The 69,642-nt window shown below is 55.0% G+C and overlaps 2 protein-coding genes and 1 long non-coding RNA gene across 4 annotated transcripts in view; 1 reads left to right on the top strand and 2 right to left on the bottom strand.

Moving 5' to 3' along the window:
- The first annotated feature begins 43,038 nt into the window (after positions 1-43,038).
- MOCS2 (molybdenum cofactor synthesis 2) lies at positions 43,039-51,695 on the top strand. Of its 2 annotated transcripts, XM_059695009.1 has the most exons (6): positions 43,039-43,160; positions 44,508-44,661; positions 47,700-47,827; positions 48,609-48,759; positions 49,429-49,552; positions 51,252-51,695. In XM_059695009.1, exons 2-6 carry the CDS (start codon positions 44,555-44,557, stop codon positions 51,318-51,320), a joined length of 579 nt encoding a protein of 192 aa, XP_059550992.1. In that variant the 5' UTR covers positions 43,039-43,160; positions 44,508-44,554; the 3' UTR covers positions 51,321-51,695. The 2 variants fall into 2 exon arrangements, with proteins under 2 accessions (XP_059550992.1, XP_059550993.1); XM_059695010.1 differs by lacking the exon at positions 49,429-49,552.
- A 3,561-nt stretch (positions 51,696-55,256) lies between these two features.
- On the bottom strand, positions 55,257-56,933 carry LOC132233795 (uncharacterized). The gene is made up of 2 exons (XR_009452724.1): positions 56,814-56,933; positions 55,257-56,744 (listed from the first exon to the last, which is right to left on the bottom strand). It is a non-coding gene; the product is annotated as an uncharacterized LOC132233795 (long non-coding RNA).
- Positions 56,934-59,431: 2,498 nt separating this feature from the next.
- The window catches only part of ITGA2 (integrin subunit alpha 2), a 64,652-nt gene continuing 54,441 nt past the window's right edge, over positions 59,432-69,642 (bottom strand). The window contains exons 24-30 of the mRNA XM_059695017.1: positions 68,812-68,911; positions 67,691-67,801; positions 66,480-66,584; positions 64,841-64,954; positions 62,753-62,842; positions 60,229-60,345; positions 59,432-59,817 (exon numbers count right to left, since the gene is read on the bottom strand). Of these exons, the coding sequence (XP_059551000.1) occupies positions 59,737-59,817; positions 60,229-60,345; positions 62,753-62,842; positions 64,841-64,954; positions 66,480-66,584; positions 67,691-67,801; positions 68,812-68,911 (718 nt within the window). The 3' untranslated portion in view covers positions 59,432-59,736. The remainder of the gene's footprint in view (positions 59,818-60,228; positions 60,346-62,752; positions 62,843-64,840; positions 64,955-66,479; positions 66,585-67,690; positions 67,802-68,811; positions 68,912-69,642) is intronic.

Here is a 69,642-nt window from a genome sequence, read left to right as displayed (position 1 = left end):
GGGAGCCTCCCACCCGCCCTCATCAATGTTGTGGGGGGGGGGGAGGAAAAAGGTTTACTGATGACCGTATTTCTACTGCCAAGTCACTGAGAAAATATTTCATTTCCAGGAACACTGACAGAAAGAGAGAGCAAACTCACGGATGCTGATGACTGGGCTGGCAAGGAAGCCTGCAGAGACTTCTCACAGTGAATCATGGGGTCGCGTCACGATAGGTGGCAAATCTTAATTACCCTGAATAATTTACAATCCCAGGGCTCAGCTCGCGTGTTGCAGGTGTGAGATGAACAGAAACACATTTCATGTTATCACACAACATTGTGAGTTTGCTTTTTCCACAAAACCCGATTTTCTCTGTCTTCTGTGCCTTAGAGATGAGTAAGAACTGCCCAGTACTGTAACGGTGCCCTGTCTCGGTCCATTTAAGCTGCTGCACCAGAAACACCTTAGATGACTGGACAGCATGGCTCAGTGGTTGAGTGTCAACCTATGAACCAGGAGGTCACAGTTCAATTCCCCGTCAGGGCACATGCCAGAGTTGCGGGCTTAATCCCCAGTGGGGCTATGCAGGAGGCAGCCGATCAGTGATTCTCTCTCATCGTTGATGTTTCTATTTCTCTCTCCCTCTCCCTTCTTCTCTGAAATCAATAAAAATATATTTTTAAAAAATACAAAAATACCATAGACAGCAGGGCAGCTCAAATGATAGCCATCGAGTTCCCATAGTCCTAGAGGCTGGGACGTCCCGGGTCAGATGTCGGCAGAGCCTGTGTCGGCTCGGGCCCCCTTCCTGGTTCGTGGATGGTCTTCCTGCTGTGTCCTCACACAGGACCTCCCGGGGTCCCGTTTACCAGGGCTCCGGTCCCAGTCATGACACCCCCACCCCATGACCTCATCACCTCCCCAAGGCCCACCTCCAAACATCAGCTTGGGAATTAGGTTCCAACACGTGAATTTGGGGGGCACAGCCTGTGGTCTGTAGCAGTCCCCTATGGTTTGCTTTACTGTCCAGCAGGAAACATTCCAAACAAGAGGAGATTGTTATCGGGGGGCACCCTCTGCAGAGCCCTCCCCCCCACCCCCAGCTTGTGTGTGGCGCTCGGCTCCTCGCTGTGAAGATGTGAGAGGATGAAAACACGTGTTTCCTATTGGGGCTGCCTGTGAAGACTCCTTGTGCAGATTTGGAAAAGGCACCCTTTCCCCTGGCAGCCCCGTCCCAGCACCAGCGCCGAAGCTAGAGGCAGCACAGACCCAGTCTCAGCTGCATCCGGGCATCTGTGTGGCAGCCCACAGGCCGAGCTCCGCCCGCCTGGCAGGAGTCCTCACTGACGTGGGGGAATGACGGACGGACGGGCAACAACTATGAAACACAGGTCGTGTGTCGCTGGACGTGGGGCGATGCAGTATGAACTTGGAATTGGAACCCAGAGAAGATCAAAGACAGTTGTATTCTCTAAGTGATAACTTATGATTTCATTTCAAAACATGTCAGTCCCCCTGGGTCTTGGGCATCGTGGTCACGGTCACCTAGCACCGTTGGCTGGAAGCAGAGGCCGTGTGAGCCGCTGGGGTCACGCAGTCACCAGGCAGGGACTTTCCTAATGACAGACTCCGGACTCGCCACCATGTTCTGGCAGACAGAGGCTCAAACCAGTTCTAACGAAATCCCAGAAAATAAAAAATGTGCCAGGCAAGATGCTGAGTATTTAACACACATTCGCCTATCTCAGTGATGGCGAACCTATGACACGCGTGTCAGAGGTGACTCGCGAACTCATTTTTTTGGTTGATTTTTCTTTGTTAAATGGCATTTAAATATATAAAATAAATGTCAAAAATATAAGTCTTTGTTTTACTATGGTTGCAAATATCAAAAAATTTCTATATGTGACCCGGCACCAGAGTTAAGTTAGGGTTTTTCAAAATGCTGACACACCGAGCTCAAAAGGTTCGCCATCCCTGGCCTACCTGCTCCTGGTAGAATGGGAGCTGAAGAAACGCCAAGTATGTCGGTCGGCGTAAGTCAGGTTTACACTTCAGTAACAACTCCACAACTTAGTGGCTTCATTCCACCAGCGTTTCTCATCTCTGTGTCCAGGGCGGAGCAATGGGGAGGTCCAGTCCATTCGGTGACTCGGCATTCCAGCTGGCAGGGGCTCTGTGGTTGTGGCCCCACCGGCCCAGGCAGCCGCCCACTCTCTGCCGGCAGAGCTGGCCTCGCGGTCATGCCTGACTCCCCGGGGGAGATCAGCTGTCTTGTGGGCGCCATGTCTGTCAAAGAGAAGACCCATGAGGGCTGCATTTTTGTATGTTTATGCCAGGAATAGCGCTCTGCACGCGGCAAACGCTCAGTGAGTGTGTGTCATACTCATGTGTTGAGTGGTTTGACTTGAGCCATGTTGCTTTCCTGTTGAGTATCATTTGCCTATCTAAGAGGAAACCTTCGTTTTTGGAAGCCGGGTTTATGTCTGGAAAACGTACCTTCGTGTGTCAGTAACAAATGTCTTAGAATAAAACTGACAACATAGATGAGGAAAGGGGGGGGGGGACTGGTTCTCACCGTGAGATACTGCGGCCCATCAACATATGGAGGCTCTTCTCTTTGCGAAAACATCTGTCTGCTCTTGTGTGGACGTGGCCTCTCTGATGTGATCTACATTTAAAAGTATGTTATTACCTGTTGATCTATGACTAAAGGTTACACGTGGAATCTTGTGAAATTTCCTGATGGCTTTATTGCCGGGAGGTAGAGAGGAAAATCCATTCAAGTGACTCTCAAGAGGAATTTGGAGAACTGTGGGCAAGGAGCTGAGGGTAGAAATATTTGTTCTGTGCCCACAGGCAGAGGTAGTTCATGGGGGTGCAGGACACCTGGTCATCTGACTGCGAGGGGACTCATCACCCCCACTCCCCAGGGCCTGGCATGGCAAGTGGGCAGGACCAGGGAAGAAGCAGCTCTGCTACTGTGGACAGCCCTGTACCCCGTGTTCTTTGAATTTCTTCATCGTTTTCCCATGACCCCCTTCCTGCTGCTCCTCTTACTTCTCCCACCCCCTTTCTCTCTTTCCTTCCCCAGCTCCTCTTCCTCCAGTTGCCGTTACATAGAGTCTCCGAGGGAAGTCGGTCAGCCTGCCTGCTGTGTGTCACCTTCTGCAGCAGAGAGATTGATGTTTACCCTCCAGAGTGAAGAATTCCAGCCCCGCCGTGCTCAGTGTCCGGGAAATAGCAGCACACGTTTCCAAAGGCCCGAATCTGGTCCTGGCCTTGGCGTTATCTCCCAGCGTGGCCTTCGGGCCAATGACTTCACACCTCTGAGTTTTGTTTTCTTTTTGTGTAAAATGGAAATTAAATTTGCTCTGCGGAGAGGCAGTGCGGGTGGCAGGTGAAAATGGTGAGAAAGTGCAGACCTGTGAAAGCGTCACTCTAATACCACGAGGAAGCCGGGTCTAGAACGGGGGCACCGACCGCTCCTCCCTCAGCGGCAGATCTGGATTCCCACCTCGTGCAGGCGTTGATCTGCACATGGTTGTCTTCCAGGCTCCTCAACCTCCATGTTTTCCGAAGCAAATTCTCTCCCCCTGCCCTGGCCTCTGCCCACTGCATTTCTCTGTCACTTCTGCATCATCTCTAACTCGTCTCCCTGAGCTTCCCTGCTGGCTCCATCCAGTCAGTTGGTGTCTCTCGTGGACTCTTGCTCTAAACGCCTCTTGGACCACCCATCCTCCATTCAGACTGCTCCCCCTCTGCCCTGCCCAGACCCTGGTCATTTTTCTCCTTCTCCCAACCTGTCAGCAGCGTGGTACCTCCATGCCAGCTACGGCTCCCGGTGGGATGGTCCAGGGCCTTCCCTTTGGCGGTGCCTGTGGACACAGCCTGTGGGACATAAGACAGGCCAGGCATGGCAGTCCTTTCCCATGTGACCATGTGCCTTAGGGTTTGCAGGCAGGATACAGCTCAGCCAACCCAAACCCCCCAGATCCAGTGCAGACGCTTCCCCGAGGCCCTGGGCTTGGTGCACGGCAACCTCCGAGGGGCGGGAGGGGCGGAGCATTTTCTCACCCGTGTCTCCCCTGCAGCTACAGGGCAGCAGGGAAGTACCAGGCTGCACTGCTGTCATCTGTTCCCGAGTTCCAATGGCCATTACTTCAGATCCTACATCTTTGTGCTGAAATATGTGTTCATTGCAAAAAAGTCTGTGCACTTCATGAAACCAGAGACAAATGAAGATACAAAAAAACCCCAAAAGAGCCTCCATACCCTTTAATGTATTTATTCTTTCATCTGAATATCTCCTGGAAAACCTGTTCTCACTTCTTATCTAAACCTTATGAGTTTAGGAGCAAAGGTCTCGTGTAGGCAAACAGAACAGGTGCCCTTTCCTCTCCGCTCTAATACCACCAGGAAGCCAGGTCTATCTCTGGGCTTCCTCGTCGGTCACTGTGTCTCTGGGTTTCCTCATCAGTCAGTGTATCTCCGAGTGAGGAAGAAAGCAGTGGCCTGCGTCCCCCGTAGAGGCTGGTCCAGAAATGCCAAAGGGTTGAAGGACTGATAGAACACGGGGGCCCAGGGTCAGTGGGCTCCCTTCTGGATGCCACTCGAGGTTCTCCATCTCGGGCGTCTAGTGTTTCTGAAATGCGTTTCTCCTGCGCCGGGGCGAGCGGAGGGCTGAAGGCGCCGGCCTTCCCAGTTTCGTCTTATGGCTAATGTGGAGCAAAGTGTTCATGTCAAAGTCAGATGTGTCATCTTGAGCTGGTTCTGTCTTCCACCAAACCACCCAATTGTAAAAATCAGTTGTAACCTTAGAACTCCTTGGACTATGTATTCACTGACTTCCAAGCAAAGCCTTCGCTCCTGACTAACAGCAACAAAAGAGGTGGTAGACATTAAAGACGGGGATGCTTGCACAGCTCTGCCGCTGCGCCCGTCTTTATGGACTCATTTAATAATGACAGTGACTCTGTAGAGTAGATACCGTTATGACACTCGTGTCCCTCTGAGGAAACGGATGTCCACTCCATGTCCCCTCCTCCAAGTCCTCGTCTGAACCCCACTCTGTCCAGCTCGGCTTTTCTGCGCACCCAGTCCCAAAGGACTCAACAGTGAGCTCCCAGTACACTCACTGACTCTAGCACGTCTTTGCCAATAACGTCATCATTGATGTTTCTATCCTCTCTCCCTCTCCCCTCCTCTCTCTGAAACCAATAAAAAAAAAAACCCACATATTTTTTAAAAAGTAAACTTGGGGTGCAAACAGCTTTTCAAGCAGAGCCAGAGGGTCAGGCAGGCACCTGGTGATGGCTGTACTGACGTAGGTGCCGAGTGGAAGGCCGCTGCATCCACCCAGCCTTGCTGGGACTTCAGATTCCGGACACGAACCGGAAATGCAGCTACTGTGGCGTCCATGCATTATTTTTCACCAGCGTCGTCTGGACACTCAATCAGCGATGACCAGGCTACGCAGTCCTGGCCGCTGGCCTCCATAGCAGGCTTTGCTCTTCGCACGTCACGGGTGATTGAAACTGCGCGAGCAGCCACGTGTGCAGAGCATATTAGAGTCTTCGTCTTATGGACGACATATTGGATGGTCACTGCTTTTGCCCAAAGTCACATGCGAAGCAAGAATCTGACGTTTATATCGTATCATTATTAATATCTACGGAGTGAAAGCTAACTAGAAACGTGGGGCTCTTGTCTTGGATCCGCAGCCATGAGCAAGCTGGTGTGAAGCCTTAGCTGCAGTGAGTCTCCATCCACCCCTTCTTGCCCCCTCCCGGCCGCAGAGCTTGGCACACGCCTCTCCAGCACGTTAGTGATGTAACTGGAACCTTCTCTCAGAAGTAGAGACGCGGGTTGTGGCCGAGCCTCGAGGAGCACACTTCACATTTCGTTTGTTCTATCTTAAAATTCAGTGCAAAAGACGTGATGTCAGAGACATGATTTTCAATCCTCAAACCTGACGTGAAGTCATCGAATAAATCTCCAATTATTCCCACATGAAGCAGGAGGGTCCTGACAGTGCTTTCGGAAACAGCACCGTTTGTTTTTAAACAAGAAACGCCAAGCCACCCGCGGCGAACCGTGTGCCTGCCTCCCCCAGCAGAGGCAGGACGGCTCCTGGCTACGGAGGCCGCTGTCCGGCTGGTGTGGGTTCTCAGGCCCCGCTCACCCAGGGAGCCACGTGGAGAGGGCTCGGGAACCTACCACTGCTCCCCGAGTGACTTTAATCTTTCCTGATGGGAGATTTCACTACATCTGAGGCGGCTTGATTGTATTAAACGCCGCAGCCCCGTGTTTGGCCGCACTGACCTGAGAGCGTGATGGGAGTTAGAAGAGCGACGCTGTGAGGGTGTCACCTTCCCGCTGACCCGTGTCTGCATGAGCCGTGCGCTCTGGGTCCCATCTGTTCCTGCCCGAGGCCAGCCATGTCCTCATCCCCTCACACGCAGCACCAGGGAGGCCGCGTGCGAGCTCTGACGGGCCGCGGGCCAGCACGAGGCGTGCGCCTGCCTGGTCATCTGTGCGCCAGTGGCCTGTGCCCTGGACTCTCTCTGCCCAGCCCTGTCCGCCAGCGAGTCGCCCCTGCGCGTCCCTGCCCCGCAGCCTCGCCTGCGGTGGAAAAGCAAAGACCGCACTTCCCAGCTGCGGGGAGAACCACGTTTCTCTTTCTGGCAGAGTCAGCGAACACTGCTGGCTAAGATCTAAAGTCTTCCTCCAAAATGTATAAGGTGTATTATTTCCCTTTGCTAGAGAAGTTAAAATTTCTTGGTTAAAATTTACTGGTGAAAATTATGTCTTTCTCCAAAATGTATAAAGGGCTATTTATTTCTCCATCCGTCTTCCCCCCACCAATCCTTCACACCCACAAAGGGTTGATTTTTTTTTTTAAAGAGAGGCGTCTCTAAAGTTAAAAAGAAGAAGAAGAAGAAGAAAGTGTGTGTGAGCTATTGCCTCCATAGGCTCAGCACAGAGAGAGAGGGCATAGGAGTGGGTGAATGGACTAGACACGGAATTCCACCTGGCCTCCCAGCACTGTGGTCTGCTGGGTTTCTTTGCTAAGAACAAGGGCCATCTTGCCCTTCTCAGACTGGCACCGGTTTTCTTTGCTTGGGTAACTTTTTCTTCCAGTTTTAAAAGTTAGTTTTTTTAAGAAGAATACCAAAGCCTGGGGGTGCGGCTGTACTGTCACGTAAAGCACATGACTGCGGAGCAGCAGTGGGTGCAGGATGACTGACATGTCAGCGACCAGGTGGAGCCAACCTCTTTGTTCTGCTCACGAGGAAGAGAGGGTGTAAGTTCCTGCCGACCCAGGGGCAGCGGGTGGCAGCAGGCGGCCAACGACAGCTCGTGCGTGCGACCAGGGACGCCAGCCAACGCTCTGCAACCCTTCATCACACCAGTGGCGTGTGTGTGAGAGGGGCCATCGCACGGCGGGAAGGGGGCCGCAGGGGAAGCCACCCACCTCGCCTTCACCTTGGACTTGGGGCCTCCGGCAGCAGGAGGAAGCGAGTGTCTGCCGTGGAGCTGCCAGGCCCCGGCGCCTCCTCACGGCCGCAGGCTGACGAAGCCGGAGGGGAAAGAAAGTGCAAAGACTCAGTGACCTGAGCTGATCTTGATTAAAATGTCTTAATTCTGCACGTTTTACAAAATTATGGGTGGAGTTTCTGCTTCCACGTAGAACGTCGGAAGATGCAAGAGAACACAGACCCCATCGTAACAACCAGAAAACTGTCCGATCCACAAACTCCCAACTTTCCCTGCACCTGGCAGACATGCGGCTGCCGGCAGCCAGGGGGTGACCAGCCCCCCCAGGCAGGGGATCTGGCGCCGGCTCACCCCAGACAGAGATGCAGGGCGGGCACCAGAGGAGGGCGAGCAGAAAACGCTGGGCAGTCTAGAGCAGGTCACACAGACTGCCCAGGAGCTAACCCCCGCTTCCTACTTTCAATATTTTTAAATCATCGGGGAAAACTCAGAAGAATGCTATGTTGACTTGTGAAAATCACGTGAGATCAAACATCGGTGTCCACACGCTGAACACAGCTGCCCGCGCTGTTCGCGAATCGCCAGGCGGAGCCGAGGGCTGGCAGCCGGCAGCGGGTCCGCGCTGACGCTGTGTGCGGTCGGGCCCTTCCCAGGAACGTGTGTGACCCCTGGTTTAGGGGGTGGGGAGCCCCAGACACAGGGAAGAGGCACTTCCCTGCCAGCTGAGGTCGGGCCAGGTGTCCGCGGGGTCGCAGGAGAGCCCTCGGCGATGCGCAGACAGAAAGCCCCCGTGGTCCCCAGGATGCTGCTCCCAGGTCCCTGCCAGCGCCGGAGACGGGCATGTGCCCGCGGGCAGAGCGATGCCAGAGAAGAGGCTGGCCACGTGGGCGGCTGGGACCTCATTCAATTCCCACCCAAAGCCCACACTTCTCAGCAGACTCGTTCGCTCAGGGCCGCCTCAGCAAAGGATCCGGGGACACCTCACTGGGCGGTGGCCACAGGCCTACTCCCCAGATGGTGGCTTCAAGCATCACCCACGTCCCCCGGGAAGGAGGTGCCTCAGAGGGCTCCAGCCGTCGCCAGGCTGATGTCCAGGGAGAGTCTCAGTCTTTCTAAGTCAACGGAAGATATTCCCAGACTCCTCCTGGGCGCGGCCGGAGTCTCCTGGGGCCTCACTGTTTCCTCGAGCAGCCCCGCCGCCAGGCCATGGCTGAGACGGTCCAGGCTGGAAGGAGACCGTGGAACCCTGGACTCCTTCCACATGCGTGCAGCCATGCCCCACACGTATGTAGCCACACCACACATGTGTGCAGTCACACCCCACATGCATGTGGACATGCCCCATTTGTGTGCAGCTTTACCCCACATGTGTGCGGCCACACCACACATGTGTGAAGCCACACCACACATGCATGTGGACATGCCCCACTTGTGTGCAGCCATGCCCCCTGCATGTAGCCACACCACACGTGTGTGTAGTCACACCCCACATGTATGCAACCACACCCACATGTATGCAACCACACCCACATGTATGCAACCACACCCACATGTATGCAACCACACCCCAATTTCATGAGCGCCCAGCGGGAGGTGCAGGGAGATTGACTCCACACACCTGGACGTCACTGCTGCCCGTTCACCGTCCCCCAGCGGGGCCCGGGCCGGGAGGCAGCTTCTCGCCTCTGTAGGAGGAGGCAGCTCCGCGCCCCCTGCGGGGTGAGGTCTCGGCTCCGCGCCTGTGAGGCCATGCTGCTCCTTTCCCCAGGCTGCGGACCCATCATCGTATTTTTACAAAATTATCTAAAGTGTCTCTACGGTACCTCGGATTCTACTGTTTCTTAAAAAGAAACACACAAAAGTCATACACACTCGATGTCCTCTCACCAGTGGGACCTGTTCTTGTTCGTTAGGTCCCCTGTGTCATACCCCTTTGGTGCCCACTATCACTGGTTTGTTTCCAAGGAAAATTTAACTTTTTTTTTTTTTTGCTTGTTAATTTTTGAAATTAAACTGATTGGGGTGACATTGGTCAACATGAACATATAGGTTCAGGTGGGGGTTTCTATGTTATGAGATCTGTACATTGCACCGTGTGCCCACGGCCCACAGTCGGGTCTTCTGTCGGGGGAGAAGGAGCCTGATATCTGGTGACAGGAGACTCGAACTTCTTCACATTGTGTTCGGTGCTGATTCTACTCACACAAATGATAGTAGGACAGGGCTAGATTATTTAGATTTTTTTTGTGCTTTAAATTGCATTTGTGATTTAATTTAACATTAAATTGTACAAAACTGGAAGAGGCTTTTAAAAATACTTCTGAGGATTTGATTGTAACTATTAATATCAAACAGAAGTGTTAAAGTAATATATATGTTTATTTCAACTCAGCTTCTTTGAAGTGAACTGTCATTGTTCTGTCTGTTACCATCATTAAGAATCATTTGAGCAAATATTGTGCAAGACAGATGACCTTGAAACTACTACTATGGATTGGTCAATGTTAAGTGACAGTTGTTTAGTTGAAAAATCCACTTGCTGCAAATGTTTTCAACAAAACCTGCATATTCTTCTTGGTTTTCTCCGAGGACCAATTTTGGGATCTTTTCTGTTTTCAGTTTGTACTAAGAATCTTTTTTTTTCCCCTTACAAATAAGTCCAAGTTTACTTTATTACAGATGGTATTTGTCTATAGCCAAAAACACTTTCCAAAATGCACCCTCGCTCCATAAACTAGTTTTAAAAAGCATTTTTAATGAAAATAAACAGTCAAAATAGAGATGAGCAAGAAACAAAACCCCTAAGAGAATAAGTGCTGGCTGTTCCCACCTCGCTATAGTCCTCCTTTTTTAAAAATGCGGTCTAGAGTACAAACGTGTGAGAAATAGAAAATGGGGTTGCGTGACTCGACGCGTGAGTGGGGGGGCCTGGCGGCTGGAGCAGCGGCCACCTGTGCTGTGTGGAAACGGCTCACACATCTCTCCAAGCTGGGCCAGACGAGAAAAAGCTTCACTGCGCTTGCTGCAGTTCCGTGACCAAGGATGGGAGCGTTTAGGACGGACCCGGGCAGTTGGTTGAATAGACAGGACCATGAATTTTCCTGAACCTCGAACTGTATTGAGATGCCTATGCTGGCATGAAGTTACTTTTTTAAAAAAATCTCGAATGCCTGCTACTTGCCAGGCACTGAACCAGATATCCGTGAGCAATACATGAAATCTCTGCCATCATGAATTAAAACAGATAAGCATCTGCAAGATGGCTTCATTCCCGATCATCTTCTACCAATTATGTGGCCAATGAACTGCGTTCATAAAAAGGTTTTTAGTAGAGTTTAAGAAAATGAAAGATAGATTTCATTTCAGAATGAATGTTAGACTCCCAGCGAGGTTGCTCTGAGCACGCACTGCCACCCACTGGAGACCTGGCCCAATGGCACCGGCTGAGGGGTGGAGCCCTGCATCCTTGGGGGAAGCATTACCATTGGGCACCTCATTCCATGGGGTGGCTTTCTTGGTCCAGATTGAACTGGATTGCCCTGGGGGAGGCAGAGGAGGGGGCGGGTACTTAGTCTAGAATGTCTAAACCCAGAAAAAACACACACACCTCATTCAAAATCGCATTTGAGGCGACTATAGTGAAACAGAGACATCACAACTGCCTCTGAATATCTCGAGTGACATCACAGAACAATAGCTATCCCCTGGAAGATTCCCGAGATGCTAAAGATAAACTTCCCATGTGATGGATGCAGAGGGTGGATCGTGGATTGAGGCTGGGGAGGAAAAGAATGGACTAGACCCCAGGTGCTCTGTCCTGCAGGTTTCTACATCTTCAGCCTGATTCTTAAGTATCAAGGGTGGTTGGCCAAGGGTGCTGACCGCTTGAGAGGAGAATGGCCGGGGTGGCCCTCGGAGCCTCTCCCCTCATGATTACCTGTCGGGGTCGTCGTTCCAGCCTCGGACGGGATGGTAAAGGGTGTAGCTCACCTCAAAGGTTCCTACAATCACTCGTAGGTTAGGTGCGTTTCAAAAGATGCTGAACCCGCATTTTCACATCCTGGCTGAGGGAGAGCCTGTGGGGACCAGCCCCTGGTCCCATGGCCAGTGTCTAAGTAAGAAGGCACTCCGGTGTCAAAGGCTTGCGTTGTTAGAAAGCCATCTGTCACTCAGGAAAAGTGCAAGTAACTCCCAGTCCAATGACAGTGCTGCCACGGCTGCTCCTTATGTCCCAAATGTCACTCCAACTTTTCATATCAGCCCAAGTAGCAGGCCCGGGGATCTTGGGTGGGACCCCAGCGCATCAGAACCAGAGCTTCTTTTCTTACACGTTGGCCGTTGCGAAGGCCTGGGTTTCGTAGCAGCATCCCAGGCTGACACCCTGCCAGGCCAGCCATTGCCTTGCTGGGTTTATCACGTGATTACCTTAACACCGCAGACTCCACAGGGAATAACGAACTAATGTATCATTGGCCTTTCAAGTTATATCAAAACATGTGACAGAGGCTAAATTGGCTCCGTAAAAAATATTATGGAAAATGTCTTGTATAGATTTCCTGAACACGTGACTAAAGCTGCTTCTTGTAGGCTTGGCTGAGTTTTCCTGTGCATTGAAGTGTCAGAAGTGATCAGTGTCCTTTAGTCATTCAACAAACATCTGTCGCCCTTGCTCTGTGCTCTGAGTAGACGTCTTGTGGCTGTGTGTACACGTGGGCAGGAAGGTAAGTGACCCGATAGAATCTCCGTCCGGTCAGGGAGGGGCTGCTGTGGCGCGGCCAGCGTGCTGACAGCCCAAGACGAAAGTCAGTTCAAAATATGACTCCCATCTGCTCAATGCGAGAGTGATGGGGCGTTGCATCAGCTGATCAGCGAGGGAAGGCCCGTGGTTGCTATGATTAGAAACCGCTCTGTTCTGTTAAAAAAAATAACGATTGCCTTTTTAACAAGGATCCTGCCAGGGATCGCATCTTCTGGCCAGAACAGAGTTTCCGTGATCAAACCAGATGACTTTAATAATGATAAAGTGCTCCACTAAAACAGTTAGAAGGGTTGCATGCCTGCAAGTGACACGCGGTACTCCAGCGGCAGATCAAAGGCACGGGAATGCGAGGTCTCTGCCGGGTCCTCACTGGGGAGTCTGCCTCGCTACAGGGAATCCAGTTCCCCAGTCGAGGTAGAGGCTCCCCCGTCCCACCTGCAACTCACTGGGCGTGAGGACCCCCGGGGGAGCGGATGGAAACCTGGCCCTGCTTCTGACTTGCCCAAGTTACGAGAGGATCTGTCCTACCCACCTATTCCTCTTCCTCTTGGCACATTCTCCAAATGCATCAGTCGCTTCCATCCTAATTCTCACAGGCTCCTCAGGGTGCCAGTTAGCAAACTCACTCTCCCATCAACAGCTCTCAAATCGTCTTGGAGTTGAAACGGTTCTAAAATCGCCTCCTGGACTGCCAGGGGTGATTGGTGAACAGGGGGGGCACTGGTTTTGATCTGTGTGGTCCTCTGACCAACACGTCCTTTCTTTTGATTCTAAGGTGGTTTCTGTGTCTTTAAGACCGGGCCATGTTTCTTGTTTGTCCGTTCCTTCCCATGGTCGTTGCCCAATGACGCGAGGCCCGGCCAACTTCCATCCGCTCGGCAGACTGGACGGCGAGTGGACTCATAAATATCGCCATGGGCGCTTCATATTTTCTGTCTTGATTTACAGGGTTAGAGTTAACTTCCATTTGCCTACTTTTATTCCGTTATCTGTAACGCTGTCATCCGTCATGAGTAACGTCAACTACACGTCCACTGTTTGTAGAACCCTCTGTGCTCCTTCTACTTTCTAACCCCTTTTAAGGGAGATATTTTGTTTTCTTTTGACAAAATTTATATCTGTTCTTCTCCCTTCCCATGGGCTGAGAAAACACAGTGTTCCGCGGGGCAGACATATTTAATGTGAAGAGATTTCTCCTCTGTGACCTCATCCGGACTTCCTCCTCTGGACGGTGTACAACAAAACTCGGTTGTTTTGGAGGATAAAAAAGGCTGTGTGTGGACTGCTGGCCTTTGTGGTGGATCGGTGCCGTGTGATTGGGCGAAAACCACAGCCGCTAATGAAGGCAGAGCAGTGCTTGGAGCACCTTCTCCCACGCCTATCGGCCCCCAGTAACTCAACGACAACGCCCGTTAGAGTGTGGAGCTTGTGCAGAGCCACCCCACAGGCCCACCCAGACATCGCCGTGTCCCTCTCGGGCCGGAGCTTTTTCTGAATCTTCAACCCTGTGTCCTGTTTCTTCTTTGTCTGGTGCTTCCCAGGGCCGTTGCCCATGACACCAGGTCCAGCCAACTTCCATCCACAAGGACCGAGTTGCCACGGCCGCAGCTCCACTGTCCCCGACTTCTGCTCTCAGTTCTGCCGTGTCCTCAGCAGCAGCCTGGCTCTGGCCCTGCTCCCGGTGTCAGCAGCGAGACAGGAGGAGCTGCCCTCCAGGCAACAGGAACCCAACCAAGGTTCCTGGGCCTCCAGCTCATCAGGTCCGTGGGGCATCTGGTCGCTGTGGGACCCTGGGAACCCCCAGCAATGCCCTTGCCCTGTCCTCATGGGCATCAGCCCCTTGCATCTCCAGACAGACACCCCCAGGTATGAGCAGCACTGGCGACGTTCACATTCACCAGTGGAGACAGATGACATGCTCTCCAAGTGTTCGATCAGTTATGTTTTATTTAATACTAGGGGCCCAGTGCACGAATTCGTGCACCTTGAAAGGAACAGTGAGTGGGCTGAGAGGCTGCGGTGAGCACAGGGACGAGTCTAGGCCCATCCTCCGTGCCCCTGCCTGGTCCCCTGTCTGCCAGCAGCCTCACTCCTGCCACTGCCACTCCCACGCACTGACGGTGCCAGCCACGCTTGCACCCACTGATGGCGCTGAGCAATTGGGGCCGGCGCTGTTAGCAGGTGTGAACAGTGGCTGCTGCCCCAATCACCCCTCAGGAGTAGAGGAAGGTGGAGTAGCCCTCAGGGGCGATCAGGGCCGGCAGCTCCAGCTTGCACCCACTGACAGCGCCGAGCAACCGGGACCAGTGCTGGGCGCCCACATTGGGTGCAAGCAGGGCCGGTGCCAGCAGCAGGTGGGAGCGCCGGATGGGAACACGGAACACAGGAGCAAAGAATTTTCAGTAACCACTAGAGGCTCGCCCCAATGACAGCGACCAGTGCCCCACTTTGGTCTGGCACCCCGCTCACCTGCTCCACCAGCCCGCCGTGGCTGATGCCCACCATGTTCCACACGTGCCCCCTGGTGGTCAGCGAGCGTCATAGTGACCAGTTCGGTTGTTCGGTCGTTTGGTCTATTTGCATAGCAGCCTTTTATTATATAGGATATTTGGAGATTAGAGCCTTTCGAATTTAGCATATGACTTTATAGTAGTAGCTAATATTTTTTTGTGTAGTTGCTACATGCCATATATTTTCTTATTTCAGTCTCACAACCACCGTGTAGAAAGCCAGACGCTATTATTCTTCACACTGAAAAACATGGGAAACAGAGGCATAGCGTGCTTCAGTAGTTGGCCCCAAATCAGGGACCTGAGCGAGGCATTTCTTACCGACTGCACTTCGCCACTTCTGATGGTCGTTGGGGCTTCCTGGTGAGCCCACCTCCGGCAGGCATTGCCAGGGCTGCTCCTGGCTCAGCTCGAGCCCTTGCACCCACCTGGCTGGCGGCACTGCCATCCACCGTCCATATCTACCTTCCACAGCTGCCGGGGTCAAGGTTAGGAGGCATCCGGCGTCGCCTTGATAGGAAGTGGAAAACCAGGATTCTAACCTAGATCGGATCGATTCAAAGTGGATGCTGATGGGAAATAAAATCAGAAAAGTAAACAATGGCCCGGCTCCAAATAACTTTTCAAGTTCCTGGGCCAGGGGTTTAAAACAACCCCCGTTCCCCTGGCCAGGCCGTGTGTCTAGGTCACGCATGTCGAACTCGCGGCCTGCGGACCGGTCATGAGTCTGACATGCTCGGTCTAGGCCAGTGATGGCGAACCTATGACACACGTGTCAGAGGTGACACGCGAACTCATTTTTTTGGTTGATTTTTCTTTTTATATATTTATTTAAATATATAAAATAAATATCAAAAATATAAGTCTTTGTTTTACTATGGTTACAAAGATCAAAATATTTCTCTATGTGACACGGCACCAGAGTTAAGGTAGGGTTTTTCAAAATGCTGACACGCCGCGCTCCGAAGGTTCGCCGTCACTGGGCTAGGCCTTCCTGGAGGCCCGCGCACCTCTGCCCGCCAGCAGCACTCCCGGGAAGATGCGGCCTTTGAGTCATAAAACATCTTGGCCGGCCTGGATGCCGCCCGGGGCCCGGGAAGCAGCCGCGGCGGAGCGTCGGCCTTCGCCTCCTCTTGGAGGGTTACACTTTCCCCTCGAAGGCTGTGCCTCCCCTTCGCAGGCTTGGCGGGCGTAGGCAGCCCATTAAGACGCCTGTCCCCTGCCACCCACTTCACCTTCCCGGGCCCAGCAGCCTTTCTCCTGCCAGGGCTGCATCGCCTGCGCCGTCTCTTATAGCCCCTCCCAGACGTGCCACCGGCTGGTGTGCCCCCCCCAGCCCCCCGCCGCTGATGCGATGTGCCCTCCACGGTCTCGCTGCAGCCCTGTCAGCTCTGCGCTCCGGCCTGTCCAATATTTGCAAATAAGTAAAGTTTCAACCTCCGCTCTTGGAAGTGCAGACCCTACTTGGGAACGAAAAGCTCTGCAATTTTTGTTTCTTGCTCCTTTTTGCTCCCTGCAGGCAGATGTTGGACAACTGCCCTTTTCATATTGTCATTCCCAGTTGGGCCGGCGTTTGCGTTTCCAAGTTGAACCCCATCTCAGGCTCGGCTGCCACAGTCCAGCCCCCTTCTCCAAGGTGCACTGCCTCGTCGGTCCTTGGCACGGGAAGCAGCTGCCAGCTGCCACACCGATCAGCCGGCAGGGGCAGGGCTCCCCCACCCCCTCGGACCACGAAGAGAGATTCAATCAACCGGGTTGCACTCCGGTGTCCCACAGGCCGCCTGGCCGCCTGCCCTGTCCGGGGAGCCGTTTATCACGCTCTTGGACGCGGTCCTGTCCTCTGGCGCCTGTTCAGCCCACGTGATGGGGCTCCCACCCGAATAAATCTGCTTCAGGGAGAATTTCGTGTTGCAGCCATTACCTGTGGTATCACGGGCGGGTCCTGGGGGGCTGCCGGGGCGTCCCTGCCCGCTGGCGTGGGTAACTGGTTGAGAAGAGGGAGGAAGTGCGCCGGGCTGTGCAGAGGGTGCTCTGTTCAGGGCCAGCAGCTGCGGGCACCACCAGGAGGAAGCGCAACTACTCCCCGGCACCCCGACGGGCATCAGTGTATAGTAGAGGCACATACATGTGCGTGTGAATCTGCATATGGTTCATGCACATGCTTTGTCTGGGGCTAGATGCTGCGTGTGAAGCGCAATTACGGGGAGAGAAAGCACCAACGAGGTTGCCGGGAGAGACCCCTTCGCTCCCGGCTCCGGCACGCGAGCTGTGAGCCTGAGGGGGGCAGCTGACGGTGTGAAGCCCCGCTCCCTTCATGCGTGAGGCGTCCAGGCGAGCCTGAATTCTGTCTAATGTCCATGGCGTCATCCGAAAGTCCGGCTGCGGGTCCTTTTCTTGTCAGCTGCACATTTGTTAAATCTTTATTGTTGGGAGTATTACAGATGTCCCCCCCTTACTCCCCTCATTGACCCCTTCTAGCCCGTCCCTGCTCCCCAGGCCCTCACCACCCTACCTTCTGTGTCCCTGGGTTATGCAAGTTCTTTGGTTAATCTCTTCCCACCCACCCTCCCCCGATTTCCTCCTGAGATTCTGCACTCTGGTCCATGCTTCTATGTCTCTGGATCTATTTTGTTCATCAGTTTATTTTGTTCATTAGATTCCACATATGCGTGAGATCCTGTGATACTTTCTCCGACTGGCTTATTCACTTAGCATGACCCTCTCCAGGCCCCTCCCTGCTGTCTCGCAGGGTAAGAGATCCTTTTGTAACTGCTGCGTGGTATTCCGTGGAGCAAGCTTACAACAGCTCAGATCTAGAAACAGCCCGAGTGCCCATTGTAGGTGGGTGGATAGCCTTTCATGTTTATATGCAAACGGCATGCCTTTGAGATAGCCAGGCACTCAGGTTAACCCGAGTCTTAGCACTGGATGAGGGATTCAGCCCTCCGGGTACCTGAGCAGAAAAGACTGGATTCTGGGACCAAACCACAGAGTGGGAGGCCGGGTGGGAGCTGGGACACTGCGATTCGCCCTGGGGACCCCCCCGCGGTTACCCTAATGGTTTCCGAGAATGAATGGGGGCGTCTGTGCTCGCGCGGAGCCTTCGCTTTAGAGGTAACAGGACCTTAGATCTGGAAGGACATTGGAAGGTCAGCTGCCCAGGCCCCCACCCAGAGGACCTAACCGCCTGTCATGGCCAGTGCGGGACTCCCCTCTGCACGCAAGGAGTGGGGGGCAGAGAGCACAGGCAGTGCAGTCACTGATGGGTGATAACTGTGCGGGGCCAGGGGGTCCCGGAAATATCGGGGCAGGGGGCGCACTTGGTAAAGTATGTGAGGACCAGTCACTAGGCTGCACACCTGGAACCAACACAGAATCTTATTGAATGTCAACTGTAATCTATCTAATAAAAGCCCAGCGACCTTTACGACAGAACGGCCAGCACGACTGGTCACTGTGACGCGCACTGACCACCAGGGGGAGACGCTCAACGCAGGAACTGCCCCCCCCCCCCCGGGGGGGTCAGTGCGCTCCCACAGCAGGAGCACCGCTCAGCCAGAAGCCAGCGGTGGCGCTAAGGAGCGAGCAGGCGGGCGGTTAGGAGCGAGGGGGTCCGGATTGCGAGCGGGTGCAGGCCAGACTGAGGGGAACCCCCACCCCCCGCATGAATTTCATGCATCTGGCCTCTAGTTGAAAAATAAGAGATACCACACGTGAGTTCATAGCAGAGTGTGGTCCTACCTTCTCCAGTCAGAGCAGGAGCGAGCCGGGACCTGCCTCCTCAGCTGGGACAGCGGAGGACAGAGAGAGGCCTGATGCCCTCACGCCTCTGGGGGGGGGGCGGGGAGGAATGACGTCAGCCAACCCCTCACTCCACCCGAGCCCAGGGCTCCGTCCTGGTGTCCACCAGCGGTTCGTTCAGTTTAGAGGCAAGACCTGCGAGTGGCCATGACCTCCCGCCCTGGTTCCTCTCGCAAAGGGTAGAGTCCAGGGAGAACGAAGGTGAGGCCAGCGAGTGGGCCATGCCCCACCCCCAGCGTCAGGAGACTGCAAAGCTGTTTGCTCACAAAAGCACTAGAACCAGAGACTCGCCTGAGCTTTATTTAATCAGACGCCTGTCGCTGGGAAGGCAAGCTTCCCGGAGTCAATTAGTCCATTTCTGTTACCGGGAAGCCTCGCGCCCTTTAATTAAGTCCTCGCTGCCCATGAGCGGATGGGGAGCTGAATGCCCTGAACGTTATACAAATGCTTTGCAATCACCGGGTAGAAACAGTCCCATAAACTTCCCAATGTGCTAACGAAAAACAGAAACCGCCTCCCATTCTCATGCGGATGCGACGCTGAGGGAAGGTGGCGGTGTGAGTGCTCACCAAGCTGTACCGCCCTCGGCTTTCCTCTCTCCTCAGGGTCCAGCGGCACCAGACAGAGGCCACCCCCCCACCCCCACCCCCCTGTTGCCATGGAAATACTCAGAAGCTCCCACTCTGACAGTCACTGGGTTAAGACCTGGGACCTGTCGGTGGCACAGACCGGCCTAAGGGTGACCACCGCCCCCTCAGACCCCTCCAGCCAGCCCCTCAGAGCCGGCCCCGGCCACTGTCAGGATCAGGGGGTCGTGGGAACCTGATCTATTCGGACAGAAGCTCTGTCCCTTCCCCTGACGATGCAATTATTTCAGGGTGGACCAAGTTCTGGGAGCAGGAGTGGGTCTGCCATCTTGATTTTGTGCTCGGCGGGTGGCTCAGTGATCACAGGTGGTTTTCAGTCGCACCGCGTCCCGTGACCAGCAGCCCTGTCAGGTGGACACAGATGCTCCCTGAGGGTGTGGTGGAGGCCGCTCCCAGCTGCAGAGCCCAGCCCAGCTCCATGCCCCAGCCCAGGCCCCCTGCCCCAGCCCAGGCCCACTGCCCCAGCCCAGCCCCCATGGCCCAGCCCAGCCCCGTGCCCCAGCCCAGCCCAGTCCTGACTGCCGCCCTGGGAGGTCTCAGGACTGTCCCATGTGATGCATGTGAGATGGGGCACTGGAACCTCCTTCGCTCGAGGCCGCAGGCTGCCCTGATATCAGATATGAGACAGGCAGAGGGGTCATGGTTCCCTCACTGCCCCTTCACCCCAGCAGAGCCAGGGGAGTCCTGGTGCTGACCCATCCCAGCCAGCACCTCGAATTCTGTCACTGGAGCCACTCCCTGGTGCTGGGCTCTGCTCCTCAGGGAAGTCTGAGACCCTGTTTTTTGGGGGGCGGAGGGGAGGGGCTCTACTCCAGTGTGTGGCAGGGACAGGCTCAGTGCCCTGGGCGGAACCTTGCCGGGCGGCCAGGCTCAGCTGTACCTCAGGCTCGGCCTTTGGGACGCACAGGCATAACCTCACTGCCCGTGGGTCAGGGCCCAGGAGACCACATCCCCCGAGAGAGGGGTGGGGATCCCGGATGCTAGGACCATGGCTCATGTGCTCCCCACACCAGCCCTCGGCCTTCACCCTCCTGCCCGCCCGCGGTCCAGGGCCTGCCCCTCCTGTAAATGAGCTGCGCCTCTGAGCTCCTTCAGGCCCCGCTCCCCGGAGCCAGGCTGCCCTGTGCACAGGCTCCCGTGAGCTGCCGCCAAGAGGCAGGGCACCCAGCACTGTCCAGGCCCCGGGCCACCATGAGGGAGACGGGACTGGCCCCGGGCCCCTTTCCAGGTAGGAAGGCACACAGCCTCTCGCCAGCCTCCTCTCGCCCTCGGAGCGCATGGGCCCGTGTAAGACAGGCCTCCCTGGCCGCGCGCACAGCTGGGGGGACGTGCACTGTCCGGGAGAGCGAGTTGGGGAGCTCTGCTTTGTGCTGGAAGTGGACCTGGCTTGAGCCTGGGCTGCTCTCTCAGCTGCTATCAATTCCCTGACCCCCCTCCTCCCCCCACCCCCCTCCCCCCCCACCCCCGGTCTCGATCGCCTGTGGGTGCCCTCCGGAGCATCCGCCCGAGGCTGGTTTGGGGAAGGGGTGAGCGGCAGGGCTGCGGCCAGGCCTGGTCTGGCCTGAGACACGTGTGCTCAGAGGCCCCTGACGGGAAGATGTATGACCCTGGCCGCTGGGTGTGCGTGGAAATAGCCCCTGCGGTCAGCTCCCGGCGGGCTGGCCTCCGTGGGAAAGCGTCTCACTCGGGGCCTGCGTGCCCCTTCCCGGAGGGCCGGCTAGAGACAGTGACCCTGGGACATCAAGGGACCACGTCACCGGAAGTCCTCGCACGATGACTGTCAGCCCACCGGCCCGAAAGCCAGGCGAGCCCAGCATCAGTGCCTCCCAACAAAGCAGAGTGGACAGCGAGTGGGTGCAGGCCATCCCGTGGCCTGAGTCATGTCCCGCCACTGCTGCGCTCTGCCTCCCTCGGCTCACACCTCGGGGGGACTCCCTGAGGACAGGACACCAGGGAGGAGAGCCCCAAACTTGCTCCTGAATAGATCCGATCGGGGGTGTGAGCGCCACCCCCTCAGGTGAGCCTCGAACATCCACAGGAAAGGGAATCTGCACAACGGGCAGAGCCTGGCACCCCTCATGCAGAGAGCAAGCAGCGGAGGTTAGTCTGTGCTTCAGCTGCCCGGGCGTGCTGGCAGTGCCACATGGATGCATGGGCTTGCTGGCAGTGCCACATGGATGCATGGGCTTGCTGGCAGTGTCACATGTCAGATGCATGGCTTGCTGGCAGTGCCACATGTCAGATGCATGGCTTGCTGGCTGTGCCACATGGATGCATGGGCTTGCTGGCAGTGTCACATGTCAGATGCATGGCTTGCTGGCAGTGTCACATGGATGCATGGCTTGCTGGCAGTGTCACATGTCAGATGCATGGCTTGCTGGCAGTGCCACATGTCAGATGCATGGCTTGCTGGCAGTGCCACATGTCAGATGCATGGCTTGCTGGCTGTGCCTCATGGTTTGGCTCGGTCTTCGGGAACCTGGATATGAGAAAGGGTCAAGCTCGAGACCGTGGACAGAAAGTGTGAGTGTCTTTGTAGCTAATGTTTAACATCCAGCAGAGAGCACCTCTCACAGAGGCACTGAACCATCAAGTCATCAAAAGGAGGCGGCAGGACACATGAGCTAGACTCGTCATCGCCCCCAACGCCATCCCAACGGTCAGGGAGTGGAGAGGCCAGCGGGCGAGGACGGGAGCTGTGCCCGGGCCACTCGATATGAGTTCCCACGGCGGGACTCTGTTCACAGCTGACGCCTGGGCCGAGTCCCCGGGGGACTGTCAGATGTGTGAGTCTGGAATCTGGGAAGAGGGTAGGTGGGGGTACGCCTTTGGTCCTGTGGGGGTCACCCCAAGACGTGCCTCCGTGGTATGCCGATGATTTTAAGCTAAAGGCAGCCACAGCCGCGGGGTCAGGAGAAACTCCTGCCCCGCCCGCAGCTGCTTAGAAGAAGGTGAGTTAGAGACCTTGCCCCTGAGAGGACCAGGGATGGCCTTTTCACCTCTGGCAGGGCCCGCGCTCTCACTAAACACCTGCTCTTCCGACCGCGCTGCCATGGCCCTGCCCCGGGCGCAGTAGCTCACCCCCGGTCGGATGCCTGAGGTGCCCATGTCCCCTTCTAGCCCGGGTCCCCTCCTGCCTGTGAGGCCTCTGCCTACCTCATGTGCAGGATGCGGGCTCCCATACACGTGTGTATTCACCGGGGACTTCCTCTGGCTGATCTGTCTCACGGTGCTGGACTAGCGACCAGCGGCAGAGCTGGGGGGCAGTCATTGTGATGACTCGATGGCACAGGGTGTTCCTCTCCCCCAGGGCTCACCGGCTTAGGGTTGGGATGGGGTGGGCTGGGGGCCAGGGGAGAGACGGCGGCGAGGCTTAGGGAGTGGCAGTGGGTCAAGGACAGGCAAAGGAAGACACACTTTAAAGGGAGGCTGAGAAGGAACAGGGAGAAGAAACCTAAGTCACGAGCCCCGGGAGGGGAGCTGCGTAAAGAGAGAGGCACAAGCAGATTAAGTAGCGAAGGGGGCGATTCAAAACTGTGGCTGGAGCAACTTCCGGGCAAGTCAGAGCCGGGAGCGGAGCGTGGCCGGTGGACAGGAGCGAGTGAGTGTGGGTTGAGTCCGAAAGCACCCCTGGTTGGCAAAGGACAGGTAACGTGTTCCATGAAGAGGAAAGTAGCAGCCCGGCTGGCGTGGCTCCGTGGCTGAGCATCGCCCTATGAGCCAGGAGGTCAGGGTTCGATTCCCAGTCAGGGCACAGGCCCAGTTTGTGGACTTGAGCCCCAGTGTGGGGTGGGCAGGAGGCAGCCGGTCAATGACTCTCTCTCTCATCATGGATGTTTCTCTCTCTCTCTCTCTCCTTCCCCCTTATTCTCTGAAATCAGTAAAAATATATTAAAAATGGTAAAATGTTTTTTTTTAGAAAAGAGGAAAATAGTAACGATGTGAAATAGCTGTCGTGGGGGAGGCGGAGGAAGGTCAGCCATGGGCTGAAGGTCTGAGGCAGAGCTGGGGCCAAGCAGAGGTGCGAGCCCACCCACTTGCCCTCAGCCAGCCCTGAGACATGTGCACCCGCCCCAGTGGAGCTGGGCTTCCGGGGGCGGGTCCAGGAGGCGCGTGGGCGTGGCCTGAGAGCCAGCATCAGGCTGAAGGCTTTCCAGGGGGTGTTGTGGAGAAGATGGGGCAGAAGGTCCAGGCTCCTGGCAGGTGAGATTGTAGCGTGATCACCATGGTGGGAGGGAAGGGAGAGAAGCCATGACCAGGGCATGGTGTCGGCGGAAGAGCAAGGCCTGGGAGTCTGAGACCAGGCGTTCTGGAATCCAGGGAGTGAAAGAGATGGGGGAGGAGCAGCTGCGGGCCGGTGTTAAACTGGAGTTGATGCGTCCATGGGCCATCAGTTCCTGGTGACGGGAATGTCCACTGTGAGGTCACTAGCCTGGGTAACCAGTAGCTGAAGGGCAACACAGTTTTTAAAATATATATATTTTTATTGACTTCAGAGAGAAAGGGAGAGGGAGAGAGAGAAACATTCATGATGAGAGAGAATCGTTGACCGGCTGCCTCCTGCACGGCCCACACTGGGGATTGAGCCCGCCACCTGGCATGTGCCCTGACCGGGTATCGAACCCCATGACCTCCTGGTTCATAGGTCGACGCTCAACCACTGAGCCACGCCGGCCCGGCAGGGCAACAAACTTGAAAACACTCTGTTACTCTCAGTGCCCCAGTCTAGCTGCCCCCAGGAAGGAACAGACTGAGGAGCTGTGTGCTGTGGGGCGAGAGAGCTCCACCACCTCACGAACCGTGGCTGCTGTCTTCAGGGGAGGGGCAGGGAGAGGGGCCATCCCGACGTCTTCCTTTCGGGTCTGCAATGGAAGTGGCTGCCGCAATACTCGGTACGGTTTGCTGAGCGGCGGGTCCCCCTCCGGGTTGCATGAATAAGCATGCAAGGGATGCTGGGACAAAGAGGAAAGATGCCCACTAGCCAAGTGCATCCAACTTTCCACTCGTGTCCCAATCAGATTCCCCCCAAACCAAACATTGCTACTTTTATTAACTTACGGAGCTGGTTCCTATTTGGCAAATTATGAAACCGTTTGTTATGCTTTGTGAAAAGTCAATAACACAGCATCTGATTCTTTTTAACACGAAGTCTCTTCCGTTGGATGCATTCATTACTTCAGCCTGCGGATTGCACCGAATAGGCCCGCTCCTCCAGGCCCCGGCTCCCTAGCGGGCCCGGCGGCTGCATTACCTGCAGTGACTGAGCGAAGGGACTAGGCTTCGCCTGAGCCTGAAGCCCTGAGGTTAACTGCGCCTGGACCTGCGCTCGCCGCCGTCATCCGCCCAGCGTGTGCACCTTGGAGAGTCGTCTGTGTTCACGTGGAAGAGGGTGGAACTGGGGCCAGCAGAATCCCCAGCGGAGTCTCCAATCATTAATTTTTGGAGCCGGCCTTCACTTTGGCAGCATGTGTACAAATAAACAAGCATGATGAAATTAATTTATTGCATCAGGAGACATCTGTAGTTCTGCAGTTACTCGGCAAGAAAACATTAAACAATTTCAGCTTTGACCACTTACTTCTCTTCTGACTCCAGCTAAACAAACCTTGCCTCCTAAATCGCTCGGATCCTCTCTTCCAGCTGAGACTTTGTACGTTTATGAAGTTTATGACACTTAAAAACACGAGGACGGCATGAAAGTGCCATGAGAGGCCCGCTGAGAGGGAACGCGAGACCAGCAACGCTCTCACTCGCGCGGCGCTCGGGCGCCTGGGCGAGGACCCGGCACGTGCCCGGGAGTGAGCAGGGCCGAGCTCACCTGCAGTTCTGAACCCTGAAGCCGGGGTTCACAAGTCCCCTCTGAATATCTCATGGGTCCTGGGAGTTAAAGTCAACAGACATTATTTCATTTTTGTTTTCTGTTTTAATTTCCTTTTTTCTTTTTTAATAAAAGGGGAAACTGTGACTCAAGGAAGGGGAGAGAGGCAGCCAGTGAAACTGCCCTAGCGCCCTATCCCCTCTGGAGCTCGCCCACCTGCTGGCGGGATGGCCGATGGAGGCATGGCCTTCCCTGAACCAGGCGAGGTGGCCCAGGGCTAAGGGGGATCAGAAAGTCATCAGGACAAAGGCCGGTCCTGCTCTAACAATGGACCAACTTCATGTTCAAGGGTATTGACTTGCTGTGGACTCAGAAGAGTCTTGAGGTTTCTGCCAAGATCAGCAAACTTGTTCATCCCAGGTGACCAGTTGGGTACCAGTAGGTGCCTTGGGAGGCCTACAGGAGGGAGGGAGAGGCCAGGAGGAGATGCAGCCAGGTGGCAGGATGATGGAGGAGGAGGGGCAGGGAGCCACCTAGCAGTAAGGATGGAAGGAAACCATTAACAAAGGAAAAAGGCAACCTATGGAATGAGAGAGAAGGTGTGCAAACCACATATCCAATAAGGGGTTACTATCCAAAATATACAAGAAACTCATACAGCCCTCTAGCAAAAACAACAACAACAGACCATAACCTGATAGCTATTATCAAACATTGAAACCTATGTGTTGGTGGGGATGCAGTGAAAAAGGAACCCCTATGTACTGTTTGTGGGAATATAAACTAACACAGCCCTTACAGAAAATAGCATGGATGTTCCTCAAAAGAATTGAAAATAGAGCTACCACATTACCCAGCAATCCCACTTCTGGGTCTGTATCCAAAGGGAATTAAGTCAGTGTCAGAGAGGGCTGACCTGTCATATTCATTGCAGCATTATTTACAGTAGCTAAGACATGGAAACAAGCTAACTTTGACCATGGATGAATGGATAAAGAAAATATGGTTTATGAATATGTAATGGAATACTATCCAGTCTTATAAAGAAGGCAGTCCTGCTATTTGCAGCAACATGGGTGAGCCTGGAGGACATGCTAAGTGACACAGAAAGACAAATACTGAGGATCTCACACATGGAATCTAAAAAGGTCAGCTCATAGTATGAGGAGTAGAATGGTAGTTACCAGGGGCTGGGGGAGGGGGGATGGGAAGATGCTGGTCAAATGGTAAGAACTTTTAGGTATGAGATGAATACATTCTGGCGATCTGCTATACAGCACGGTGACTATAGTTAATGTACTGCATACTTGAAATTTGCTAGTATATTAGCAAATTTACTAGGTCTCAAGTATCCTTACCACAAATACACAAACATAGCTATGTGAGTGGTAGATGTGCTAATTAGCTTGGTCATGGTAATCATTTTACACTGTACCCACATATGAGAACACATTGTGCCTTAAATATATGCATTTTCTCCTTGTCAATCATACCTCCATAAAGCCGGGGAAATGATGGTGTTGGAGATAGCACATGGCCTCAGGAGCCTCAGAGCTCTTGGGGGCTGGGGATCTGGTGTGGGGGTGCATGCTGGGGAATTACGCTCATTCCCTTACTGTGGCTAAGGTGGAGTATAAAGATGGAAAGATGTTTTACACGCATTTTTTTCTTTCTATACTAGAACCTTTTTGTCACTGGTGTTTCTTTGAGAGTTCCGTAGAAGTAGATTGAATGGAATAAGTTTATTGAATACCTACTATGTCCTTGTTCTGGATTTTATAGGGAAAGAGACGAACCCTCCAGGAGTTCAGAGACTCGCTCAGGGCCTATGTGTAATGGCGGAGAGCTTGGCTTGGACCGGGCCCAGCCTCAGAGTCTGCGTATCTTCTACCGCCTCCTGCAAAGTGCCATCTTCCTCAACGGCAGCTTAAAACGTCTGCGCCCGGCGCTCATTGCTCAAGGAGGCTCTTTCTTCAGTGAGATTTAATATTTGCTTATACAGGGCGTCCCAAAATTCACGCAAGATTTGAATTTTGCGTGAGCATTAACAACAACAACAAAAAATAAAAGCCTAATTTTACTTGGTTTATTGAATCAGATTCTAATATCTGTTGCCCTTTGATTTCAATCCCTTCAATTTGATAAGCATTACCAAGTACCAATTATGGCCCAGGAGCAGGGACAATGAAGACCATGGCTTTACATAACCCTATACTGTATGCTTTATGAATCAATAAAAAATTTACAATTTTTAATTATACACCTGTGTTTTCTATCAAAATTACTTCTTGCGTGAATTTTGGGACGCCCTATAGGAACATGTCACCTTCTTCGTGCGGCTTCCACTCCATAGGAGGTTATTTTCTAGATCCATGTAGGACTTGGACGACAAGAGGATATAGAAGACAGGCCTTGGCCTGAGGACACACGCTGTGTCGTCTCTTTAGCATTGTTCGGACAATCTCTTGGGGCGTTATTTGTGCTTTTATTCCATTTTAGCTCACAGAGTTAAAAACATGAAGTTATGTAGACTGACAGAGTAACTTATAACTCCTCTTGTTCTAGAAGGAATTTCAGGTGACCTGAATCACAGTTAGCTAGGGTGGTTGTTCTTTCTTTTTTAAATTAAATGTATTGAGGTGGCATTGGTTAATAAAACTATAGAGGTTTCTGGTGTACAGTCCTGTAATAATCATCTGTATACCGTATTGTCTGTTTACCGCCCAAAGTCAAATATCCTTCCGTCACCATACACTTGACCCCCTCCACCCTTCACTGCCCCCCTAACCCTTTTCTTTGACCCTTCACCCCCTTTCCTTCTGGCAACCACCATCCTGTTGTCTGTGTCTCTGAGTCTTTGTTTGTTCTAGAGCCCATGTATGAGTGAAATCACATGGTTCTTGACTTTTTCTGCCTGACTTATTTTGCTAGCTACGTATTTCTTGATCTTTCATCTCTCCTTACTAGATCGTCCACTCTGTGGGGCCAGAGACTGGCCCAGCCCCCTTCCCTTTATCAGCAGGCCCCAGTGGTCCTCAATGTGGGAAGTAAGCAGCATTTGCCGAGTTCATTCCTGTTGGGACAGCTTGACAGATGGAGTGTACAAATAAGAAGGGCTTCTATAGCCCTGGCCACTGTGGCTCAGTTGGTTGGAGCATCGTCCTGTGTACTGGAAGGTTGTGGGTTCGAGTTTCCCTCAGGGCACATTCCTGGGTTGTGGGTTCAGTCCCTGGTCAGGGAGCATATGGGTGGCAACCGATCCATGTATCTCTCTCACATCAACGTCTCTCCCTCTCCTTTCCTCCCTCTCTAAAATAATAATAATAATAATAATAATAATAATAATAATAATAATCCTATATAATAAAAGGCTAATATGCAAATAGACTAAACACTATGACATGCAGTGACCACCAGGGGGAAGATGCTCAATGCAGAAGCTGCCCCCTAGTAGTCAGTGTGCTCCCACAGGGAAGGTGCTGCTCAGCCAGAAGCCAGGCTCATGGCTGGTGAGTGCAGCAGCAGTAGCAGGGCAACGCTAAGGATGTTGCGGGAAGTGGACCTAAGCTGTCAGTCGGACATCCCCTGAGGGCTCCCGGACTATAGAGGGTGCAGGCCAGGCTGAGAGGACCTGCCCCCAAGCACACAAATTTCATGCACTGGGCCTCTAGTAATAATAATAATAGAAGGGCTTCTATAGAGAACTGTGTTGATTGTCTTCTGGAAGAAATAGAATAATTTAGAATCAAGGCTACATGCAATTATGCAAGCTGAGTATTCTTTATGGATGAGTAGATTATCCTTTGATCTTTAAATATCAATAATTATGTTGAATGAAGAACATTACTTTAAATCTATCACTGAATAAATATTCTCCTGGGCCAGCAACAGTCATCCTTGTTTCCTTACGTTGTAATAGGTATTACTTCTGCCCTTTTATAAGAGAGCAAACGAGACAGGTGCACTGGGCAGCCCTGGGCCCTGCTTTCATCAACAGTTTTATGGATATTGTAGGTTGCCTTCTGCCTGTATATTTTGCTTTTTACTTGTTGGCAGCTCTTGTTTATACTTTGAACTTGTATGGTAAAAGTTCAGGAGTCTAAATTATTCTAAAAGGTTATTGGTGATATTCTTGATGTCATAGACCAAACTTCCAGCAAGAGAATGACCCAGGGTTGCTATCTGATATCCAAGCAACTTAAACATTTTAAAAACAGAAGAGAAAACCTACTGCCAGGACCGATAGAGGCACTTCCCTCTCCCTCTGAGTTGAACACTGTGGCCGCGATGCCCTCTTCTCTCCCGGCTTCACTCTTCTGGCTCGGGTGCGCGTGGCCAGCAGTGGAACACGCTCACAGGTGGGGGTGCATTGCCACGCCAGGCAGCAGTGTGTTTTAATAGCTCGGACTACCCAGAGGACCAGGAAATACACTGACGTTTGTAGGCAAATTAGCCGTTCACTGCATCGTATGGGATATGGAAGCCGAAGGGCTGTTCGAACACCTTTGCTGTCTGCAGTTACCAAGATAAAACGTCTCCAATTCGCACAGGAACACAAGGATTGGACAGTCGAGCACTGGAAAAAAGTCATGTGGTCCGATGAATCACGTTTCCAGTTGCATCATGCAGATGGCAGAGTGAGCACAACCCTTCAAGCTGCTGGGGGCAGTGTTATGGTTTGGGGCATGTTTTCTTGGCATGATTTGGGCCCTTTAATTCGTGTGGAACAACGTCTGAATAGCACAACATACCTAAGTATCCTTGCTGATCAAGTTCATCCTATCATGTTGATGGCGTATCCCAATGGAGATGGCTTCTTCCAACAAGACAATGCGCCATGCCATGGTGCTCGTATTGTGCAGGAGTGGTTTCAAGAACATGAGGGAGACTTTACCTTGCTTAGGTGGCCCCCACAATCACCAGATCGCAATCCAATTGAGCATTTGTGGGACGAAGTTAAAAGAGCCATCAGGCAGCTGGTTCCACCACCATCAAATCTCACAGAACTGGACAGTGCTATTCATCAGGCATGGTGTCAGATTCCTCGCATCACCTTTCAACATCTTGTGGAGTCAATGCCAAGAAGAATGACCACAGTATTGAAGGCAAAAGGTGGCCCAACGAAGTACTGATGGGGTGGTCATAATAATCTGGCCACTCAGTGTATATCTTGGGTTTCTAGGGATTCTGGATAAACGTGGATTCTGCTTCCCTCCCAGCAATGGGGAACTCGCCCTTGGCCTGCCCTACTCATAGGCACTGCTGCTTCTGTTGAGATGCAGAAAACCTCTAGGTGGCCCCTTGGGCATCGGCTTGCTTAGAACACTCCTCCCCCTTAATTAGCCATAAAACAGCTGCCAATCGTTGGTAAATGACACTAATAAACTCTGCAAATATGTTCTAAGTCCATTTGAGTGTTGTATGTGAATGCATATGTCCCGAGTGGCTCCCTTCCATTGAAAGTCTGAGTGCCCAAGTTTGGATTCACGTTTAAGTATATGCTTATGTATCCGTGTGTAGATTTGTAAAGAAAAAGCCACACCCAGTTTCCATAAAAATGCCTCATGAGTGGACGAATGAATGGCTGTTTATACCTCATGTAGAAAGCGGTGCCGTACTCTGATCATCGGCTCCAATAGTCTGTTCCGCCACCCTAAGAGAACACGGAATATTCGCAGAAGTCGTGGCCTCCCCAGACAGCCTGGCTGTGGGAGCTGTTTGCTCTCACAGGGGATGTACAGTTCTGACAGTTTATCCCATGAGAAGGGTACAGCCTTTGCGTCTCTAAGAACAAACAAAGTGAAGGCTGCTTTCTACACTGTGGTCAGAGAGATCTGCAGCCATGCGAGTCAGAGGGCGGCTTGAATGACGTGCCAGTGATTGGCAGGCGTCCGTGCTCTGACTCCAGCAGACGCCCACCTGGCCTTGGCCTAAAGACCAGGGTGACTCGCATTCACATTGGAACGTGGGTGCCAGAGCGCCATGTTAGTGTGCACAGCCTGGGGATGTGACGGAGAAGAGCGAGGAAGGTTGGCAGAGAGACGTACAGATGCATGGAGGTCAACAGAAATCAGGTTGAGAACCGCTGGTCTAGAGCATAAAGCCGGTTGGAGTAACAGAGCTGAGAGGTGGTGAGATGCAGGGGGCTCCATAGATCGAGTAGAGGAGCAGGAATCCTCTCGCAAGAAGAGACCATAACAAGAGCCACCCATTACAGGACACCCCAGGCGAGGTGCTGGTCAATTGCAAGAAATGAAGAAACTCTTTGGTCTCAAGTCACATTCTGACTGCTGAGCGCTTTGTTACATTTCATGAGAATTGGACCGATAGTTCTATATATTCTACAAGAAAAACTGGTCCCATAAACTATTCTAATTAAAAATTCTACCCTTTGTGGTTTTAGTCACATGTTTTCTTTGTATTACAACCTAATAGGCTTGCTTAGAAAAAAACACATTTCATTGTTTTTGAGTCATTTCCCCATCTTGAGTTTATTAAACTTGAATTAAAGTAAATTATTCTAAAGGCGAAGCCCTGTTTTCTACACTGGGACTTGAAAAATGTTTGAAACTAAGTAGAGTTAAAATTCACCACATCAAGCCAATACAAGTCTCAAAACTGCGGAGGGCCTGCCGTCTCCAATATAGGAAGTTAGTGCTGCAGCAGGGGAGTCATTTGGCCCCTTGGTCTCGTCCAGTTGAGGCCCTTTGATTAATGAGATGTTAGATGCCTGACACTCGGTAATGAATTAGGTTCCTCGTCCTGTGCCTCGCGGCTTCCCATCCACTTCAGCAGCAGAGGGTGGCTGAGGAGAGCCAACCCGGGAGGGGAGCAAACTTACACATGCGGACAGACAGCCATACCCATGGCCTTCAAGACAGATGGAGGGGGAAAAACCTCCCCGTCACATGCCTCTCATCGGCTCCCATTTGTAAATATTCATCAGCAGGAGAGAGGGGAAGCCGCAGCCACGCCCCACGGACGCTCTCCCTGCTGGTCCTGATGACAGCTCGCTTTCTGAGAAATAATCTGAATCACGGACTTAAAAAAAAAAGTGAAGAAACCCAGGAACGTCCTGGGTCCTGATTGCAGAGTCTGGCACGGCCTCGGCGACAGTTTTAGACAGAATGTCCTCTCGGCTGTCAACCCACACATGGGCCCGTCGCTGGCCAAGTGCGGGGCCAGCTCCTTCCTGCGGCTGGAGCCCTGTGGACTCCCTTCCGGTCTCCCAACAGCTCCCAAGGAGCAGGCCTTCCTCCTTCCCAGAAAGCAGACACCCATTCTCTGAACCGGTGGCACCCTCACCCGCCGCAGGCGAGGAAGAGACCTGGGATCATCGTGGTTTTGAGTGTTTTTAATTTTGGACGCTTCTTTCCCATAAGCTGTTCCCTAGCCTGTGGCTGTCAGTTTCCTCTCGGGATCGGGAGTTTCCTCACTGGGTTCACTCCTTCACTCACGTCTTCATTCAGCAGATATTTACCAAGCGCCCACTCCGCGCCGGGCACGGTTCTAGACTCTGGGGATACACCAGTGGACAGAATTATAATGGAGTTTGCGTTCTAGTGGGAAGAGGCGATTATGAACAAATAAAAGCAATCTACCAGGTAATGATCAGTGACACGAGAAAAATAAGCAGAGAGTGGGAGAGAGGACGCTGGGGGGGAGGCTGCTATCTGTGCGGGGGGGGGGGGGGGGAGTGTAGGGGGCAGTGACTCAGGCTGCCGTGACAGTGTGGTTGAGCAGGATGGGGGTGCACAACGCAGGGACCCGGGAGAAGAGCCTCAGGCGGAGGAGATAAGACGTGCAAAGGTCCTGGGCCCGCCCAGGGGATAGCAGGGGGCTAGGTGGCCGGAGCGGGCTGGGCGGGGCGTGGGGCTGGAGGGAATGACATGAGACAGCGAGGCCAGCTCAGGGCCCTGGTGTTGACTGCAAACAAGATGGGGAGCCATGGAGCCGTTTTCCGCAGACGAGTGATGCGGTCCCATAGAGGTCTCCAAAGGGTCGCGTTGGCTGCTGTGCTGAGAGCAGGCGGTAGCGGGCAAGGTCACAAGCAAGGTCACGGTTAGGAGGCTCGCTCAGTCACTCAGCCGCTAGAGGCGTTGTTGTCTTGGGCATTCCCAGCTCCAGCCCTATCTGGGTTACATGTTTCACCAAGATGTGCACCTCCTGGCCAGCTTCTGGGTGTAGCGTTTTCTCAGAACTGTTCCCGACCAACTCTGACCTCATCTCTGTCCGCGGACCAACATGTCCCCAGTCCACCCGCCGGCGGGCCAGCCTCTGCGCGGCGGTTCTGAGGGAGGAGGACTTGGCCTTTGGCTCTCAGAGGCTCGCCCTCCCTTTGGGCTTCAGATGCGCTTGCAGGACCCTGCGTCTGTCTGTCTTCTCTCCCAAGGCGTCTCTGGATTTGCGGAGTTCTCTCCATCCCTTGGTCTCAAAGGGTTTTTTAAAAATCTTCTTGGTCTGACCTGTAGCATATTCGGCGCCCTCCCGGCACCCACGGAAATGGGTCTCACCGTCCCGTGTGCCCGTGGCAGGTGACGTCATCGCCGGGCTCGGGCCTCGTTCCTCACGGTCAGCGGGACTGGCCTCCCGGCACTGCAGGCCCCTGTAGAGCCCCCTCTCCGGCCGGACACATGGCCCCAGGACTCATTTAGGAGCAACAGTGATCGACAGCCCCCGAGCCTTCACTCCCGTGTTCGGTTCCGACCACCTTCCCCTTGCGTGACCTGTGCCAAGGCTGCTGGCAGCCCCCCAGCCACAGCCGCTCGCAGATGTTTCGTTTGGCCCGCACAGGGTCTTGGAAAATCTTGAAAAACTGCCAACACTGAAAATGATGAGATTTAGATAAAAACCCGAACGCTTCACTTCTCTTGAAACATGAAGTCTTGGCTCACCTGGGCGACAATGAGCTGGAGGAAGCAGCAGTCGTGGTGGTGGGCCGGGGGGGGGGGAGGGGGGGAGGGGGGGTGCCGGGGGGGGGGAAGGGGGGTGGGGGGGGTGCCGGGGGGGGGGGGACAGGGCTCTGTGCTCCCTGCCCGGCCTGCTGCTGCCCCTGCTGCCCCCTCCTGCCAGATATTTGAGCACAAGAGCCACGATCTCCCCCTCCCCTTCTCCTCCCTCCCCACTGGCCTCCCCAGAATTATCCTAGAGGTCCCCACTGCGCCGGGGGATTTTTCAGGATGAGAATCATCTTTTAAAACGAGACCTTAGGATAAAAACAATGCCGTCTCCCACAGGTAGGGAAAGGAGACACACTTTTCACATGAGAAAGAGTAACTAGTCTCATATCTTTCCAAACTCAGAATCTCAGTTGATTTGGACTAGTCGTCCAGCTTCCTGCCATCTAGGGAACCACTGCACGCACACCTGGGCCTCCCCCTCGGCCTGGCCCTGCCACCCCAGCCGTTCCAGCGAAGCCTCTGCCAACAGGACGTGTAGAAAGGCCAACCGTTCATACCCCTGCGGGCAGAGACGCTGGTGCTGGTGCCGTCACCACGCCTGACCTACAGCCGAGTGCCTGTCTTCTGGGCCATTGTCAGAGGACTGTGGGGAGGGGACCCCCACACCCCAGGGAGCTGCTGAGCAGGCGCAAACCAGCGGCTCTAAAGATGGGATGTTTGCCCGGCCGGCGTGGCTCAGGGGTGGAGCGTCGACCTACGAACCAGAAGGTCACAGTTCGATTCCAGGTCAGGGCACGTGCCTGGGTTGTGGGCTCCATCCCCAGTGGGGGGCGTGCAAGAGGCAGCCGATCCATGATTCTCTCTCATCATCGACGTTTCTCTCTCTCTCTCTCTCCCTCTCACTTCGTTTCTGAAATAAAACAGAAAACAAACAAGCAAAACCAGGCACTCGAAAGCATCAGTCTGAAGCGTCAGTCCCTCCCCTGCTTTGGGATCGTCCCTGTGGCCCAGGATCGAGCCTTCCCGAGGCCCTGAAGTGCCCATCACTGCACTGCCCGCCCTGCATCCGCCCTCCGGCCACCCCGTGCACCTTGCACTGTTCGCCCCTAACCCCCGCCCGCCCCCCACTACACCCCCTCCACCCCACCCCCCGCCACACACACACAGCTTCTTGTTACTGGGCCCCTGGCCAGGAGGTCACTACTGCGCAGGGCAGGACACCACCCTGGGCTCTCGGTGTCCCGCCTGGCTCCTCTGTGCTACGCATGGTGGTGGCGGAGGCTGCCCGCTCCCCTCCCCGCACCCGCCCCCCGTCTCTCTTTAGGTGCTTCCTGTCCCACCAGTAGTCACAGGGGCAAACCAGCAGCTCCCTGCCCAGCAGACCCCCCCCCCCCAGGACACCCCTCCCTCCCACTAAGATGAAGTCTCACCGCCCCTCCCCCCTGAGCCCCTCGCTCTCCGAGCCTCCCCTCACTGCCGTGGGGACAGGAGTCACCTCCTCTTCTCTCTGGGAAAGGGCGTGGGTCATCGCTTATCATAACCCCGCTCCGGGGGACAGCAACCCATCCTCACCCTGTCTCTCCGGCCCTCTGCCTGGGAATGGAGGCGGGGCCACGTGTGGGGGGCTCCGTTCTGTGGGCCCCGACGCCTGAGGGAGGCGGCTCCTTCTCTGGCTGCTCTCTTGGGAGGACAGAGCATCAGGATCAGAATCGCACAAGCACTGCTCTCGGTGCTGAGCCCGTGCCACGCCCGGCACAGCCCAGCCTGGTGTCCTGGGCCATATGCTTAGGTGAGGGGGGAAAATTCCAGAACTGAAATCAACGCACCTAGTCTCTAGTTTCCAACGTTTTCCTATTGCGGTCCCTCCTGTTTCCCTCACCCTGTGGGTCAGGCCTTCGTTCTCCTTGTGCCATCACTTTTCAGAGAGAGAAGAGGTCCTTTCCCGCTCCAGCCACCACGTGGACCACATTCTCGTCCACAATGCTGGAGTTCCCCCGAAATTGCCTGTCGACTCCCCCACTTCCTAACCCAGGGTTCTGTTCTCACTCACTTCACAGGCCTCCGCACTTCAGGCTGTGCTCCCGGGGCCAGGTCTGAGACAATGTGCTGCACTGTGATAATTATATCTTCAGTTAAAATGTGTTTATGCTATATAATAAAAGGCTAATATGCAAATCAACCAAACAGCAGAACAACCGGTCGCTATGATGCACACTGACCACTAGGGGGCAGACGCTCAATGCAGGAGTTGCCCCCTGGTGGTCAGTGCACTCCCACAGGGGGCGTGCCGCTCAGCCAGAAGCCAGGCTCATGGCTGGCGAGCACAGTGGCAGTGGTGGGAGCCTCTTCTGCCTCTGCAACAGCGCTAAGGATATCTGACTGCCGGCTTAGGCCTGCTCCCTACAGCGGGCCTAAGCCAGCAGTTGGACATCCCCTCAAGGGTTCTCAGACTGCGAGAGGGCACAGGCCAGGCTGAGGGACCCCCACCCCCACACCCGAGTGCACAAATTTTGTGCACCAGGCCTCTAGTATTCTATAAGCATCATTTTCATGATTATTTAAACTTGGTTATCTATTTAAATGGATGCAGTGTTTTCCACCAGTGTTTTTTACACTGGCTTCTATGCCATTTCCGGTTGAACTGGGTCTTATCATGAGGAAGGCTTTGTGATGTGTGATGTGTGTGTGTGTGTGTGTGTGTGTGTGTGGACTGTACTTCCCAGATCTCCCGTGTTTGCCCGTGGTCTTTAGGGCTGAATGACAGTAGCTCGGGCTGTGAAGCGTTTTAGGCTCAGTTCCTCCCCTCAGCCTTTTGTAGACATTGGTCCATACCTTCTGATGCTAAATGCTACTCTGGAGAAATAAAAAGCTGGCTCAGTTTTTAAGTCACGCTTTTTTCTTCCTGGATACCTGATGAAATGTTATCCTTGGAACTCAATCGCGATCAGGAAATATTTACTGCCCATTATGATGTTCCCGGGTTTTATTGGAATACACTGTGCCCTTGGCCTCTGTGTGTAAACTGTATTTGGGACAATTACCTTCTATGGTGATTTCACAGTCGTGTCCTGGCCTTTTGTTTAGATTTCTCTTTCAGGAACACCGAGTCTCTTTGTGCTCCGTGGTCTTTACGCCTGTTCTCTGTTGACTGTGTAACTGCTTAACCTCTCCGCTGTTCCTCTGTGGCGCTGTAACTGTCCCCCGAGTTACCTCTGGACCCGCAGTTCAATAAATAGCTACCAGCAATGTAGCTACTTCAGTCTCAGCTAATTCAAAAAAACGTTAGCGTTCCATTCAGTTCCCTGATCGCCTGAACCATAGGTGAAGCGCCAACCAGGCAGCGAGGCTGCTCCACGCGGCTCAGTCAGAGCGGCCACCACGGCAGCCCTGACCGCCCTGCAGCGCTCTCCGCCGGCAATGCCCACTCTGACCGTGGCTTTTCCTTCCTCACATATCTGTTGCTTTGCTCTGTTCATATGTTAGTCCTCAGTATTTCCTTCCAAACACCACTTCCATTTTATAGTTTTTTAAACATATTTTTATTGACTTCAGAGAGGAAGGGAGAGGGAGGAGAGAAATAGAAACATCAATGAAGAGAGAGAATCATGGACCGGCTGCCTCCCGCACGCCCCACACTGGAGAGCGAGCCTGCAACCGGGGCATGAGCCCTGACTGGGAATCGAACCGTGACCTCCTGGTTTATAGGTCGATGCTCAGCCACTGAGCTGGGCCCATTGTGTGGGCTTATGGTGCATTGAAGTCCGACCCAGTGTGGCTCCTGACCGATCGCCTCCCAGGGCGGCTCTGGGCGCTCCCCTTGGCGAGGGGGTTGGCGATCTACAATCACATGTTTTCCTCTGACATTTCATACCACGTTTTTTTCATATTATTTAATTTTTGCTGGAATAGATTTTCCGTTTGTTCTCCTTTTACTGCTAGTTAACGAGGAAAGGTTTCCCCAGACCTCTTCACGGCTGGTTAGAATGTGGCTGCGCTCCTCTTGGAGAAATCCCCACCTCTTTCCCTGCGTTGTGGACAGCACTGCAAGGGCCAGCGCTCGCCTGGTCAGTAATTGTGCCGATGGGGCCACACACTCACTTACGTGCTGCCACGGCGCGATGGGGAGCTGAGTGGCTGGGATGAGACCCGGCTGCGTGTCTGAATGCTGACGAACTGGCCTTTTCCAGAAGAGTCTGCCCACCCCCGAGGTACAGAGGGGGAGGGATGACCTGTGGCCGGAGGGCCCGGGCGGGTGGGAACAGGGCGGAGAGAGGCTTCTCAGCAGGTTGGTCTGCGTCCTCCGTCCTCCTCTGCCACACGAGGCTGCTCTCTCTCCCTCCGTGTCTCCAAGGTCTCAGCCTTGGTGCCTCCTGAAGCCCAGCAGCCTCTCCGTGTCCCGGTGACCCCGGGTGACCTCGGCGCTCACAGCGTCCTCAACATCTACGCAGGTTGGGGCGTCGGGACTTCGCGGTTTTAAGGAGCCGCAGCCGCTGTGGTCCTGCCTGCTCTCAGGGTCGGTCATTCCACTCCCAGCTCCCTGCCAGGTGGGAGGGGGGGGCGCGCCTCAGAGACCAGGAGGACTTTCCCTGGGGGACCAGCTGGGCTCTGGGCGCAGCCCCCCGCCCCCGCCTGCACCTGCCCCAGGCCAGCTGTTGGTTCTGGGGCTGGGCTCCTGCTTCTGTAGACGTGGGCTTCCCGGTGCCCTCGGGTGAGGTTTCAGGGTTTTGTTCTCCGCAGCCTCTCTCTGCAGGAGCATCAGGCCGTCGGGCGTCGGGGCAGGGAATGGAGCGCTTTCCGGAGCCACACCAGGCTCCTTAAAAGAGCTTCGTTGTTCACGGGGTCCCGACCCTGGGGGTGTATTTCTCTCTCTTTTGTAACCTGCTTGCTGCGCCTCTTAGATTTTTGCAGAAATAAAATCTGGGCGTCCGGCTCCCCTCTGCCATCTGGCGGGCCGGCGTGTTGGTTTCAGGATGCGGTCAGCAAAGAGCCCATTTGCCGAAGCTCCTGTATTTCTCTCTCCGGGACTGAAGGGGTTGCCATTGGAATAAGGAGCCACCAGGGGGAGTGTTTCTCCTGACCTCCTTGCGTAAAGTAACAAGGATATGTAGTTTATGCGGGCTTGTTTGTTTTATTTTCTTTTTTCGGGTTTGTTTGTTTTAATCGGAGACGACCAATGAATAGACTTACACAAGAAGAACGTGACCTTTTGTAATTTCATTCGATCATAAAACCAAACCAACACACCCTGAGCGAAATGTCTTTACAAGCCACCTGCATAGCAAAGTGCTTAAATTCTAGGTGAGCTTTTAAAATGAGTCATTCCAGATGGGCTTATGTGGGCCCGGTCTTTCAAAACATAACCGCTGCTGTAGCTTTTAATGAGAAACGCAAAGGCCCCCAAAACATGTTAGATGCGAGTCCGACGCCCACGGATCCGAAAGCACTGCGGGAACTTGCTGGACCCCGAGGCGCACCAAGGGGGCACCTGGGCTGAGCCCGGGGGTCTGTGTCCCCTGCTGTGTCGCACCCTGCGCCTAGGCTGCGCGTGTCCGAGGCCCTGCAGCAGCGGCATTGCCTGAGAGACCCCGAATGGGCCGCCACCGTGACCAGAGCCCGGGACTGGGTCCTATTGAGCGGCTGCGGGCGATGGTGGAAGAACTTCTCGCCCAGAACCGGGAGTACCGGATGAAGCTCTGTTAGTTTCTTCTCCCTGTTTGCGCTCGGGATCCTGAAAATGGCTCAGAGCAGACGCAGTCACACTTTTGAAAGGGGTGTGTGTGTGTGTGTGTGTGTGTGTGTGTGTGTGTCTTCCCAATGAGATAGAAAAAAAATCCAAACTGGCTTTCAGGGCCGCCCGGGATCTGTACGCTCAGTTCCCTTCAATCTCCAATCCAGTGGCTCTCAACCTTGGCTGCACATCAGAATCACCTGGGAACTTTTTAAAACCCTGATTTCTGGGCCTCGTGAATTTACAAAAATGGGGCCCAGAAATCAGGATTTTAAAAAGATTCCCAGGTGATTCTAATGCGCAACCACGGTGGAGAACCACTGCTCTAATCTCTTCCTTCTTCTTACTCTCAGCCACACCGGCCTCTCTCCTCTTCTCTTCTTGGAACACACAGGGTCCGGTCCAGCCCACAGCCAGGCTGCGGTGTCCAGAACGCCCCGCCTGCCCCGCCCGTGGCCACCTCTCACCCCCCAGGTCTCACCTCAGCCCGGCGGGGTCCTTCCTCTGACCCTGCGAACGGCACCTGCCCCTCCCCGACTCCTGGCCTCAGAGCACCGTCCCTAGTCCTCTCCTTACAGCAGGTGCGGGCCTACCTGACTTCCTAACCAGAAAGTGAGCGACTGGGGGCGAGGGCCTTACTTGTCTGGCTCACGTGTATCCCCAGTGTTCCCCGAGCAGCAATCACCCAAAGGTGTTTCTAGATCAATTACTTTTAAAAACCCAGCAGCACAGAAATCGACTAAGAGGAGAGCAAAAGTCGTTTTTCAGTCATCAGCAATTCCACGCCCACACAGGGCCCACTGCCATGCGATGAGGGCTGTCCCCTTTCCTCTGGGCATCAAAGCTGCACCGATGCCATTTCCACGAAGTGCAACGAAACCACACATTATCTATATTTGTAGCTTTTCATGAACTTTACTGAATTTAACAGCAAAGTAACTGAGATGAAACGGAAGGGATTAGAAATCACCACATTTTTATTAAGGCATCATTTCTAGTGGCTCCTGGTAGACCCTTCTCAAGTGAAGAAGCGAGATTATGAAAACTATTGAGGCTTGGATCGATGTTTTGTAAACACATGTGCCAATTTGGGGCAGTTTCTATTATGTTTTTTAACGTATTCTGATACTAATTATATTTTATCCCATAACCATAACCCCACAACCGACGCTTTTGTTTTACATGTAAGTGGGTTAAAATCTCACTTCCTGTATTTATTTGCTGCCACTCGCTTCTTCTTGCTGAGTTCTCATTTGCTTCCTCTCTGGGTTGGCTGTATCCCTGCCCAGGGAGGCTTCTGAGAGGGGCCCTCCGCTGCTGTGCACGCTGCTGCTGTTTGCAGGTTGAGGCTGTGAGGTTCGGCCTCTCTGGGCACCAGCCTGACCGTCGCCTCTGGCTCATGCTTTTGTTCCCAGCCGTGTTTTAGACGTTGCTCACGCCATGGGCTGGCCTTGGACGTCACCGACAAGTCTAAGGTCAGTGTCATCCCGTGGTTCTGTCTGAAGGTGAACATGATTCTTTATCCTTGGTGCTCACCGCCTTCCCAGCACAGATGCTGGTACTTGTCGGTCCTTGTCCATTTCTCTTGCCCTGGGTCCCTCCCTGGTCCCTCCAGCCTCACCTCCACTGGGGGCACCGCCTGGCCCACCACCTTCCCGCCGTGGCCTCCACAAGCCGCTGCTGGTACCCCCCTGGCTGGGCGGGGCCAGTGAAATGCCCTCCCCTCCCCTCCCCGCTGCTCCAGCCCCGCCTCCGGTGAGTGAGCTCTTCCTGCGCCAGCCCCCAGCTGAGCAGCCCCCCGACACGCCCCAGGGGTGTGACCCGGTCCCCTGGATGACACCTGGTACCTGAGTTACGTGGACGCTGTCTGACACCCCGGCTGTGAGCTCCAAGGGGACGGACACCCCTTCCTATCCACACAGCCAACCAGCAGGGGGCGCGCAGTCCTGGTTGGCACCCGGCGGGACGGTTGGATGGATCCCGGCGGCCACGAGCAGGAAAAGTGCCGCTTTGACCCGCGGAGGCTCCAGCCTTTAGGGGCAGCAACCATGCGCCCTGGGCGCACAGAAAGGTTCCGAAGGAGCAGCCTGCGCGCCCGCTGCCGAGAGGGCTCCGCGCTGGGCCTCCACCTGCGCACCAGGAGGTCAGGGTTCGATGCCCCGTCAGGACACCTGCCCCCGGGTTGAGGGCTTATCCCCAGTGGGGGGCGCGCAGGAGGCAGGCGGTCCCTGACTCTCTCATCATGGATGCTTCTCTCCCTCCCTCCCTCCCCCTTCCTCTCTGACATCAGTAAAAACTTATTTAAAATAAAGAAAGAAAGGGCAGCTGCAGGTGAGCGGTGGGAAGCCTAGTCCCGGGCGTGCTGGCTCAGCTCCGGGCGCCGCACCGGCCGGGACCGCTGGAGGGGAGGGGAAGGGAGGGGAGGGGAAGGGAGGGGAGGGGAGGGAGGGGCGGGGCGAGCGGGGCGCGTGCGCGGGCCGGGCTGTCGGTGCGCCTGCGCCGTCTCCGCCTCCGCGGCCGGCCTTGCGCACCCGCTCGGGCGGGATGGTGCCGCGCTGCCAGGTAAGGTGGGCACCCCTCCCGGGCGCGCGCCCCGTGCCCTCCCGGCCTCGGAGGCTGTGCCCAGCCCAGGGCTCCTGCCGCCGGGCGCCCGCACCCTCCCCGGGGCCCCCTCCCTCCCCCGGGGGCACCTGACCTTTGCCCCGCCCTGGGTTATGCCTTCTCGGAGACAAGTTTCCAAAAGATCCGCCTCCTCTCCTGCCCGGAGCCCCTCCCACCGCGCATTCCAGCCTCAGTCGCAGTTCCCGGCGGCGCCCGCATCGGTGTCCGGCGCACCGGGTGCTGGTGGCGGCCGCCCGCGGGTCAGCAGTTTAGGGTCCTCGCAACACGCGTCCCCCGCGCGTGGGCCACCGCGGGTGGGTGGGGAGGCGCCCCGGCAGGTGGGCCGGTCCCGGCGGCTCCCTGGACCCGGCTGGCGGAGCAGGTGCAGGTGCAGGTGCTGGAACCCGCTCGGCCTGCCCGGCAGGCGGCGGTTGCATAACCCGCCCGGGGCTCAGCGGGTCCAGGTCAGCGGCCCCGAAAGACAGGGCCTGGCTTCTCGGCCATTCACTCTGTGTCTCTGCTCGGCAGTCGGACGCGCGGTCGCTGTGTACGTGCCTCCCAGGTGCCACCTGGTCACCTCTCTGGTTTCCGCGGAGCCGCGTGGGTGTTGGCGGCGGCACCGGCACCCGGACTCGGTGCGAACTGTTCAAAAGGTGGCCTTGCAGACACGCTGGCATTTCTGTGGGCGATTTGATTTTCTCTAACTCATCCAATTTGTCTTTGACAAAAAGTAACTCATTTGTCAGAAGAGGACCGCGAGTCGTTAATTAAGAGCATTTTCTCTCCTTTCAGGTCGAAGTGTTGTATTTTGCAAAAAGTGCTGAAATCACAGGAATTCGTTCGGAAACCATTTCTGTGCCCCAAGAAATCAAAGCATCGCAGCTGTGGAATGAGATAGAAACACGGCATCCGGGGTAGGTAAACATTGTGGAATCCATACAACAGACACTTTAGCATTCTAAAAAATGGGTAAATGGTCAAAGTGAAAAAAATTAATTTTTTTTCCCCTAATGTCAGAAAGGGTCATTAGTTCTGCTTTTCTGGAACCAGAAATGTAAATCCTAGTTTAAAATGCACAGCTCCTTAAGGCGGGTTAGAGAGAGTTACCGAGGGCGCGGTGAGCTGGGTGCTCCCACACGGACATGCTCATGTTTGCTTTTGTAATTTCAAAATATCGAACATGTAGATTCTGCATTTTCATAGCAGTAAGTGAAACTGTTACAAGTTCTGTTAAAATGTGAGCTTGAAACTTTTATGTCCTGCCACGTCTTCAGAGAAGTCAAAATGGAAATTTCTAAGATTAAGAGAAAAAGGAGATACCAAACCCCAGGGTTTTGGATTTGCGTTTGGATTTGCTGAATTTGCGTTTTGCAATAGCCGATTTAATGTCCCTACCTCAAGTCCTTTTGGGGACAAATTGTAAAAGTGGCTTCTTAGAAGGTGTTCAGGAATATTGACGATGTCACTTAGTCCATATAGGTGTTCAACGTGTAAGAGAAACTCCACAATGCGTGTTCAAAAAACTACTCATTTTTATTTTGTATCTTTTAAATTGCTCTTACAGTGCCCTGATAATCCATGACACATGCCGGGCCTCTGTCCCACCTTACCTGTAACCTTTCACCTGCCGGGAGACACCTGTCTTGTGGGGACTTCCGAGGTCCACTTAGTAGACTGTACACTTAGAAGGCTCCTGGAATTAGAGCATTTTTCTTTTTTCTCTCTTTTCTTTGACCTGGTCTGAATCTTAGCTTCAGTCTGGTATTTAATTCTCTAAGACACACAGCAGCCAATACGCGTTGTTGGCAGTTTTCTGTGTTCTTGGTGGTGAATGAGTATATTTATTCTTCAATGGATGCGTCCTTTCTCTGCAGAACATAAGTTACTTTAGTTATAACTGCAGGCGATGCTACAAAGTAATATTTATGTCATATTTTTTTTGTTTCCTTAATCCTCACCTGAGGGTATTTTCCTGTTGATCTTTAGAGAGTGGAAGGGAAGGGGAGAGACAGAGGGAAACATTGATGTGAGAGAGACACATAAACTGGTTGTCTCCCACACGCGCCTCACCCAGGGCCAGGGATCCAGCCTGCAACAGAAGTACGTGCCCTTGACGGGAATCGAACCTGTGACCCTTCAGTCTGCTGGCCAATGCTCTAGCCATGGAGCCACACCGGCCAGGGCTTCTGTCACCTTTTTCATGGGAGACCTTGGAGGCCTCGCACAGCACTGACGCTTCTCACTCTGCTTGCTTCCCTCAGGCTGGCTGATGTCAGGAACCAGGTGATACTGGCTGTGCGGCAGGAATATGTCGAGCTTGGAGATCAGCTCCTTCTGCTTCGAGCAGGAGACGAAGTCGCCATCATCCCCCCCATTAGTGGAGGCTAGTGCTGGGGGGCCCCTGGAGCATGTGAGGTGAGTGTTCCTGTCCCTGGAGAAGGGTCACACAGGGGTCACCTGCGTGCAGATGGCTTTGCCTGCGCTCTTTGTACAGTGGGGCCTTGACTTACGAGTTTAATTCGTTCCGTGACGGAGCTCATAACTCAAATCACTTGTATGTCAAATCAAAAAGTGAACGAGTGAGACACGTGACGCTGGGCTGATGTTGTGGCGTTCACTGTGACGTTCGCTGCGCCAACTAGCAGTGGGGTATCTGAAGCTGGCTCGTAACCCGAATTTTAGCTCCCAACTCAAAGCAAAAAATCGGCCGAGAGACGGCTCGTGTCTCGAAAAACTCGTTAGTCGGGACACTCGTAAGTCAAGGCCCCACTGTAAGTCTGTGTGCACGCGCTCTCTGTCACAGCGCAGCCCGGCATCGGTGCAGACAGACTTGTGCTGCCTCCCTGCCATCTCTGCTTCAGTTCTGCTGTCGGCAGCCTCACTGCATGTCCCTCGGATGTGTTCATCCTCTTCGCTTACACGGTCTGTTGAGACTTTCTCGTGTGTCAGGCACAGTGTCGGGCACTGTTTGCAGGAGAGAGAACAGACGTTCTGAGAAGGTACAAAGCTAGTTTGTGATCACGTCTCTAGTAAGCGGCAGAGCCAAGGCCCGAGGTCAGACGGTTGGACTCTGTGCTTTTTCACAAATGCGCTTACTGGTGCTGGGGCGCAGGTCCCCGGGCACAGGGGGTGCGGAAACATTACATGCCCGGGAGGGAGAGGTCACTGTGCTAAAAAGGACGCCTACCAGCTCCCAGGGATGTGAAAACGCAGCTTCATTATTTAGCTGTTGCAGGTGGGCCCCAGGCCATCGCTCCGTCTTTCCAAACAACAGCGTCCCTGAGTGGAGGGCGTATAAGAACGATTCTCTGTGTAGTAGGACACACAGACAGAATGGGGCTTAATTTATTGTCAGCTGACGAGTAAATGACGTAGAGACGAACAATCTTGCCAGTAAGACACTTTGGTAAAGTTAGGAATGAAGGAGAACGTCTCAACTTGCTGGGGTTTCCCTCCAGAAGCAGAGTGACCGTCATGCTCAGCGGTAAATCCTTGGTTTCATCACAGAAAGGAACAAGCCGAGGATGCCTGATCACGTTTCACCCACTTTCCCCACGCTCTTCCGGAGGCCAGTGCCCCCAGAGGGAAGGATAAATATTGCAAAGCAGATTGCCCACCGTGGCCGTAAAGATGGGCTCTCTCTTAGCCTACTATTTAGGAGTAATAGAAGGCTTCCGTAGACATGTGTCTCTGTTTTATTTGGAAACTGGTCACCTTATCACCTCCATGATTTTAGAAAAGTGCTATTTCTTGGAGTTTGGAATTTATTCAGAAATAATGGGCTGCCATTGAAGTTAGGGGTGTGTATGTTTGTGCATGCATATGTGTGTGTGTGTTTTATGTGTGTGTGTTTTGTGTGTGTGTGAGCATGTGTGTGTGCACATGCATGTGTCTGAGCGTGTGTGTGTGCTTGCATATGTGTGTGCGTATGGCGTGTGAGCGTGTGTGCGTGCATATGTGTGTGTTGTGTGTGAGAGCATGTGTGCACATGCATGTGTCTGAGCGTGTGTGTGCTTGCATATGTGTGTGCGTATGGCGTGTGAGCATGTGTGCGCACACGCATGTGTCAGCATATGTGTGTGAGCGTGTGTGTGAGCGTGTGTGTGCACATGCATGTGTCTGAGCGTGTGTGCATGCATGTGTGTGTGTTGTGTCTGAGCATGTGTGCGCATGCATGTGTCTGGGCATGTATGTGTGCGTGTGTGTGCATGTGTGTGCGTGTGTGTGCATGCGTGTGCGTGTGTGTGATGATTAGAGCTGCTCTTGGACAGATGCGGAAGTTGACTCAACAGCTTGGTGATTGATGAGTGTGTTTGACAGGTTTGAAGCACACGGTTTGGGTCCTCACAGAACCAGTGGGGCGCTGGCATGGCTTGAAGTTCAGAGACTGGCTTGCCTGGACCTTATTGCAAGAAAAGGGGGTGGAGGAGGCTCGGGCGTGCGGGCGGTGGAGCGTCCGGGATCAGTGTCTAGGCTGACCACTCATTTCTCTTCGGGCGGAAGGGCCAGGGCGAGGACGCTGGCTTAGGAGGCTCTGTGGTTAGAATCACCTTGACTGACTCCCTCACTCCTCCGGGGCTTCTTCCCCTCCTCTTCCGAGCGGGTGAACCCCCCAGGATTTAGGATTTACCCAGACTCCTCGCGGCCTGCAAGGTTCCACCTGCCTGGCCCGTGTCTAGTGCGTGGGTGAGTCCCCGCGCAGGGAGCAGCCCCAGATGCTGCCGGGTGGCTGGGCGGTGCACCGGGAGGACCCCAGCGCTCTGCATAGGCGGGCACTCCCCCTTTTATTCCCTCGGCGCCTTTGCGGGTTGTGCCCGCGGTGAAATGAACCCGTCCCTGTGCGTCACCATCTCTCTCCCCCGGAGCCTTTGTGGCCAAAGGAAAGGGCGGTTCCGGGCGTGGTTTGGTGACAGCGGGGAGAGCGATGTGCATGAGGCTGACCTGTCGAGATCTGGACCATCCCGGGACGGGAGAGCCCTCAGAGGAGCAATTCCGAAGGGGGACGAAGTGGGCGTGAGGGATAGTTTATGCTTTAAGGCTCAGCGGTTCTCAACCTGTGGGTCGCGAACAATGAAAATACATCCTGCACATCAGATATTTACGTTACGATTCATCACAGCAGCAACATTACAGTGATGAAGTAGCAACAAAAATAATTTTATGGTTGGGGGTCACCACAACATGAGGAACGGTATTAAAGGGTCACGGCATTAGGAAGGTTGAGAACCACTGCAAGTGGTCATGTTCATGGTAAACTCCTTTTTATATCGTGCTAGGCTCATCAGGGATAAACACTGTCATGTTTTTTTTTAATTTCACACTTACTTGTATCATTCGGATCATTCGTGCCTCCTAGCACCTCTCACGTAGAAAAGCATGACCGGACGTGCAGCCTGTAGCTGGGTGATTGCCTCTGGCACCACCGTTAAGGTCTGTTAATACCTCATTTCTAGGGAAGATGTGGGTGAAGATGAAGAGAAACCTAAAGATATCATCAGGTTCACCGCCGAGAAGCTGTCCGTGGAGGAAGTCTCGCAGCTGGTGACATCCCCGCTCTGCGGTGCAGTGTCCCTGTTTGTGGGTGAGTGTGTCCCCAGCTCCCTGGCCGGCACGAGGCCGTAAAGGCACGGGTGTCCGTGTCCAGTGTTGGGGCGGGATGTTAAGACACTGAGCCCCGGTGACCGGGTGGGGGTCGAAGTTTCCAGCTTTTGCGTCGTGTGAGTAATCTTCAAACGAACATGTTAAAGGCCTACTCAGAGCAGGACAGACGTCCTTAGCAGAGAGAATTCTGTGTTGTCCAAACATCCAGGGGAAATGGTGGCGGCGATACCTTCATGGTAACCCGGAACGTGATGCGTTCCTCCAAGTGGCAGACGCCGCCGGGAAAGAGCTCTGCTGCTTTGTCACGCGAGAGTCTCCGTCCGCCTGCCCAGTCCGCGCGTCTCATCTTCTTACCTTTGCGACGGTTACTTTTGTTTTTCTCATCATGTTCATTTTTAGAATATTGCAACGTAATCTTCAGACAGATCTGTGTGCTACTTGTCTATTCCAAAATTACCCTGTTCTTGCCCTGGCCGGTGTGGCTCAGGTGGTTGGCTGTCATCGGTGCACCAAAAGGTCGCCGGTTCAGTTCCAGGTCAGGGCACATGCCTGGGTTGCCGGCTCAATCCCCAGTAGGGGGCGTGCAGGAGGCAGCCAAGTGATGTTTCGCTCTCATCGATTTTTCTCTTCCTCTCCCTCTCCCTTCCTCTCTAAAAAAAAAAATCAATAAAAATATATTAAAAAATTAGAACCTTTTTTACTGTGCCATTTCTACTATAAGGAGAAACCTTATTCTAATCGCCTTTTTTCCTTCTTCTTAGGGACCACAAGGAATCACTTTGAAGGGAAAAAAGTCATTAGCTTAGAGTACGAAGCGTACATACCGATGGCGGAGAATGAAGTCCGGAGGATTTGTGGGGACGTGAGGCGGAAGTGGCCGGTCAGGCACATGGCGGTGTTCCACAGACTCGGGTACGGCGCCCTCATGCCCTGCCAGCTCCCCCCGTGCGGGCGCGGACCCTGCGGTGTCAGGTCCTGGCTCCGGGGAGAGGAGTTAGCGTGTTTCCTGGCAGACGGTGGAGGTTAAGGCTGCTTGTTCCATTGTAACGTTTGCAGTGCCAGCTGCTGTGCCAGGGCCCGGGGGGGCAAGACCCTTGAGCCCGGGCCACAGGGGGAAGTCCCAGAGGCCGTTAGGGAATTGTCTTCTAGTCTGGACTCTGTTTATATGAAGAAAAGAGACTGTAAAGTACATGCCCTGGAAGGACATTAGATCCGTTTGCCTTTTGTGTCCCTAAGAAGAGTGGGCTCCAGGCTTTGCAGGCGCCCAGCAGGGGAGACTCAGGCGCAGCGAGTGCTGCTCTGTCACGGCGGCTGTCCTTGGATTACAGCGCTGGTGTCCTGTCCGCTGTGTGTTGCTGTTTGGCATTTAAGTTCTCTGCCGCTTCGCCAGCTGGTGACTGCTTCTCCGGCCCCGCCGGGCGCTGTGCCTGTTGGTTGGCTCAGGCGTTGGTTGACCTGGAGGCCACGTAGGAGGAAGGGGGTGTTAGTTCTGGGAGCCTCTCTGGGATTTCTCTTCAGGGGTCATGAACCCTTGAGCAGTAGGTTCAGAGAAGGCGTAACGTGCCCTCCGTTCTGTTGCAGCCTGGTCCCCGTGTCCGAAGCAAGCGTTGTCATCGCCGTGTCCTCGGCCCACAGGGCTGCGTCCCTCGGAGCCGTGAGCTACGCCATCAACGCTCTGAAGGCCAAGGTGCCCGTGTGGAAGAAGGTACCTGGAGGAAGTCCCGCCTCTGCCTTGGCCGGGGTTTTCTCAGGGATTTCGGAGCACGAGAGCACATGCAGAGTTTGTGCACACGCATCTCCCCCGACTTGCTGACTCCTCTTTCCTTAATCTGAGAAACGGTGTTTATGTAAAACTAGAGGCCCGATGCACAAAATTCCTGCAAGGAGCCAGACCCCCGCCCGCCGCAGCGGCCGCCCCTGCCTCAGCCCTTGCAGCCCCGGCTTCGTCGGGAAGGATGCCCGGTCTAATTAGCATGTTATGCTTTTATTATCTAGGATCTTTTTTCCAAGGTTTGTTAACCATGAAAAATATACGCCCCCAGAATGCACGGCACGGAGCCAGCCTCCACAGTGTAAGAGTTGGGGTTCCCAGGCTGCCGGAGCCCTCGGGTTAGGGTTCCCTGAACAAGGGGGTCTCCTGTGCAGAGCGGGAATAGTGTGCGGCTACTCGGGCAGTTGCCAGCACAGAAATTCTTCAAGGCACTAGACCTCCCAGGGCTCCATCCTTTTAGAAAAAGGAAAGAAAAGGGTGGAGAAAATGCCCCGTGAGTGGATGTAACCATGTCAGTGGGAGACGTACGGGCTCTCTGTGCCCAGCCCCGCAGTGAGGGCAAACGGGTCTCTGGTCATAGAGCCTCTCCCCCGCTAGCGGCAGCGGCTGTCTGTGCTCTCGGCGGCCAGCACCCAGGGTGGCTGTAGCAGAGTGCGAGCCGCTGGGCGGTGGGGGGACAGCAGTCAGGGCCGGGGACCAGGGCGGGGGCCCCTCAGTGTCCATGACAGCTGGACCTGACCTGCCTGAGGGATGTAGCCACCAGGCTTTCCGAATGGAAACCGAAGCCCCTTGTTAAAGGGGAAACTGGGGTGAGAGGCCGTGAGTGTGAAGGGACCCTGGCATAGTGCAGCTCAGATGTCTGGGTGTTTGCTCTGATCCAGGCCACAGTGTCCATAGAGCGGGGGAGGCGCCTGAGAAGGGAGTGGAGGGCACCCCACAGTGAATCGTGAGCCTGGGGCAGGGGGAGGGGACAGCCCCCCGACTGCAGGTGAGCGGGTGGCCTCCAAAGAAGGCCCTGGGCGGGGGGGAGGGTCCAGGTGTCCAGAGGACAAGCAAGTGTGGGTTTGTGTTCCGACGGCAGAGGAGCTGGCTAGAGAGTGAGACGGGAAGGTGGCCTGTCCTTCCAGAATGTGTGGAAATGCTAGTCTGGTCCTAGTCGCGGGCTGTGCTTCGAGGTCGTCTGTGGCGCAGGCGCAGGTGGGCAGGCAGACACCACCTGCGCCCAGAGCAGCTGTCACCTGTGCAGAGCTTCTGCAGGGTCACCATGTCACAGGCTGAGCCCCGCTGCCTGGGGGCCAGCGCAGTTAGAGCTGTGGGAGCAGCAGGTGTGTTTGGAAAGGAAAGTGCTTAGAACTGAAGACCCCGCCTCTTCTGCCTGCCCAGCTGTCCCTGCGCTGCGCCCCAGGGAGTGCGTCCCTTATTCTGCCCCGGCTGCTCCCCTCTGGGTTGGCGTCCTTACGTGGAGGGGACCTGTTCGTTCCTTTCTCTGCTCGCGGTGCCGGTATAACCGTCCGGGATGTGGAGAGAGGAGCAGATTTCAGTAGGCGTGATGTCCATCTCCCTCGCTGCTCAGATCTGTCTGCATGTATTCAGATGCTTTGTGTTGAATGCCTGTTATGCTTCTGTCTTTTAGGAAATATATGAAGAATCATCATCATCTTGGAAGAGAAACAAAGAATGCTTTTGGGCAACCAGCGACTAAGTCACTCACGTTGGTGAAGTGGCCGCCTGACCTTGGACCACATTCTGATTTTCCTTCTCCAGAGCTCGGGAGAGTTTAGGGTGAGGGAGGTCTTACACTGGAGCTAGAGAGAGGGACCGCCTTTAGGGGGAAAAGGAAGAATAATTTAAACGTGAGGAAAGATGTCAGCGGCAGACAAATGAACTCATGACTAATGATTGTAACTGGACTCACGAGTCTGTCTCAGAACCCACCCCGCCACCCCCCCTCCCCACAGCCAGGGTGCCACTATGGTGCTGGCTGGAGAGCGCACAAAGTCATTACTGGACAGTCATGATATATTTTCAGAATTTATATATTTAAAAAGTAAGCCAAATAAACATGATTAAAAACGTTTATGAGCAGCATTTTTCTGTGTTTTAAAATTCAGTACTAAGACATAAAACATGTATTTCATACTATGGCGCTGTCTAGGATTTCAGAATCTATCATCTCACCATTACTTATTAGATTTTATAAGTTCTTAGTGTTGTATCCGTATGCAAATCAGCATGAAGTCGCTGTAAAACCAGGGTAATTGACTGGCAACAAGGTTCCTTTGGGTTATACTGTTCGTTGATATTTAAAATTTGACCCTCAGCCGGCCGGCGCGGCTCCCCTGTTGAACATCAACCAGGAGGTCCCGGTTCGATTCCCGGTCAGGGCACATGCCTGGGTTTTGGACTCGATCCCCAGTGGGGGGCGTGCGGGAGGCAGCCAGTCAATGATTCTCTCTCGTCCTTGATGTTTCTCTCTCTCCCTCTCCCTTCCTCTCTGGCATCAATAAAATAAAAATAAAATTTGATCCACAGCCACTGAAAAAGGAGAATGATGGTGTTTATTAAAGCACTTTCAGATAGTATCCCTTTTAGCTGCTTAGGCAGCATCGCCATCAGTGAGGTCCTTAATGAGCAACTTCTCTGCAAGGTCTTTGTCCTAAACAAAGGCCCAGCCTCCTCGTGGTCAACTGTGTACTGTCTTCATGGGCAGGAGTGTGTGACCTCCTTATCGGCCTTAAAGCAATAAAACATGGACATAATTTCAGGCGACTGGCACCACAGAATTCGCATTATGCATGTTGGGAACGAAGACTAGACTTGCAGACACAGATTGACTGCATTTGGGGTGATGTGACTTGTTACATCTAGTGAGACATTGTTAGCATAAGGAATTCACTTTTCCAACCATCCCTGCCTGCCTGCTTGGTGCCAGACACCCAGCTGGTGGTCCCTGCCCCCGACCCTCACATGCAGGGGAAGGGTCTGCAGGCTGCCCCTTCCTGGGCTGCAGGAGCCACGCTGGCGCCAGGAATCCCTGGTAAGCCAGGCTTTTCCCCACCTGTCGATCCAGAGAAACTGGGCTGACGGACCCAGAAGGCAGACATACCCTCCACTACTCTCCCTGATCGCCTGGCCTCGGCCCTGCCCTCTCTGGATTCATGCTTCCTTCTTCCGTCCACTACATTTTAGCCCCTTAGGAGAACAAGACCATGCCATTCATTCTGAAAGCACGTTAGCGTGGAGGTACGGGCCCCTGTAGATATTCCCAGGGCTTTGTACCGGATTGTTAATATGTTTATGCACTAAAGCCCCGATGCACAAAATTCGTGCAAGAGTAGGCCTTCCTTCCCCCGCTGCCGGCACCGGCTTCCCTCTGGACGCCGGCAGGCACCGAGGACCGGGCTTTCCTCCCAGCCCCGACTTCATCCAGAGGGTCGCTTGGAAGGACATCGGTCTAATTAGCATGTTACACTTTTTTTATTATAGATGATTTCACTTATATGTGGAATCTAAAATATAGACTCAGATACAGAAAACCAGTGTTTACCAGCGGGGAGAGGGGATCCGGGGTGGATGAAATAAGTGAAGGGATTAAGATGTGCAGATTAACAGTTATAAACGTTATGGGGATGTAAAGTCCCGCAGAGGGAATGTTGTCGATGATACTGTAACGCCCGTGTATGGCTACGGCCACAGCTGGTGCAGGGATTTGGGCAGGATTGGTTTGTGTGCTGTTAGGTAGTTTCCCCAGCAGGGGGCAGTAGATCCTGGGCTATAGTCAAAGCAACTTGTGTGAGATTTTATTTGATTACTTTTATTTTGCACAGAACCCAAAAGTGCAATTTGGTTAGTAGCCTTTTTTATTTTAATAAGTTAGGTTGGAGTGGGCCTTGGATGAAAATTACTCCCTGGTTTTGAATGAGATGATTTTCCGTCTTTAATTGGAATCTTAGTTTAGAATATTAAAGGGTTATGGTAGAATGAGGGGTTTTTAAAAATGCTGTTTGTAGTAACATCCTCAGGTGAGGATTAACTAACTAAATACATTTTAAAAAATGAATAAAAACATAACCTCAGGAGAGGGTCAGAAATAATAAAAACAAACAAAACCCATAAAGCCTGAATGGCCAGTGAACATCTGAAAAAAATGCTCAATCCCACCAGGAACCAGGGACCAGGGAGACATCAGTTAAAACACAAGGTGTCATTACACACCCACCGGGTGGGCAGAAATAAGCTGACATCACAAGTGCAGAGGAGGTCAGGCGACCCGCCCACTGTGGGTGGGATGGAAACCGGCGCAGCAGCTTTGAAAAGAAGAAAAAAAGAAACGAATGTTCTCTCCTCGGAGTCGTGTTAATGCCCGGAGCTCACCAGACACACTGTGTGTGTTTGTGTGTGTGTGTGTGGTGGGCACAGGAAGCTGCCCTCTGACTCGGTTTCCCAGAACCGGTGGGGACGGGAAGGCGTGAGAGGTCACCTGACGCGGATCAGGGGCGTCGCTGTGAATGGCAGCACCTGGGAGTGAACATGCCGTCCGTCTGTCTGTCCGACCGGCCAGTCTGTGAGCCTGAGGCGAATCTTGGCTTATGATTTCAGCACATTCACGTCAGCTTGTTTAATCCTTAAAAATGAAAATACTCAGACCCTCCTGCTCGCTACCGGGATTAGAAAACAGCTACACAGACGTGCAGGTGCAGCAGCTGCTGGCTCTCCTGCGTCACCCCGGCACAGGCTCGGCCTCAGCTCAGCTGTGCGGCCAGCGCCGCGGAGGGAGGGAGCGGGGCCCGCTAAGCTGCCGCCCTGGGCCCGAGAGCTCGGGTGGCGCCTCGGGTCTGACTGTGGAGCAGGCTCAGGGCCTGGGGTCTGAGGTCTGACTGTGGAGAGGGTCAGGGCCTGGGGTCTGAGCTCTGACTGCGGAGCAGGCTCAGGGCCTGGGGTCTGAGGTCTGACTGCGGAGCAGGGTCAGGGCCTGGGGTCTGAGGTCTGACTGCGGAGCAGGGTCAGGGCCTGGGGTCTGAGGTCTGACTGCGGAGCAGGGTCAGGGCCTGGGGTCTGAGCTCTGACTGCGGAGCAGGCTCAGGGCCTGGGGTCTGAGCTCTGACTGCGGAGCAGGGCCAGGGCCTGGGGTCTGAGCTCTGACTGTGGAGCAGGCTCAGCGCCTGGGGCCTGAGCTCTGACTGTGGAGCAGGGTCAGCACCTGGGGTCTGAGCTCTGACTGTGGAGATGGTCAGCGCCTGGGGTCTGAGCTCTGACTGTGGAGAGGGTCAGGGCCTGGGGTCTGAGCTCTGACTGTGGAGAGGGTCAGGGCCTGGGGTCTGAGCTCTGACTGTGGAGCAGGGTCAGCACCTGGGGTCTGAGCTCTGACTGTGGAGAGGGTCAGGGCCTGGGGTCTGAGCTCTGACTGTGGAGCCGGCCTAGGGCCTGGGGTCTGAGCTCTGACTGGGGAGCAGGCTCAGCGCCTGTGGCCGGAGGAGCGGAGCGGCCAGTCCCTGCTGTGCGGGATTTTAAGGTCCCGGACGCTGCTCACCGCCGGTGGTGGGAGAGGAGGGGCAGCCCTCCTGCTGAGTCCGGAGTGAGTAGTAAGACAGTGACACACAGGAGCGTGAAGTCCAGCATCCCCGGCGAGAGCGCTGTCTCTAAAGGACTTCCATTTACGCGGTCATGCGGTGTGGACAGAGGGGTGACAGTCACATGACACTCGCTGCTTCGCACACATTCGCAGGAGCACGGCCCCGAGTCGATACTGAGGATCACTCCTCCAGTGGGTGTTTCTCGAAATCAGGTGAACTCACAGCTTTACGTACACACACACACACACACACACACACACACACACACACATACGTACATGCGTTTGCATAGTTTTGGTCGAGAGGAAAGACAAAAACTAGTTAATCAAAAACCAATAACCATGTTACATCTTAGTACAGATTTATACATTAATATAGGAAAGTATCCAAGACAATTGGCCTTTAAAAAATATACAATTCTCACATAATTGTGCAACATATACATTTATACTTTGAGTTTATCTGCCAAAATACATCTGGTACAGGTGAAACCATCTCTTTATATTTACACAACGGCTACCTTTTTGTTCTCGAAGGTTCAAAGTAGTTACATTTTTATTTCCAAATTTACCCCGTGTGTACGACCTTGCCTCCAGGGGTCCGTCTGGCATTGACACAAATGGGTGTTTCTCCACAGGAGGGCGTGCCCTACAGCTGTGCACGCGGTGGCGTCCCTGTGCAAACTGGAATGCGAGAGACGGACGGCGTTCAGTCTGAGGAGTTCCGCTTTCTTTGGATGATGTCCTAACTTACGAGCGTTTCCGACACGAGGGAAAGCTGTAGGTTAGGACGAGTACGCGATAAAGAACGTCTGTGGTAACTGTCAGTATAATCACCTGTGTGATACGCTGAGTTGGTTCACCTTTTCTTTGCTCTCCCCGCTAAGGGGGACGGTTACTGTTCTATGAAGAGGACTCCGCCAGCGAGAGACCCTCTGTGCAGCTCCACGTCCTCACTTTGCTGCTAACAGCTCAAGGCCCAAGTTCGAGTCTGCAGTTTCCTCACAAACTGTTCCACTCGGTTCCTATTTGCAGGCTGTAAGCCCTGCCTACAGGGTCCTGCCTACAGGGGTCCTCCCTACAGGGGTCCTGCCTACAGGGTCCCTGCCTACAGGGGTCCTGCCTACAGCGGCACTGCCTACAGGGTCCTGCCTACAGGGGTCCTGCCTACAGGGGTCCTGCCTACAGGGTCCCTGCCTACAGGGGTCCTGCCTACAGGGGTCCTGCCTACAGGGGTCCTGCCTACAGGGGTCCTACCTACAGCGGCCCTGCCTACAGGGGTCCTGCCTACAGGGTCCTGCCTACAGCAGTCCTGCCTACAGGGGTCCTACCTACAGGGGTCCTGCCTACAGGGGTCCTGCCTACAGGGGTCCTGCCTACAGGGTCCTGCCTACAGGGGTCCTGCCTACAGGGGTCCTACCTACAGCGGCCCTGCCTACAGGGGTCCTGCCTACAGCAGTCCTGCCTACAGGGGTCCTCCCTACAGGGGCCCTGCCTACAGTGGCCCTGCCTACAGGGTCCTGCCTACAGGGGCCCTGCCTACAGTGGCCCTGCCTACAGCAGTCCTGCCTACAGGGGTCCTGCCTACAGGGCCCTGCCTACAGCACCGTGTCTCGGTCACACTTGGCAGGCCTTGCCTGGGCACCGTTTAGGAAATGGACACTCAAAGTGGTATCTTCTAAGCCCTACACCATATTTCGTCTCCAAACAAAAGTGTGGCTGAATAGGAACACAAAACTTCTTCTTCAACGAGGTTTTTTCCTTTTTTTAAAAAATATCTTTTATTGACTTCAGAGAGGAAGGGAGAGAGAGATGGAAACATCAGTGATGAGAGAGGATCATGGATCGGCTGCCTCCTGCACACCCCACACTGGGGATCCAGCCCACAACCCAGGCTTGTGCCCAGACTGGGAATGGAACCTGGACCTCCTGGTCCATAGGTCGACGCTCACACCGGCCGGTTCTTTTCATTTCTCTGATGAATATTCACCTTTGCTTCAAAGTGCTTGCGAAATGCTCATCCATCGGTAAATGCAGCCTCTGCCTCCGACCACTGATCTGATCACAGAAGCCGTGTTCAGGCAGGTTAGCAGCGGTTCCCAATCAGGGTGCCTTGATCCCCCGAGGCCTCATGAGGGCTGGAGACAGTCTGGTATCACCACGAGGGGCAGCCTGCTCCCAGCCTGGCTGTGCCGCAGGGTGCAGAGCCAGGGGGCACGCTGGTCAGTCTCCGGGAGCCCAGCCCTTCGGGGGAAGAAGGCGGGAAGGCCTCTCCCTGGTCTTGCCCGAGCTCCCGCCCTGCGTGTGTGACGGCAGCTGAGCGCCCAGTTAAGGAGGCGGCGAGGCCGAGGAAACAACCTTACACAGCACCTGGAGGAACTAGTGCAGGGGTCCTCAAACTACGGCCCGCGGGCCACATGCAAATACAAATATTGTATTTGTTCCCGTTTTGTTTTTTTACTTCAAAATAAGATATGTGCAGTGTGCATAGGAATTTGTTCATAGTTTTTTTTTAAACTATAGTCCGGCCCTCCAACGGTCTGAGGGACAGTGAACTGGCCCCGTTTAAAAAGTTTGAGGACCCCTGAACTAGTGCGTCTATACAGTCATGTGGTCCATCAAAATCCTCTGTCACCTCGTGGCCCGTCTCCTCCATGCTGCTTCTCAATACAACTTTATTGGGATGAAACAGGTTTCATCCAAATGGCTGTTCCAGGAATGGGGCCCTGGCACGTCTCACTGGAGAACACCAGCCACTTTTGCTGTGAGCCCGACACTTTACGGTTGTTTTTCCTTCTTCGTTTGGTCAAATACAAAGTAAACCCCTGACCTGCGTGCCCGGGCCTGGCTGCCACGGCCGGGGCCAGGCCAGACTCACATGGACGAATCCCTGTCCTCCCTGATTTCTTCTCAAAGTCAGAGCCTTGAAGGACTATTTGCGTTATAAAAACCCAGGCCCCAGACTTTTATTATATATATTATTGATTTCACAGAGGAAGGGAGAGGGAGAGAGAGAGAACCATCAATGATGGGAGAGAATCATTGTTTGGCTCCCGCCTGCACGCCCCCTACAGGGGATGGAGCCCGCCACCCGGGCCTGTGTTCTGACCGGGTATCGAACGGTGACCTCCTGGTTCACAGGTCACTGCTCACCCACAGAGCCGTCAGCCGAGCCAAGAGCATCGCTGCTGAGCTGCAGCCCCTGCCGTTGCCAGGCCAAGTGGCTCATTGGCAGCTCCAGGCTGCAGCGCCACATGGCATCGCCTTCTGCCCAGCCCCACCCTTCGAGTCCTGTGGGCTCAGAGAGCAGAGGGTGCAGAAGGAAAAGGGGGGCCGTCTGTTCCAGCACAGCGACCGGGCGCTCGTGAAAACAGGGGTTCGGGGCCTCAGCCCACCGACCAGGTGGCGGTCTCGGGAGCTGGGACCGGGGACTCCAGCTGGGAGGCAGCCTCCAGGTGAGAGTCATTCCGGGGTCGGTCCGGGAGACGAGACGGACCAGTCCCGAGGACGCCTGCTCCGGGTGACGCCCAGCACCCCGTGCCTGCTCCCAGGTTCCTGAGACGACGTCCTGCTTTGCCTTCCACATGCCCTGGAGCTCCAAGGACTAGAAAGCCACTCGGCGCAGGGTTCCTGCCTCCTCCCCGTGGGGAGCAGGGGCCGGGGGAGACGGTGTGTGCACACGGGGGGTGACCGCAGCCATGCCACGAGGGGACAAGGCTCCGGGGCTCCAGGGCAGGGCTCCCAGGGCGGGACAGGGCTCCGTGTGGAGGCGGGAAGGTGCCCAGGACGTGGCTCATCTTTAAAAAGTCACCAGGTCCCTGCCCGCAGCCAGGCGGCCAGCTGTGGCCCTCAGGGAGGGGGAACTCCCCTGTCCCCCGACGTGGCGGCCCCGGCAGGCGGGTCGTACCAACAGGGTGGCCGCAGTGTCTTGTGCTTCGGCCTCTAACCTCCCTCCCCCGGGATGGAGACCTGCTGGCAGGAGGCGCCCCAGCCACTCGGCGGGTCTCCGTCAGTTCATCGCAGGAGAGGGCGAGGGGGCCGCCGGACCAGCAGCCGGGGCCCCTCGCTGTAAACTCAGTTCTCACAGAAAACTGGCACTTTCTGCCGAGAGGGGACGACCCGCTGTCCTTCCCCAGCGTCAACATCCGAGCTCGTCCTATGTCTTCACCAAACGCGTCACTTCTTTTAAAAACAGTCCTTTCACACAACCGATCCCCCTCCAATGAAACACCGGAGAAAGGTTGTATTTTGTGGAAGACGCGCCGTGTCTGCAAGCACGTCCCCTTCCGACAGGGCGCCGTCACCGTGGGCGCCGGGGACCAGCCGGCGTAGACACTGTCCACAGCAAATAAGTCCTTTACATAAACCTCTAAGTTCCCACCCTCCCATCCCCAGTTCTTTTTTCCAAACTGACCTGCAGTTTTCTTGAAATAAAATATTAGACTAGTGCCCCTGAGACCTCGCCCAACCCTGGGTTTAAAAACAAAGCCTCGCCCGCAGCAGGCGCTGGCGGGAGGCGGCCTGTCCCCCGGCGTCCGGCCGGCGCTCAGCTGTTGAGTTCCACGGTCTCGTCAGCCTCGTCTGGATTCTTCATCATTTTCTCGTATTTCCTCTTGAAGAAGCCGAGCTGTGGGTGACGGTGTGAAACGTTACGTCGGTGGCTTACTGCGGGGGGCTCCCCCTGGCTGCCACGGGAACCACGTCTGGGAGCCGTGGGCGCGGGGAGGGGTGGGGGCTGGGACGGACCGGGTACCGGCCGTCAGGAGGACGCTGGGGCCCAGGGCGCTGGGTTCTGTTTATTTGCGGTTGGACAGAACACGCAGGGTCGGCCGAGGGGAGGGTGGGGAAGGGCAGGCCAGGGGCAAGGCCGAGGAGGTAAAATCCTTCGGTGGTTTTTCAGGAACTGATTGCAATGGCCTTGCACTGCCCTTTCTCTTGTGGTGGAGGAGGGGCCGAAGGGACGGAAGCTGATGTCTGACCAGGACGTTCACGGCAGAGGCCCCGGGAGCCTCGATGCCGAACGAGGCCCGTGTCTTACCTTCCACAGAACGGCCACCAGCGCTAAGAGCAGAAGGATCCCGGCGACGACGCTCCCCACGATCACCCCGGTGGGGACTTCGGCCTTCTCGTGGGGCTTCGTGATCGTGATGGGAATCTGCCAACGGGAACACACGACACGGGAGTGACCCAACCAGAGCAGCGACAAGAGGACGGTCTGGCCAGCCACGCTCTCCAACCCCACGCATGGCGTCTAGGGAGGGGCCAGCTGGCTCAGGGCCATGTCCCCGATCACACGCTGGGCAGTGCCATCTCCAGAAGAAACGCTCCCGCCACGTCCAGCAAGGAACCCGGAGCCAGTTCCCTCCCCCTAACCACGCCAGCACCTAGCGATGTCACCGCTGGCGACCCAGCCGCGGGAGTCACCCAGGACACGGCCTGTCGGTGTGCTGCACTGTCTCCTCACCCGGCGGCAGCGTTCGGAGCTGCTTGGGGAGGGGAGTCAAAGGCCAGGTCAGCACCCCCAACCTGTTGCGATTAAACAGCAGAGACAGGACTGGGAAGCGGGCTCCTGAGCTGCTGACCCCATGGCGCTCCCGCCAGGTCAGCTGATAGGTTGCTAAACGTAGACCGATATGTCAGGCTCGGGTTGTCCCTTTCAGCTATAAAATTGTCCTTGAGGCCAACAATGATTCTTTTTTTTTAATTGATTTTTTTTTGAGAGAGAGGAACATCTATCGGTTGCCTTCTATCCGTGCCCCAACCTGGGATTGAACCCGCAGCTAAAATATGTGCCTTGACTGGGAATCGAACCCGCAACCTTTAGGTGCATGGGACGATGCTTCAGGCAACAGAGCCGCCGGCCAGGGCTACCTATGACTCAGTAGGTCCACTTCCTTTGTAGCCTCTGCATGTAAGACTGTGGTCATGACCATTTCCGCCACAAGCACATTCTCCAAGAGCCGAGGGGACGAGGCCCGATTTAGCTCCTCCACTGAGCGGTGAGCCTCGGGGCACAGCGCTGCTGTTCCGCCGGGACTGTGAGCTGGGCTAAACTGGGGTCTGACCTCTGGGTGACCATTTCTTTCCATTTGCATCTTCAAGCGCTAACACGGGCTCTGTAAGTGCAGGGCTGCGCGACTGTGAATCCACACAGTCCACGCCAGGGGGCATCTCTGCTCCCTCAGGGCCCGGCCCCCGAACCGGGGCCCACGGAGAGACAGGGACCAGGAGCATAAGTTACTGGGTCCGACTGTCACATGGGCTGGGACTCACATAACTTCCAGGGTCCCTGACTTACCTACAGGGGGATGTCCATCCTTATTCAGATTCCAAATATCATGCAAAAAATTACCTAATTTTTATTTGGAATCAAAAACTATTTTCATAGACACGATAAAGTGGTAGTTGGCCTATTATTTCTCGGCATTGCTCAGAGAAAAGCAAGGGGAAAAGTTTCCTAAAGGGATCACTAAAACTGTTCATTTAAATTTCAAGCTACTGGCTTATGTTACTATACTATTTATCATTATTTTGGATGGTACTCTTTCTATTTATAAAAAAAAGTTTACTCTAAAAAAAATAACATAAAAAATAAATTTCAATTAATGCATTCATCTCATACTGCTTTCTAAATAACACACACACACACACACACACACACACACACAAAACCAAAATTTTAGCAAAGGACCAGGCTCTGGCTGAACACTCCGTGTTTCTAAAAGGAACTTTAAAAACTACCTCCAGTGGGTCGCCCCCCCAAGCCTATGGTCCCAGAACTGTGAGACTGAGAGGGCTTTCCTGGGGCTCTATTTTAGATTTCCCAAGCCCAGCCTCACAGGAGGGGGCGGTCCCTGGGGGAGGGTCCGCAGACAGTGTGTGGACCACTTTCCAGGGACCAAGGAGGGCAGCGGGCTCTCCTCTCCACAGTGAGGCCCAGAGGTCATGTCCACGGCCCGGGCACAGGTCCGCGTGGCGGAGAGTCTGGAACCGCCTTCTGATTCCAACAAGGGCTTTGGGAGGAAGAGGCCCAGGCCCCTGCAGGTGGCGGGCGTGGGGCGCGCTGCAGCGAGGGCGGCACCTTCTCCCGGAGCTGCGCCAGGGAAGGGCCTGCCGCTGGGCCAGCAGCCTTGGCTTCTCCCAAAGCAGCTGCTCTGCGAGCCCCCTTCCCTCCTCCGGGAGCCTTGTAGTTGGTAGACGGTGCGGCCCGAGGAGTGGGCGCCCACAGAGTGGCGGTGCCCGCCGGGCGGAAACCACTAGGAGAAGCAGCCTCGGGGACGCCTGCTTACCCAGCGCACTGGGCACCGCCCTTAAACGCGCTCGAGTGGGAGTGGGTGACACGGAGAGCCCGGCGGGTGTCAGCAGAGGGGCAGGAGCCCGGGCGCTGGCCTAGGCCCCGAGACGGCCGAGCAGGATGGGCGGCACCCCTCGTGGGGTCAGGGCCTCTGACCCAGCTCCGCCAGCACCGGGGAGGCTCACCGCAGAGACACCGGGCTTTCGGAGTCCAGTGAGCTGCCCGTCCCCACTCACGCCGGCCCGCCCAGGCCCCGAGGGCCGCTCACCGTGACCGTGTTCTCCTGGATCACGTAGACCTGCGGGTTGTAGGTGTCGATCTCCGCCGAGGCCGTGAGCTGCACCGTCTGGAAGGTCGCCTGCGAGGTGGGAAGAGGGACAGGTTTCATCCCAGCGGGAGGACACGCACGGGACGCAGCGGGCGGGTCATTCATCAACTTCCGCGTGGAAAGTAACAGAGCAAGTGACCATCTAAAGACCCCAGACACTCAGCGTCCCGAAGCCGGGGACACGTGACGGCCGCACACGGCACGTGCCTGGGAACTCCCACGGGGGTGGCCGCCCTGCGGTAGCGATCAGTCCTCTCTCCAGGTGACTCCCCCTTAAAACACGGCTGCAAAGCCAGGGTTAGAAGTGACGTTTATCTCCGGGAAAGGCCGCAGTGCAGATTTCAGAAAACTTAAGTTTTCGGCCTGAGGGAAAATTGCAAACTCCCTCCCTTTTTTAGAGACTCGGATACAGAGAACAGACTGTCGGCGGCCAGAGGGGAGGGGGTGGAGGGGTTGGGTGAGAAGGTGAAGGGACTGAGAAGCGGATGGCAGCTACAGGACAGTCCCGGGATGGCACGCACAGCGCGGAGAGCACAGGCAGCGACACTGTGATAAGTATGTACGGGGCCAGGTGGGCCCGTTGTAAAGCATATGATTGTCTACCTGCTGTGCTGTATGCCTGACACCAACACAAAACAACACTGAATGCAGACGGTAACAGAAAAATAAAATTACTAACTCAATAGCTGTTATTTATTTGCCTGCGTAAGTGATAAATGGAATGGAAGAGCGGGTTGGAAAGGGAAGAGAATGCTTCTTTTGGGGTACACGGTAAAAGGACACTGCTTATCGTGTCCTTGAGCTCGACCGTACGTGTCCACAGCGGACACCCCAAACCTTTCCTCACGCTGTGTCACAAGACTAATCATTTCAGGTTTCCCAATGTAGGCATTTCTATAAAAAGCACCAGATTTGGGGCCGGCCTACAGAAGGCACGTGTAGTTTACGCTGGCGTTTCTAGGAACCTACTATGAAATAACTTTACATGCATTCCTGGATCTACTATAAAAACAAACCATTTTCATGGATACATCATGGATGTGCCTGTTCTGTTCTCTGTGATGTGAGCGCTGGGCCTGATGCTCACTTTGAACTAGAACACAGTGCCTGGATCTGAGAGCTGCCCATACTTCCTGGCTGCCAGGACTTGGTTTTGGGGGGCCCGGGGCACAGGGATTAAGGGACCCCATGAGGGCATTCGCTGGGCTGTGTCTGGGAGCCAGAAGGGGACCCGTGAGCCTCCTGTCATGGCCTCCTTCCTCACTCTCTCAACATGGGTACTGCATCCGAAACTAACCCTGATCCCTGGTCTCTGAAACATTCCTTCCTGGGGGAATAGCCTGGCTGGTGTGGCTCAGTGACCGAGCGTTGACCAATGAACCTGGAGGTCATGGTTTGGTTCCTGGTCAGGGCACAGGCCTGGGTTATGGGCTTGATCCTGAGTAGGGGGCGTACAGGAGGCAGCTGATCAATGATTCTCTCTTATCATGGATGCTACTATCTCTCTCTCCCTCTCCCTTCCTCTCTGAAATCAGCAAAAAAATTTTTTTTAAATAAAAAGTGGTGTGAGCTCTGGGCTCTCACCAGAGAAGTGGGGAACCTAGGTGGAGTGGGTACAGGCTCCAGGCAGAGAGGAGCCTGTGTTAGATCCACCTGCTGGTGGGTGTGAGATCAGCAGGGAGTTCCAGGAGGGGATGAGCCACATGCATTGGGTCCAGGCACATTGGGTCTGGGCGCATTGGAGCCGGGCGCGATGAGGAAGGACATGGGAAGCCAGACAGTCAGGAGGAGGCAGAGGGAGACAGAGCAGGGCCGTCCCCAGGGCAGCAGTGGGCACCTGGCTCTGTGCCCAGGACTCTGCTGCCGGAGGCTGCCCGGAGGCTGAGAAGCAGGTGCCTCCGAGCGGGGTGAGCACTGGGAGGGAGGGAGCACAGGCCCCCGGGCGACACCTCTGGCCACAGGGCAGGCCCCTCGGCAATGATGGCCCACGGCCTGGGGTGTGGTGAACCGTAACTAGCGGATACTCACGGCGGCGAAGGTGCCGTTCCAGATGCGCGTGGACACGTTCAGGAAGTACTCGGCCCGCACCTGTGGGTCTCGCAGCCAGCAGGTGACGTTCCCGCAGCGGGCGGTCCTGCAGTTCTTCACACACAGGGAAAGGGGGAGGGTGAGTGCGGGCTTTCAGAGGAATGGCCCCACATTACAGCCACAGACGTTCTAGCCAGACATTACAGCCACAGACATTACAGCCACAGACGCTACAGCCACAGACATTACAGCCACAGACATTACAGCCACAGAATTACAGACATAGACTTTACAGCCCAGACATTACAGCCACAGACGCTACAGCCACAGACGCTCCAGCCACGGACATTACAGCCACAGACATTACAGCCACAGACGTTACAGCCACAGACACTACAGCCACAGATGAGGGGGAGGGCTGCAGGGAACTGGCGGGAGCTCTAGCTCTTCACTGCGCCCCCACATGACAAGGTGCGCACCCGCCATCTGCCAGTGCCCCTGGGGGGAGGCCCCAGCGTGAAGGTGGGGAGGAGGGTACCCCACGCCGTCTAGTCACCGTTTCTGACAAAAATGCCCCAAATGAATCTGTGTTTATCAGCCATTACTGGCTGAGCAAGTCGCTGAATGCACATAGGAGAGGCCTACGCCTTAGTCACGCATGAGCCAGAACTGACAGAGACTTTCCTTCCATTAAAGGGAAGCTGAGTAAGAGAATCAGGAGCTGCCTGGGACCGGGGCGGGGAGGGACCAGGGCGGGGAGGGACCGGGGGCGGGCGACGAGGAGCCCTGGGTCAGGGCAGCTGGACACAGGTCACCGTGCACTTGCCCAAACCAGCGGACTCTACAGCCCCCGAGGGACGCACTGTGGACTCTGACTGGCGTCTCAGATGCAGGTCCATCCCGTGACCAGCGCACCATCCGATGGGGGGCGGGGGGGTGTCGGGGAAGCTGTGCCGATGTGGGGGCCGGGGGTGCACAGCAGAGTCTGTACTTTCCACTCAACTTTGCTGGGAACCTAAAGCTGCTCTGAAACATGGTCTATTTTAAAAAGCCTGTGACAGTCACATGGCCTCTGACATGCACGTAGCAGTGCACACACGTGTCCTGTGTGCATTAACGCTGAGGGCGTGGAGGCGGCTGTTCGTCACACGAGTGCTCAGCCGCTCTCCCTCTGAGAACTGCTGTTTCTTGTGGTTTTCTGAGTCGTCATGTTTGGTTTATGTTGTTCCCACGTAGCAACCGTCATTTTGACACAATCAAACCGTTTTCACGAAAGGAAGGACATGCCGAGGGGCTAGCGCGTCGGCAAACCCTGAGCGAGCTTCTACTGGGAATGCTCAGCTATTAGACATCAACCACGTGTTGCTGTGATTACACTCGAAACACTGAAACAGGGAACCACTGCTCCCTCCTTTCTACCTGTCCACCCCCATCACCCCATAAACAACTTCATCCTGACTTGGGTGTGCGTTTCCACCCCTTGATTCAGCCTGGCTGAGAAAAGCACATGGGAAACCTATGACATTCGAGGGCAGGGGTCAGGGGGTCAGGTGGTGGGGGGGGAAGGGCTTCATTACCAGGCGACTACGACAAGGAATCCCCACGGGAACTGCCCGCACGAGCCCGAGCCCGTCCTCACCAGGTCTTTGAGGTGCCGGAAATTTTCACTCTTGAAAGACACAGAAGCCGGCGTCTGTCCTATTTTCAGCGGGTCCACGTCGGCACTGCAGCTGATGTCGCCGGCCTGCAGAGGGGGCAGCACGTCAGTCTAGGAGGCCACGCGGTTTGTGGGGTCCCTCAGCCTGTGAGGCATCTACTGGCACAGGTCGGGGCTGGGGGCGGGCAGGCTGGCCTCACTGCCCACCTGGGCCCACTTCTCAGCCTCACTAACGTCACCCCGAGCTCACATGGTCCTGCCTGACTCGGTGGGACTGCTGGGTCCCACCTGCAGGGAGACAAATTCGCAACAACAACAGACAGAGTTGCCCGGGCGGCGTGGCTCAGGGGTTGAGCACCGACCTATGAACCAGGAGGTCAGGGTTCGATTCCCAGTCAGGGCACATGCCCAGGTTGTGGGCTCGATCCCCAGTAGGAGGCATGCAAGAGGCAGCTGATCCATGATTCTTTCTCATCATTGATGTTTCTATCTCTCTCTCCCTCTCCCTTCCTCTCTGAAATCAATAAAAATATATTAAGAAACACACACGAAGAATAGCCTGAGTGATGTAACGCAGGGCTCTCTGCTGTGGAGCACTCTAGGGTTTTGATTTCCTGTCGTCCCCTGCGCACCCCGAGTGACATCAGCGCCGCTAAGCGCCAGCTGGCGCTGGCCATGTCGGTCCGAGTCGCGCTCTCAGCCCGGCTGTGAGGACCACTGGGCCTCAAAGACGAGCAGGTGCTGCGGCCGGAGCCACAGAGACGCCACTCAAGTGCCCGGGGCCTGGGCATCGCCTTCCTCAGACCGCGACACAGGGACGGACCTGAGCAGCCAGGGCGGAGCAGGACGCGGCCAGGCTGACAGGGTGCAGGGCGGCCGCTAACAGCGGCCTGCGGGCCACCTGCCTCCTGTGGGGGCTCGGCCGCCCACCCCCGGCCAGCCGACCTCTGTGGCCAGGGCGCTGCGGGGGGGACCCCCTGCCAGGAGGCGCCTCAGGAAGAGCCTCTGCCGTCCACATTGACATTCGCTTTCTCACCGCAGCACCCGCTGCTGCTACGAGATGGACGTCAGGAGAAGAGGGCCCTTCGCAGTCTCCGTCCACACCTGTCAGGCGGGGCCACCCCCCCGACGGCCCCCTCCCATGGGGCCCCCACCGAGGGCGCACGTCGCTCTGGCGCTCGGGCCGCCCTCACCTGGCTCGTGTGCACGCCCGTCAGGTACAGGAGCGGGTTCTTGTCGGTGGTGAGCTGGGGGAGGCGGATGCGGACGGAGGCCATGCTCACGGGGATGCTGCCGGTGGTCACCTATGGGGACGGAAGGACCCGGTTTCGCTCCTGTCCTCACAGGTGGGGCGCCGGTCACGTGGCCGGTGCGCACGCCCTCCCGGAGGTAAACATGGTAAGACCCACGGGAATAACACCCTTGTCCCTGCTCTGGGATTAAAGGGTCAGCGCGGCTAAGGCACGGGACCCACGGCCGGCACTGACGACGCTCCCCACGCGTGCTGTTCTGCTGTGACTACTAACGGACTCAACGTCTCGTTACGGAGGCCGTGGCCGGATGCCACGCGTCCTGCCTGCCTCCCAGCACCTGCATCCCAAACAAGGCTCTTCGAAAGACTTCTTTAAGGAATCACCAAACTGCAGGGCTGCAGCCAGGCAACGGGCTAGTCAGAGAGGAACCAAGAAAACTGCACAGGCTCAGGGTGGAGGGTGAACGTCCTTACTTCCCATGGTTTCCCCGTGGTTAAAACAGCTGCTTCACAACTTAATGTCTCTTTATGTAACTGACAACCTTTAGATTAGTAATTGCTCATAGCAGCCGACCCTGGAACTGGACTTACACATACTTCTACATATGCCCAGCATGACTACAAAACATACTTGTACACAGATGGTGAGCTCCTCGGATCGAAGGCACGCGAATGCCGCCCGCACCAAGCCGTGATATCAACGTTCCGTTGATTAATGTTGAAAACTTTCTTTCGAAATCCACCCCTTAGCCCTCACCCAGGACACACAACTATGCACAGCGCCCCGTGTTTAACACCCCCACCCCCGGGGTCATCTCAGTGACTCTCAGGGGTGGCAGCTGGACCAGCAGCATTCCGTGGCCTGGGAGGGAACTTGCTAGAAATGCAGTTTCAGACCCACCCTCGACCGGAAGCTCTGAGGACGGGGCCCCGTGACCACATGGTAACAAGTCCCCCGGGCGACCTGATGTCCACTCAAGGGTGAGAGCCACCAGCACATCTCAACTTCTCCTTCTGCTCCTCCTCCCTCCCGATGCCCGCCTTCGGGGCAGGCGCACCAACCTTCACGGAGAAGGCGAATTTGGGGCCGATGTCATCAAAGGTGTGCACCGTGGAAGGGACGTGCCCATCCGAGACTTCGTAAAAGTTGATGTTGGTCGACCTGTCGGGGGATGTCGGTGAAGCAGACGGGTTAGCGTTGCTGTTCTTCTCGAAGCTTCGTGCTACTCTTCCTTACGTATCTCCTGGCTCAGGTGACAAGCAAAAGCGTTTACGTGTAGGACAAAAAGCTAAATGAAAACAAACCCTCCCGATGGGCCACGGGCCAGTGGCCAAGCCTGAGGCTGAAGCAAACCCCTTTCAAAGCACGTCCCTCAGAGATCTTCCCGCGGGAGTCTCTGTGCTGCGGCATCACCGGGGTACCATTTCTAACGTGAGCACCAACGCATCGCTTCAGGGCTGGCGGTGGCGCCCTGTGGAGATCGGGCTGCACGGACCGTGTGTCACTCAGTAGACACTCGTCCTCGGTGAGGGATGAGTGACTGATGGGCCGGAGGGTCTCCCACGGGGTGTGGCTGAGCACGGCGATGAGCTCGGCGGGAGCTCCGTCCGGCACACTCGGTCCCCGGCGCCCGCGACCCGGGACCTGCGTCTGTCTCTCTCCCCCTCTCCTGTCTCTGGTTCTGAGACCACTCTGTGCTTTCGGTCCAAACTAGGTCAGTCAGCCTGTATCCATCATGAGAGCAGAGAACACCTTCAGAGGCTGACCCAGATGGGACCTCTTTGCTGGGGACGGCCTCCTGGGGTTCGCAGTGCAGCCCTGACCACGTCCAGGGAACCCCGACAGCCCGGCCAGACTGGAGTGGAGTGCTACACCCCGTCCTCCTCACTTCC

Source organism: Myotis daubentonii, chromosome 4 (assembly GCF_963259705.1).
Source record: "Myotis daubentonii chromosome 4, mMyoDau2.1, whole genome shotgun sequence".
Lineage (NCBI taxonomy): Eukaryota > Metazoa > Chordata > Mammalia > Chiroptera > Vespertilionidae > Myotis > Myotis daubentonii.
The sequence above is the reverse complement of the archived record's forward strand: the minus strand, read 5'-3'. Positions and strand labels throughout refer to the sequence as shown.

What these genes read in the sequence shown, in the direction of transcription:
- MOCS2 (XM_059695009.1), top strand. Translation starts at nt 44,555, where the DNA reads ATGTCGAGCTTGGAGATCAGCTCCTTCTGCTTCGAGCAGGAGACGAAG. An exon ending in GGGCCCCTGGAGCATGTGAG is followed by an intron (nt 44,662 to 47,699) that starts GTGAGTGTTCCT and finishes CCTCATTTCTAG; the next exon opens with GGAAGATGTGGGTGAAGATG. An exon ending in AGGTGCCCGTGTGGAAGAAG is followed by an intron (nt 49,553 to 51,251) that starts GTACCTGGAGGA and finishes TCTGTCTTTTAG; the next exon opens with GAAATATATGAAGAATCATC.